General features: G+C 37.1%; 1 protein-coding gene and 1 pseudogene across 1 annotated transcript; one reads left to right on the top strand and one right to left on the bottom strand.

Moving 5' to 3' along the window:
• Positions 1–13,753: 13,753 nt before the first annotated feature.
• LOC115802141 (U2 spliceosomal RNA) lies at positions 13,754–13,966 on the top strand (annotated as a pseudogene).
• A 12,739-nt stretch (positions 13,967–26,705) lies between these two features.
• On the bottom strand, positions 26,706–54,406 carry CYTIP (cytohesin 1 interacting protein). The gene is made up of 8 exons (XM_022569764.2): positions 54,188–54,406; positions 47,240–47,289; positions 46,971–47,025; positions 41,806–41,908; positions 41,499–41,592; positions 38,659–38,728; positions 30,596–30,662; positions 26,706–28,158 (listed from the first exon to the last, which is right to left on the bottom strand). The coding sequence occupies exons 1-8, from the start codon at positions 54,359–54,361 to the stop codon at positions 27,698–27,700; spliced, it is 1,074 nt and encodes a 357-aa protein (XP_022425472.2). The 5' UTR covers positions 54,362–54,406; the 3' UTR covers positions 26,706–27,697.
• Between the last annotated feature and the right edge of the window lie 17,683 nt (positions 54,407–72,089).

The following is a 72,089-nucleotide window of genomic DNA, read 5'->3' as shown; positions in this document are numbered from 1 at the left end:
GAACTGCATGGCCCTTGGTATTTTGGTAAACCTAGTTTCATAACCTTATAAATGATGCAAGGAAATTTCAATAAGAATCTCATGAAAGTAGACTTGGGTTGTAGAAAACATTATAAAGCTTTACTTCTGTAAGTCTCGAGGTAATTGCGAGCATCCAGTTTTACCAGCTCATTACATAATGGTCAGCTCCTTTTAGCCATGGATAAAGAGTAGAAGAAATTTAAAGATTCAAAGCTCTAAACTGTTTTAACTAACTTCTTTTGTGTGTGTGTGATACGCGGGCCTCTCACTGTTGTGGCCTCTCCCGTTGCGGAGCACAGGCTCCGGACGCGCAGGCTCAGCGGCCATGGCTCACGGGCCCAGCCGCTCCGCGCGGCATGTGGGATCTTCCCGGACCGGGGCACGAACCTGTGTCCCCGGCATCGGCAGGCGGACTCTCAACCACTGCGCCACCAGGGAAGCCCTTAACTAACTTTTATAACAGTTACAGAAAACATTTTGTCAACATGAGTAAATAAAACAAAGTGGTACTTGAGTTAAAATTAGAGTATTTCTATAGAACTTTTCATGGTAAAACGGCCAAGGTGAATTGGATAATGGGGCTGGACACATTATTTTTATATAAAATATAAAAGTAGTGATACAAAAGTAGAGAACAAGTTTTCCTTTTTATTGGTAATCAGCAAGTACCAGTGTGCCCCTCTAGAAACAATATTTTCCATCAATGGAAAAAAAATAACTAGTATATATAGATGGTTAAGGTAAACCTGGGAAAAAATGTCAAAAGGAAGATTATGCATTACAGCTTAATTCACGTGTTTAAGCTACTTTATTGGAAAGCCATGTGGTATTGCAAAAAGAGCACAAAGCATCTAGTAAGAAAGACATGTTTGCATTCATGCTCCATCACTCACCAGCCAGGTCATCTCAGGCTAATTACTTTACCTTTCTGAGCCTCAATGTCCTTAACTGTAAAATTTAGATTCAAAAATTAATCTCATGGAGTTGCTCAAAGACATAAATGAGAGATTACCTTGGAAATATTTGACCCATGGTATGTAATACCTAAAACACCTTCACATCTAATTCATAGTGTTATCACTAGCATAGGTGGCAAAACTATATCAATTTGTATTTAAAGGAAAACAGCATCATTCAAGAAATAAGAACATTCAATGAGTTCTATAATTCCATTTTCCCTTAAAATACTGCATCCTCCTCTGTAATTACACTGAGACATTTTATTATTGGCAATGAGTTAAGCATCTCTTTACACAAATACACTTCTTGTTAACTTAGAAGCTCAGGACAAAGGATAATGAGAAACACCTTTTTTACAGGCTTAGGGATAAAGGGAATAAGTGAAAGTAAGAGGCTAACAAGATAGGCAATTTCTTCTCTCTCAAAGGCGTTTTAAGAGAAAGGATCAGAGTATCTGGAGAAGAACACCGAGTGTGGATTTATTTAAGGTGAACTGAGTTGGAACGGAATGGTCTAAGTTATAAGAACTCAAGCAGGATTATCTATAAGTAAAGAGGAATTCTAGAACCAATGGAAGAATTTCCCAACTTTCACCCTTCTAAAAGAGTTGCGGAGATAAATGCCAAAGTGTGGCAGTTTTTAAACATAATTAACATTTGTCGAATCTTTATGGACCAGGCACTGTACTGAGAGCTTACATTAACAATCTCATTTAATCACCCAACAACTTTATGAGATATAAAATATTTTGATCTCCATTTTAAAGATTAAAATAATAGGGCAAGATCATATAATTAGTAGACAGAAACACCAGCATCTGATTCCAAAGTCCAAGCTCTCAACCCTTTCACTGTACCCTTTAACAGCACCGGTAGATCTCGTAAGCTTCTGCTCAAACATTTCCACTTACCAATAACAGCCTCCTGGTGTTTAACCATAACTTATGGGATCAAATTCTTCAAAACAAGCAGCCTGATATCGGGCACAGTCTGACAATTTGTGGTCATTTTCTTATGGAGCCTATGAAAATCTCTATATTGGGTTTCTTTTTTTTTTTCCAAGTAAACTTATTAAAAGAACGATTCCATTTTCTTTTCCTCTTGCAAGTATCACTAGGTATGAATTTCAGAAAACTCTGTTTATCAGATTGATTTGCAGGAATTCCCTCCTCTTCTGTAACCTCTTGCTTTCAATGAAGATGTGAATTATTTATATTTTATAGCTAGCATTTATTGAGTCTTAGTATGTGCCAGGCTTGGTCTTAAGCTCTATGCATAACATATTCTATTTGATCCTCACAAATCTCTATAGGTAGATGCTGCTATTATCTCCATGTTATGTCTGAGGAAACCGAGGCTCAGAGAAGTTGTGTCTTGTCCAACATTAAAAAGCTTGCAAAAAGCAGGGACAGGATTTGATTCCAGAGCTATGCGACTACAAACTCAAACTCTTAGGCATTATAAAACTGGATTAATGTCACTTTTTATTAGCTATGGGTACCTTGGGCAAGACATAAAACCTTAATGACCCACAATCTCCTCATATGAAAAATGGGAATAATAATATAACTGGCTCTCAATTATGATCAGTAAATATGAGATAATGTATGTGTAGAGTTTAAAGAGTGCTATAGCATACATAGTAAGCATTAAATAAATACTAACTAAAATTTTAATTCTACCCAACAGTATTTTTGAATAGAAATGATAAACTCTATGCAAATATGCTTGGGTGTATCTCAGGTCCTATGAACACCAAGTTGCAATAATAGCAGGACAGAGAAGCTTCCTGGAAAGACTTCTACCTGATTATGTGCTGTTAAAATGCTACAGTTGGGGATGGTTAATTTTGCTTGGATTTGTCCTTTGGCTCAAACCCCAGTCTCCATGTGAGCTACTGTCCAAGTTCTAAGGAGAGGAGAGGCTATAAGTAAAAGTTCCCACAGTATTTTTGTGACCCAAAATATCTGTAAGACTCTGGTGGATAGAAACAGAAATGCAAGGTGTCACTCTTTATAATCGAAGTAACATGGAGGAAAGAGAGTCTCCTAAAAATGTTTTCTGGGAAGAAGTTCATAGTGTTTAAACCTTTCTCTTGCATTGCTGTTTGAGTTGGCCTCCTTAAATGGTATCTCATATCAAACCACATCAAAGGACAATCCTGCAGGCTTGTATTGAAAAAGAAGCAGGCCTTGCATTTAGCCCCATTCTTCTAAAATTGTTTGGTTTGGAATTTCAAGAAAATATGTCAAATTAAAGTTATATCTATTCTATACTTTTCCTTGAAATCTACCAAAAGTACCAAAAAAGTTTTATATGGGGAGTAACATTACATTCATAAGTTCAGAAAAGTTCTACCATACAACCAAACAAACAAACATAATAAAAAAAAAAATCAAGGGGAATGATCATGCAAAATCTACTGAGTTCAGTAAAATATGGGCCAAAATGAGGGAGGCAGCTATAAACTTAAGCATCTTAAAGTAAGCCAGAGACAGGATCACTCAAAGACTCTTCTGATGGCATTTTATATAACATAAGGAGGATTAAGGGCATGGCTTCTGCAGAAGACTCATGGTAGAGCCCTAAGAATGTCAAAGCCAACATCATGCAAATAGCACAGGAGAAACTACCACCGAGGCTGGGATATTTGACCTCAAACCACCATCTGGAGGTAACCTGAGGAGGAGGAGAATAAAAGGGAAACAAAAACCAGACTTGCAATTAAGTATGAATGTAACTGAGCAGAAGTAAATCCAGAATGATCACTTTCAAGACCATGGTAAGCCAAGATGCTCTACTGAAACCCAATATGACCTCTGACTAGGTCACCTGCTCACCCTGAAGGGAAAAGTGCTACAAGGTCAGAAAACTTTGTTGAATTGATGCAGACTTGTGAGGCAACATTCCTGAACTGAAGCTGTCCATGGCTCAGACCAGGGGTGCTTGGTCCATACTGCTCTTAATCAAAGTGCAGGTACACATTAACTTCCTCATTCAGAAGCAGGAATAATAAAAATAAAGATTCCAACATGGGAACCTCAACTGAAAGCTATAAAATTTTAAAAAATGAATAAAAGGATAAGAACAAGCAAAAAAATCGAATAGTACCCTAAGAAATAGAAGAAAATTAAGCACTACAACCCTACACTCTTGAAAGTTAAAAGGATTATGAACTCTGAAAAGGTATTCAATGAAGAGCTATAATGACCAAGAACACACCAAGGAAATAAGTCACCCTGGGTAAGAGTCACTGGAAACAATAGATCGTATCATCAAGGTCTTCAGATATTGGAACTATCAGATACAGAATATAAAATAGCTCTGTACTAGGTATTTTTAAAAATGAAAAATTGATTTGTTTAAATGAGCAAGGGACAAAAGCGTACTAAGTAATGATGAAAATTTGATAAAAAACCAAGTAGAACATTTAGGGAATATAAGCATTGAAATTAAACTTTCAGTGAATGAATTAAATAGGAGATTTGGTGCAGATAAAAGAACAATCTGAAGAAATTATCCAGAATTAGTTAAATGTAAAGAAATCAAGAGGGAAACACAGTTAAACAAGGAGAGGCAAAATGCAAAATAGAGGTTAAAACACAGAAGCATAGAATGGAGTTATCCAACATACATCTAATTAAATATGCAGAAGGAGAAAAAATAGAGAGAATGAAGGCAAGGTGATATTCAAGAGATATAGCTGAAAAATTCCCAGAACTGATAAACAACAAGAAGTCCTAGATATGGAAAGCAAAATATATGCCAATCAAGATAAACAAAAGAAATCAACACCTATACATATTGCAGTGAAAAAGGTAGATTATTATAGACAAAATGAAGATATAAAAATTATCCACTTAAAAAAACAACCTAGGAAGGACAATAAACTGATAGCAGACTTCTCAAGGGCAAAAAATTAATAAAGTCATAAAATAAAATCTTCAAGGTGTTGAGAGAAATTGCTACATGCCTATAATTATGAATCCATAAAATCTTTATTTCATAAAATATGAAATAAAGATTTGTTTTGTATTCAAAAAAGAGTATTCACCACTAGATTTTCACTAAAGGATTTTCTAATGGATCAATATTTAGAAGGAAGAAAATGATCTCAGGACTGTCTGAGAAACAAGAAGGAATAGTAAGAATTAATCATGATAATCATGATAATTGTCTTTATAAAATAATAGTTATTATATTTAATTTGTATAGTTAGAATTCAAATACTGGAAAATAATAGCATGCAAGTGAAAAGAAGGATGATCAGAGTTAATGGATAATATTCTTGCTTTCTTCAAAAGAGGAGGTTAACTGTTTTTATTAACTTCAGGCCTTGCTAGGTTATTAAGTGCACAAGGTACAAGTTCAAGGGTGCCCATTAAGAGTATAGAAATAGGAGGTATAATCTCAAACCCAACCCAATAGAGGGAAAAACAAAAACAAAATCCACTCATTTAAAAAAAGAGCATTTTAGGAAGCACAGAAAAAGCAAATCAATAGCACAATATAAAATACTAGGACAAAAAATTCATTTATCAAAATAAATAAAATGAAACTAAATATTCCAACTAAAAAATAGACTTTTAAGGATAAGCTTTTAAAAATTGAGCTATATTCTGTTCAAAAGAGACATTTAAAAAATAAAGCTCTAAGCCCTTTGGAACTCAGGGAAGGTCTAGGAAGCTGAATGAAGCTTATTTCCTACAAACAAGAAATGAGGGACACAGGAAGGATTTGTACTTGAGAGGGCCCCACAGGGTCCTGCTAAGTTTCATGCCTGCTTGAACTAATATGACTAAGCAAAAGCAAACAAATACAAAGGTTAAAGTAAAAGTAAAAGAAACTGACCCAGTGTGGAGTCAGATTTGTTCTTCCCGATTACACATTGAGTTTCTGTGATGGACCAGGCATTGTAATACGCACTAGAGAAACAAGGATATTCCCTGTCCAGAAGGATTTTCCCTTCCAGATTGTGAGGAAATGTATAAACTCCATGAAGCCAGCCATTTTTGACTGCTTTTTACTACTGAAATCCACAGACCTGGATTAGTTCCTGGTTCATACTGTGTGGCTGACAGGGTCTTGGTGCTCCAGCTGGGTGTCAGGCCTGTGCTTCTGAGGTGGGAGAGCCTAGTTCAGGACATTCGTCCACCAGAAGCCTCCCAGCTCCATATAATATCAAACGGCAAAAGCTCTCCATCTCAACACTAAGACCCAGCTCCACGCAACAACCAGCAGGCTACAGTACTGGACACCATATACCAAACAACTAGCGAGACAGGAACACAACCCCACCCAATAGCAGAGAGGCTGCCTAAAATCATAATAAGGTCACAGACACCTCAAAACACACCACAGGACGCAGTCCTGACCCCCAGAAAGACAAGATCCAGCCTCATCCACCAGAACACAGGCACCAGTCCCCTCCACCAGGAAGCCTACACAACCCACTGAACCAACATTAGCAACTGGGGCAAACACCAAAAACAACGGGAACTACAAACCTGCAGCCTGCAAAAAGGAGACCCCACACACAGTAAGTTAAGCAAAATGAGAAGACAGAAAAACACAAAGCAGATGAAGGAGCAAAGTAAAAACCCACCAGACCAAACAAATGAAGAGGAAATAGGCATTCTACCTGAAAAAGAATTCAGAGTAATTATAGTAAAGATGATCCAATATCTTGGAAATAGAATGGAGAAAATACCAGAAACGTTTTACAAGGGCCTGGAATAATTAAAGACCAAACAAACAATGATGAACAACACCAAAAAGGAAATTTAAAATTCTCTAGAAGCAATCAATAGCAGAATAACTAAGGCAGAAGAACGGATAAGTAACCTGAAAGATAAAATATTGGAAATAATTACCGTGGAGCAGAATAAAGACAAAGAATGAAAAGAATTAAGGACAGTCTCAGAGACCTCTGAGATAACATTAAACACACCATCATTCAAATTATAGGGGTCCCAGAAGAAGAAGAGAAAAAGAAAGGGGCTGAGAAAATATTTGAGATGATTATAGTTGAAAATTTCTGTAATATGGGAAAGGAAATAGTCAGTGAAGTCCAGGAAGCACAGAGAGTCCCATACAGGATAAATCCAAGGAGAAATATGACAAGACACATATTAATCAAACTATCAAAAATTAAATACAAAAAAATATTAAAAGCAGCAAGGGAAAAACAACAAATAACATAAAAGGGAATCCCCAAAAGGTTAACGGCTTATCTTTCAGCAGACACTCTGCAAGCCAGAAGGGAGTGGCAAGACATATTTAAAGTCATGAAAGGGAAAAACCTACAACCAATATTACTCTACCCAGCAAGGATCTCATTAAGATTTGATGGAGAAATTAAAACCCTTACACACAAGCAAAAGCTAAGAGAATTCAGCACCACCAAACCAGCTTTACGACAAATGCTAAAGGAACTTCTCTAGGCAGGAAACACAAGAGAAGGAAAAGACCTACAATAACAAACCCAAAACAATTGAGAAAATTGTAATAGGAACATACAGATTGATAATTACCTTAAATGTAAATGGATTAAATGCTCCAACCAAAAGACAGAGACTGGCTGAATGGATACAAAAACAAGACCCATATATGCTGTCTACAACAGACCCACTTCAGACCTAGGGACACATACAGACTGAAAGTGAGGGGATGGAAAAAGATATTCCATGCAGATGGAAATCAAAAGAAAGCTGGAGGAGCAATTCTCATATCAGACAAAATAGACTTCAAAATAAAGACTATTACAAGAGAGAAGGAAGGACACTACATAATGATCAAGGGATCGATCCAAGAAGAAGATATAACAATTGTAAATATTTATGCACCCAATATAGGAGCATCACAATACATAAGGCAAATACTAACAGCCATAAAAGGGGTAACACAATCATACTAGGGGACTTTAACACCCCACTTTCATCAATGCACAGATCATCCAAAATGAAAATAAATAAGGAAACACAACTTTAAATGATACATTAAAAAAGATGGACTTAATTAATATTTATAAGACATTCCATCCAAAAACAACAGAATACACTTTCTTCTCAAGTGCTCATGGAACATTCTCCAGGAAAGATCATATCTTGGGTCACAAATTAAGCCTTGGTAAATTTAAGAAAATTGAAATCATATCAGGTATCTTTTCCAACCACAATGTTATAAGACTAGATATCAATTACAGGAAAATATCTGTAAAAAATACAAACACATGGAGGCTAAACAATACACTACTAAATAAACAAGAGATCACTGAAGAAATCAAAGAGGAAATCAAAAAATACCTAGAAAAAAACGACAATGAAACCATGACAACCCAAAACCTATAGGATGCATCAAAAGCAGTTATAAAAGGGAAGATTATAGCAGTACAATCCTACCTCAAGAAACAAGAAAAAGCTCAAATAAACTACCTAACCTTACACCTAAAGCAATTAGAGAAAGAAGAACAAAAGAACCCCAAAGTTAGCAGCAGGAAAGAAATCATAAAGATCAGATCAGCTAAATGAAAAAGAAATGAAGGAAACAATAGCAAAGATCAATAAAACTAAAAGCTGGTTCTTTGAAAAGATAAATAAAATTGATAAACCATTAGCCAGACTCATCAAGAAAAGAAGGGAGAAGACTCAAATCAATAGAATTAGAAATGAAAAAGGAGAAGTAACAACTGACCCCGCAGAGATAAAAAGGATCATGAGAGATTACTACCAGCAACTCCATGCCAATAAAATGGACAAACTGGAAGAAATGGACAAATTCTTAGAAAAGCACAACCTTCCGAGACTGAATCAGGAAGGAATAGAAAATATAAACAGACCAATCACAAGCACTGAAATTGAAACTGTGATTAAAAACCTTCGAACAAACCAAAGTGCAGGACCCGATGGGTTCACAGGTGAATTCTGTCAAACATTTAGAGTAGAGCTAACACCTAACATTCTCAAACTCTTCCAAACTGTAGCAGAGGGTGGAACACAAACACATTCTACGGGGCCACCATCACCCTGATGCCAAAACCAGACAAAGATGTCACAAAAAAAGAAAACTATAGGCCAACATCACTGATGAACATAGATGCAAAAATCCTCAACAAAATACTAGCAAACAGAATCCAGCAACACATTAAAAGGATCATACATAATGACCAAGTTCAGTTTATCCCAGGAATGCGAAGATTCTTCAATGTATGCAAATCAGTCAATTGGATAAACCAGATTAACAAATTGAAGGATAAAAACCATATGATAATCTCAATAGATGCAGGAAAAGCTTTTGAAAAAATTCAACACGCATTTGTGACAAAAACTCTCCAGAAAGCAGGCATAGAGGGAACTTACTTCAACATAATAAAGGCCATATATGACAAACCCACAGCCGTTCTCAATGGTGAAAAACTGAAAACATTTCCACTAAGATCAGGAACAAAACAAGGTTGCCCACTCTCACCGCTATTATTCAACGTAGTTTTGGAAGTCCTAGCCACAGCATTCAGAGAAGAAAAAGAAATAAAAGGAACCCAAAACAGAAAAGAAGAAGTAAAGCTGTCACTTTGCAGATGACATGGTACTATACATAGAGAATCCTAAAGATGCTACCAGAAAACTACTAGAGTTAATCAATGAATGTGGTAAAGTAGCAGGATACAAAATTAATGCACAGAAATATCTTGCATTCCTATACACTAATGATGAAAAATGTGAAAGAGAAATTAAGGAAACATTCCCAGTTACCATTGCAACAAAAAGAATAAAATACCTAGGAATAAACCTACTTAAGGAGACAAAAGACCTGTATGCAGAAAATTATAAGACACTGATGAAAGAAATTAAACATGATACCAACAGATGGAGAAATATACCACGTTCTTGGATTGGAAGAGTCAACATTGTGAAAATGACTATACTACCCAAAGCAATCTACAGATTCAATGCAATCTCTATCCAACTACCACTGGCATTTTTCACAGAACTAGAACAAAAAATTTCACAATTTGTATGGAAACACAAAAGACCCCAAATAGCCAAAGCAATCTTGAGAAAGAAAAACGGAGCTGGAGGAATCAGGCTCCCTGACTTCAGACTCTACTATAAAGCTACAGTAATCAAGACAATTGTACTGGCACAAAAATAAATATATAGATCAATGGAACAGGATAGAAAGCCCAGAGATAAGCTCACACACATATGGTCACTTTATCTTTGATAAAGGAGGCAAAAATACACAGTGGAGAAAAGACAGCCTCTTCAATAAGTAGTGCTGGGAAAACTGGACAGCTACATGTAAAAGAATGAAATTAGAAGAATCCCTAACACCATATACAAAAATAAACTCAAAATGGATTAAAGACCTAAATGTAAGGCCAGACACTATAAAACTCTTAGAGGAAAACGTAGGCAGAACACTCTATGACATAAATCACAGCAAGATCCTTTTTGACCCACCTCCTAGAGAAATGGAAATAAAAACAAAAATAAACAAATGGGACCTAATGAAATTTAAAAGCTTCTGCACAGGAAAGGAAACCATAAACAAGATGAAAGACATCCCTCAGAATGGGAGAAAATATTTGCAAATGAAGCAACTGACAAAGGATTAATCTCCAAAATTTATAAGCAGCTCATGCAGCTCAATATCAAAAAAACAAACAACCCAATCCAAAAATGGGCAGAAGACCTAAATAGACATTTCTTCAAAGAAGAAATACAGATTGCCAACAAACACCTGAAAGGATACTCAACATCACTTATCATTAGAGAAATGCAAATCAAAACTACAATGAGGAATCACCTCACAGCAGTCAGAATGGCCATCATCAAAACATCTACCAACAATAAATGCTGCAGAGGGTGTGGAGAAAAGGGAACCCTCTTGCACTGTTGGTGGGAATGTAAATTGATACAGCCACTGTGGAGAACAGTATGGAGGTTCCTTAAAAATCTAAAAATAGAACTACCATACGACCCAGCAATCCCACTACGGGGCATATACCCTGAGAAAACCATAATTCAAAAAGAGTCATGTACCACAATGTTCATTGCAGCTCTATTTACAGTAGCCAGGACATGGAAGCAACCTAAGTGTCCATTGACAGATGAATGGATAAAGAAGATGTGGCACACATATACAATGGAATATTACTCAACCATAAAAAGAAACGGAGTTGAGTTATTTGTAGTGAGGTGGATGGACCTAGAGTCTGTTATACAGAGTGAAGTAAGTCAGAAACAGAAAAACAAATACCATATGCTAACAAATATACATATGGAATCTAAAAAAAAAAAAAAAAAAGGTTCTGAAGAACCTAGAAGGCAGGACAGGAATAAAGACACAGACGTAGAGAATGGACTTGAGGACACGGGGAGGGGGAAGGGTAAGCTGGAACGAAGTGAGAGAGTGGCGTGAAGATATATACACTACCAAATGTAAAACAGATAGCTAGTGGGAAGCAGCCACAAAGCACAGGTACATCAGCTAGGTGTTTTGTGACCACCTAGAGGGGTGGGATAGGGAGGGTGGCAGGGAGACACAAGAGGGAGGATATATGGGGATATATGTGTATGTATAGCTGATTCACTTTTTTATAAAGCAGAAACTAACACACCATTGTAAAGCAATTACACTCCAATAAAGATGTTTAAATAAATAAATAGATAAAGATCCAAAAACATGGAAAGCATGGAAAATGATACACCTGGCAAATCAGAACAACAATTAAAAATCCTGAAATATATATATTAATATTAGAAATATGGACTTTAATACAAAGTGTTATAGGGACAAAGACATCTCTACGAAGTGCTGAAAGTAGCCAGTCATCAGAAAGATATAATAATTCTAAACTTTTATACATGTAATAAAATAGCTTCAGAATACATAAAGCAAAATATTATTTAAACATGAGAAACTGACTAATCTAACCCGAAGTGGAAGACTTTCAAACACCTTTCTCATTGTCCATGCACAGAAAGGTGAATTATATATAATTCTACAGCCAGAAATTAGAGAATACATATCTGCTCCAATAAACGTGGAGCAAGAAAAACTTGACCATGTAAAAAGCTGAAGAAAATCTCAGCTCATGTTAAACACAATGCATGATGCAAACCATATTATTTGCATTATAATTAATTAAGAAATAAATAACGAAAAGTTAAATAAAGCATCCCATACATTTGGAAATATAAAACACAATTCTATATATCTCATTTATAAAATAAGTAATAATGCATACTTAAAATATTTAGCACCAAACAACAATAAAAAATACATATATCAAATATTTGTCAAAACGTGTGGGATGCATGCAAACTAGTCATCAGAAAGAAATCTATAACCTTCAATTATTACTTTAGAAAATACAAATCCATCATGAGAAATTAGAAATACAACAGTAGACTAAATTTGAAGAAAGTAGTAGGAAGGAGAAAATTTTAAAAGAGCAAAAGTTAATAAAATCAAAACCAAAAATACAATAAATTCAACAAAGGTAAAAGTTTATTTCTAAAGACTAATAAAATAGACAAGACTCTGCCAAGATTGAAGAAGGAAAATGAAAAGAGACAAAAAAATTAGGATTTTTAAAAGGTAACATAACCAGAAAGTTAGTGGAGATTAAAAAGAAAATAAAATGGTACTATGAAAAATATTATGCTAAAGTCTCTGAAAAGTTACACAAAATGAACAGAGTTCTAGAAGTACATAAACTATTAAAATTGTCTCAAGAAGAAACAGAATTATCCTAAAATTAGTACAGAAAATCAAATCAAAATTTTAAAGTTTTTCTGCAAAGTAAATAGTAGACCTAGGTGATTTTACAGTTGTGTTCTACCAAGCCTTCAAGGACCAGACCATGCCAACCTTTCAGAAACTCTCTGGGAGAATAGAAAAAGAGCAGACATTCCTCACTTCAACCCTAAGGCTAGTATTACCTTGATAGACCAAAAGGCTACAATGAGGAAAATGGTTCAGTTAAGAGTCAGGACCATAACCAGTACTAGAAAGTTTTGGGTAATCTTAAACCTCAAATAGGATAAGGAGGATGGGGTGGAAGTGGAGTGACTGGATATCTGTAACTAACATAGACAAGGAAGAAGAAAATCAGGAAATCATTAGCATAAGCAAGGGACTCATTAAGATAGTTAAAATGCTAATTAGAAGAAAACATTTCAAGGTAACATAATTAAATTTTAAAGGACTTTAGATATTAAAAAACTTGATTGTAAATTTTACAAAAATAAGAGGACTCTAATGAAATTTAAAACATCAAGTTGCTGAGCATTATATATGGTATATTTCAGTTTATATAAGTATATTAAACGTTTTTGGCTTTTTAGATATTAAAAAGTACAATTTAATATATAAATTTTATATATATATATATATATATATATATATACATTTTTTTTAACCACAATTTAATATATCAATGCCCAGACAAAGGCCTATAAGAAAACTCACCAAAGTTTTGACAAAAATACCTCTGAGGAAGTGAAGAGGAGTTAACTGAACATTTTCAATTTGATTTAATAACAGCACAAAAATTGTTTTGTCACTGCCAGGCAACTATGCTCATGAAGATTCTCATCTGAGTACTGTCAATGATCCATGCTTGATTCCTGCTAAGCACGTTCCCTGTTCTGGCACCACGCGAGGGGATTCTGCTCTTGTAAACCTGACATTTTCAAATTCTTTTTTGTTTCCAAAATAAACCCAAAGGGCACACATATTTCTGTTGCCTTTCTAAAATGACTGCCATGGCTTCTTGGCCTTTAGGCTAAGATCAAGTGTATTATCTGTTCTTATCAGTTTAAAATGACTGCCAAATTTTTGTCTGTTCCATGCTTTTTTAAGCATGGAACACAACATTTTTAAGTTTTTTGTTTTTAAGGCAAAAACATCAATAAATGTCTTCTGGACCATTTTGAATGTGAAATTCTTCCCCTTAAAATAGCAACAATCAAAAACCTCCAATTGCACAAAAGTAAAGCATGTGGATTTACAATCTCGAATTGTAAAATTAGCATAGATACTGCAAACATGATCATGTATTAAAATCCAAAGATTTTGCTAAAAGCAGTGAACGTCAACTCAGCATTGGCCTGGCTATATACCACTTGTAAGTTCAATGTATCTTTCTACCCGGAGTTGGTTCATGTGCCAACTCCGATGACAGAAAAAGGGAAGGAACTCATTATTACTGGCCTGCAAATTCTGTGACAGATTTTAAGTCTCTTAAGTATTTAAATACAATCTTTCAAAAGAAAGAAAGAAAGAGAAGGAAGCGGAAGCGAGGGAGAGAGGAAGGAAGGAAGGAAGGAGGGAAGGAAGGAAAGAAGGAGGGATGGAAGGAAACAAAACCTGAAAAACAATTCACTGGAGCTGAGTAGCAGCTGGCTTCCTGGCCATAACCTCCTGAGTGCCCACCTTTCCCTGTTGTCCTGACACTGAGGCTGTCTGTTACAAAATGATCCGTCTTTCCCTGGCCCACACCACTCATTTATGCATTCTCTCTAATCTCTGTAGTCATAGAGACAGAAAAGTTTGTTCATTCAATACAATTAAAATACGGGATATGTAGGAGAGACAGGGAAAGATAAGGTCAGAGGGTTAGATTAAAAGCAAGGAATTCTGGTCTGGGAAAATGGCTGAGGTTTACAGCAGTGATATTTGAAGTTGTAACAGAAGATGAGGACCCCAAGGAAAAGAGTATAGAGAGGAGAGAACCTAAGGAATGGCTCCGTTTAAGTGGCTGAAAGAGGAATCAGAAAAGGAATAATCAAGAAGGCAGGAGCAGAGTATTTCATAAAGGAAAGAGTGTGATCACAGATATCAAATGTTACAAAGAGGTTGAGGAAAATAAATTCTAATTTTAAAAAAAACATAACACTGTTCTTTAGAAGGCTGTCAATGACACTTTTCCAAGATTAGCTGTTAACAGAAGGAAAAAGATACAGCAACAGATGCAAGAAGAAATCAGTCAAGATGCATATATACAGATGTATACATATGCATGTGTGTGTATATATATATATATATATATATACACACACATATCACATATATATACACATATATTTAAGGCATATAAAATTACGACAAATTTCTCTAAGCCTGGAAGTGGAGACAGCAAGTTATCCTGAAGTATGATTTTGTTAATAAGGGAAGAATCACTAGAATGGCTCTTTAATTAGCTAGTTGTAACACAAGTAGCAACCTACCATCCCAGGTGTAAAAATAAAACAGGACCTTTCATCAGCAAACAATGGCTGTCCTTGGTATATGAAGTTGGACACCATTGGAGGAGAATCGAGAAGCCAGAAAAGAAATACTGGTTCCTCTCTCTAGACTCTAAAATTAGCTACTTAAGACCTCTGATAAACTGAGATTGTCTTTAATGAGGTCCACTAACAGGAAAAGCTCACAAAGAGATTTCACCACAAGGGAAGGATCAGTCTCAACTGGTGGGTTTTGCTCCATATCTGAACCTTGCTAGGCATGAAAAGAGGGGTTGCTCCATTTTGAAAATTAGACCACAGCTCCTTCCAATTCAGCCATCCCATTACGAAAGGGGTCTTGAAGACAAAAAATGGAGCACGTGAATGAAAGCTAAAAGAACTGCCATCTTGGGAGCTCACATTCTTTTGGCGGCATTAAATACCAGATGACCTAGACTGGCTTCTTTCCAAGAAATACCAAGATCTTGAAGGCTCCGGAGAAGGAATGGTGTCAGTGCCTTGAACTCTACAGGGCAGGATTTCGGTAACAACACTTTGTGACAGCAGCAGAACAGTAACTGAACCTGGGGCCCACTAGTGTCATTTAAAATTCTCCATTTCTCTTTTCAGGAAGTTTGGAAGCACCACCAATTAAGGACCCTCGATTCTCAGGGAATTTAGGAAAGAAGGCAGAACAGGATCCATGAATGAAAATCTCCTCCTGCAAAGCTGAGCAGATTGTGGACTCATGAAATTAAATATTGAAGAGATGTGATCTTCTTTTTACTTCATGCTGGAATAGCAGGTCTAACTGGTTAAATTCAGAATAAGGAAAAATAGAAAACATTTATAGGCCTAATGGAAGAAATCCGTGGGTAAGTAAAAAAGATGTGAGGGAAGGGAAAAACATGAATTCACTTCAGTCAGTACCTTATCTCTGAAACAGGGGCAAAGGGAAAGAGAGACAGAAGTCAACGGGGGAAGGGAATTAAGGAAACTCCTTTCAGAAGACTTCCACTGCAGTGGAGTAAGGGTTAGTGTCACTCACTGAAAATGAGGGGTAATAGAGGCTGGAAAGGGTAAAGATTTCACACAGCCCTGATGGGAAATCAAACAGGAAATTCCTAGGAGGTAGTTTTTTTCTAAAGACACTTTTAATATTTTTTAGATTTCTCATAAATTTTTCTTATACTTCTCTCTTTATCACTCAATCTAGCCCTTTAACACGACCAGAGCTGGCAGAGAAATTGTAAGCTTCTTGTGTTTCTCAAAGTGTGGTTCCTTGGCTATCTGTATGAGAATCTCTTGGGGAGCTCGTTTAAAAGGAAGATTCCTGGACCCCGCCCAGACCTATTTGACAGACTCTTTGGGATCTGGTGCCTGGGAATCTGCATCCTAACAAGTTTCTCAGGTGATTCTTACACAGCAAGCCAGCACTGGTCTGAAGATGCTGTTTCAGAACCACTATCTTAGCTCATGTCTAGTCCAGCAAGTCCTACGCATAACTGTTTACCCACATCCTGTTTTTAATCAGTGGCTCCGTCTACAGTTTTAAAACTAAATAAAAGTGTCACACACTGTGGTGAGGAAATGACAACCGTGCCTTCAAGTGCAGCTAGCTAGGATCAGACTCATACCCATGATCATCTTCTATGGTTTCATTATTTTTTTATATTTAAAAATAGTTTAAAAATCCACTTAGTTATTGATGGTCAAGAATGGTAGAATAACTATATTGAAGCAATGTTATAATAGTAAACTGCATTGTTTAGTCAATTAGATTTGAAGATATATCAACCTAGTTACTTAATTCTGAGCATTTGAGGACAAGACAATTACAGAATTTCACTACCAAACAGTGCAAACACATTTCCTCTCTGGTTTAACTGGTTCATTGGTATTTGGAGATTCAGGTAGGAAACGAGTGTGGCAAGAATGGAAGACGCTCTCTTCATTGGCCGTTGGGAAGGAAAGTGGGTACCATTCCACCTGCTCTGCTCTTCAGTCTGAGCACACACTTTCATCAATAATGAATTTGTGACCTGACCAGAAGGCTCTCAAGTCATAATCACCAAATTGGCACAGCTGTGAAGAAAAGGAAAGCTTACTTCAAATCCCAGTGATTTGCTTAGATTAAAAACTTTGTAGTTTCCTTTGTCATATGTCTGCTTTAATGTTATAACCAGGTGAAGTTCTTTGCACTCCTCCCCCCGAAGGGTTTGTGAAAAATAATGATCACATTTCTAACTACAGTCTGAGTTAAGTGGCCCTTGTATAAGTTCTTAAATTATGTTACATTTCTTTACCTTAGAATTTATCATGGGGAATTCCCTGGCGGTCCAGTGGTTAGGACTTCGTAGTTCCACTGCAGGGGCCAAGGGTTCGATCCCTGGTTGGGGAACTAAGATCCCGCGTGCCGCACAGTGCAGTCAAAAAAAAACAAACAAAAAAAAGGGGTTTCCCTGGCGGCACAGTGGTTGAGAGTCTGCCTGCCGATGCAGGGGACATGGGTTCGTGCCCCAGTCCGGGAAGATCCCACATGCCGCGGAGCGTCCGGAGCCTGTGCTCCACAACAGGAGAGGCCACAACAGTGAGAGGCCCGCGTACTGCAAAAAAAAAAAAAAAAGAATTTAGCATGCTATAATATCAATATGTGTCTTCTGACAGAACTCTACCTTTTGAGATAAGGAATTTTTAGTTGTTTTGACTTTCTAAGAGTTCCCATTAATTAGAATTAGCTCAAAAATGATTTGTTGACTTGGATGATTGTAGAAACAAGTAAAGATTGAATATATGTATTCTTTTACATACATATCTTCAAATCCTTGTCCCTTTAATAAATATTTTCCTTACCTAGAAACTGCAGAAATATGAGAAGGAAAAGCGTGCGCGCCACCAATGGTAAGTTAAATTCTCCCCTAGGAAAGTACAAATGTTCATGTATCATTTTTTTGCCTTTAATTTTACAGACTTAAGTCGTTTCCAAAGTTACTTAGGTCAGCTTCTTTTCCTTCCACTTTCTTAAGGAGGTTGTTGCATACATTATTAATACAGTTAGATTGTCTTGTCACATTCTGCATTCTATTCTGGGATCCCCCAAACTCCTAAGTTGGTTTTTATTAATTTGCATACGTTGAGTCATTCTTTGTGCTGAAAGTTCTGTGGATATTGACAAACACATAGTGTCATGTATCCACAGTTACTGGTACAATATCATACAGAGTAGATTGCCACTCTTGTCTTAGTCAGCTCAGGCTGCCATAACAAAATTCCACAGACCGGATAGCTTATATGATAAAAATTTGTTTTCTCATTATTCTGGATGCTGGTTCCAGATCCAGTCCAAGATCAAGTTCTGGGAGGGTTCAGTTTTTGGTTAGAGCTGTCTCCTTGGACTGCCCCCAGAACTATGAGAAAATAAATATCTGTTGTTTCAGCCACACAATCTGTGGTATTTTATTTCAGTAGCCCACGTAGACTAAGAGAACATTATAAAACTCATGAGTACCAGCAAGCCCTCGCTGCCCTCAAGAGCAACAGCAGGGTCTCAGCCTGAAAGCCCGAGGGTGGGAGCCCCAGCAGGTGCCCCCAGAATGGGGCCCTGGGCCAAGAGGAGCTCACCTGATGGTGCAGCCCTGAGGTCACATGGCAGCCATTGGCCAGGGCCGCTCTGTCGCCTCCCCCTCCCCATCTTACTTGAATTTAACCAGGAAAAAATGTGATAGCACATGGGTAGCCTAGGCAGTGGGTAAATACCTCAGAAGTCCTCTTGCAGCAAGTGTCTGTACATGTTGTGGTCATTTTCTATCTTACATGTTCTCGAATGTTTGTATTTCAATAAACCTCTACCTCTTCACACACACACACACACACACACACACACACACACACAAACTCATGAGTGCTCCATCGATTCAACCTTCTCCACGTACACGCACACCCCCCACCACCCGCAAACCCCTGCGAACCACTGATCTCTTTACTATTGCTATAGTATTGTCTCTTCCAGAATGTCATATAAGTAGAACCATACAGTATGTAGCCCTTTCATACTAGCTTCTTTCACTTATCAACATGCATTTAAGGTTCATCAAGTCTTTTCTTGGCTTAAGAGCTCATTTTTATGATGGTTGAATAACATTCCGTTGTTTGTTTATCCATTAACCTATTAAAGGACATTTTAGTTTCTTCCAATTTTTTTGTGATTGAGAACAAAGTTGCTATAAATATTTGTGTGTGGTTTTTTGTGTAGACATAAGTTTTCAAATCAATCAGGTAAATACAGGCATACCTGGGAGATATTGAAGGTTCAGTTCCAGACTACCGCAGTGAAGTGAATATCTCAATAAATAGAGTTACATGATTTTTTGGTTTCCCAGTGCATATAAAAGTTATACTTACAATATACTGTAGTCTATTGTGTGCAATAACATCATCTGAAAAAAAACCCCACCAATTTACACACCTGAATTTAAAAATACTTTATTGCTAAATAATGCTAACCATCATCTGTGTCTTCAGTGAGTTGTAATGTTTTTGCTGGTGGAGCATCTCCCCTTGATGTTGATGGCTGATGACTGATCAGGGTGGTGACTGCTGAAGGTAGAGGTGGCTGTGGAAATTTTTAAAAATAAGACCAAAAATAGTTTGCCACATCGATTGACTCTTCCTTTCACGAATGATTTCTCTATAGCATGCAATGCTGTTTGATAACATTTTACCCACAGTAGAACTTCTTTTAAAATTCGGGTCAATCCTCTCAAACCCTGTTGCTGCTTTAGCAAATAAGTTTATGAAATATTCTAAATCCTTTGTGATCATTTCAACAGTCTTCACAGCATCATGACCAGGAGTAGATTCCATCTCAAGAAACTATTTTCTTTGCTCACCCATAAGAAGCAACTCCTCATCAATTAAAATTTTGTCACGAGATTGCAGCAGTTCAGTCACATCTTCAGGCTCCACTTCTACTTCTGGTTTTCTTGCTATTTCCACCACATCAGCAGTTATCCCCTCCACAGAAGCTTTGAGCCCCTCAAAGTCACCCACAGGGGTTGGAATTAACTTCTTCCAAACTCCTGTTAATGTTCATATTTTGGCCTCTTCCCATGAATCACAAATGTTCTTAATGGCATCTAGAATGATGGCTCTTTTCCTGAGTTTACTTTGCCCAGGTCCATTAGAGGAATCACTGTTTATGGCAGCTACAGCCTTACAAAATGAATTTCTTAAATGATAAGGCTTAGAAGTCAAAATTACTCCTTGATCCATGACGTTGTGTTAGCAGGCATGAAAATAGCATGAATCTCATTGTACATCTCCACCAGGGCTCTTAGGTGAAGAGGCACATTGTCAATAAGTAGTAATATTTTGAAAGGAATCTCTTTTTCTGGGCAGTAGGTCTTAACAGTGAGTTTAAAATATTAAGTAAACCATGTTGTAAACAGATGTGCTGTCGTGCAAGCTTTGTTGTTCCATTGATAGAGAACAGGCAGAGTAGTTTAACATAATTCTGATGGGCTCTAGGATTTTCAGAATGGTGAATGAGCTTTGACTTCAACTTAAAGTCAGTAGCTGCATTAACCCCTAACAAGAGAGTCAGCCTGTCCTTTGAAGATTTGAAGCCAGGCATTGATGTCTCATCTCTAGCTATGAAAGTCCTAGATGGCATCTTCTTCCAATAAAAGACTGTTCGTCTACATGGAAAATCTGTTGGTTAGTGTAATCACCTTCATTAGTCATCTTAGCTAGATGATTCTAGCTGCAGCTTCCACATCAGCACTTGCTACTTCACCTTGCACTTTGATGTTGCAGTGACGGCTTCTTTCCTTAAACCTCATGAACCAACCTCTGTTAGCTTCAAACTTTTCTTCTATAACTTTCTCACCTCAGTCAGTCTCTATAGAATTGAAGAGAGTTAGGGCTTTTCTCCGGATTAGGCTTTGCCTTAAGGGAATGCTGTGGCTGTTTGATCTTCTATCCAGACCCCTCAAACTTTCTCCACATCAGCAATAAGGCCGTTTCACTTTCTCATCTGTGTGTTCCCTGCACTAGCACTTTTAACTTCCTTCAAGATTTTTTCGTTTGCATTCACAACTTGGCTAACTATTTGGCACAAGAGACCTAACTTTTGACCTATCTCAACGTTTAGCATGCCCTACTCACTAAGCTGTACCATTTCTAGCTTTTGATTTAAAGTGAAAGATGTGTGACTTCTTTTTGCTTGAACACTTAGAGGCCATTGTAGAGTTATTAACTGGCCTAATTTCAATATTGGGTCTCAGAGAGGGGGAGAGATGGGGGAACATTTGGTTGGCGGAGCAGTCGGAACACACATAACATTTATCAATTAAGTTTGCCGTCTTATATGGGCACAGCTTGTGGTGCCTCAAAACAACTACAATAGGAACATCAAAGATCACTGATCACAGATCACCATAACAAATATAATGATAAGGAAAAAGTTTGAAATATTGCAAGAATTATCAAAATGTGACACAGAGACCCGAAATGAGCAAATGCAGTTGGAAAAATGGTGCTGATATTGCTTAATGTGGGGTTGCCTTCAATTTGTAAAAAAAAAAAGATGCTTCAATTTGTTAAAAAAAAATGCAATTATCTGTGAAGCATAATAAAATAAAGCACAATTAAGCAAGGTATGCCTGCACCTAGAGGTGCAATTGCTAGATCATATGGTAAGGCTATGTTTAGCTTTGTAAAAAACTGTCAAACTGTCTTCCAAAGGGCTGTACTAGTTTGCATTCCCATCACCAATGAAGGAGCATTCCTGTTACTCCACGTCCTTGCCAGCAATTTGTATTGTTAGTTATCTGGATCTTAGTCATCCTAATAGCCATCTAGTAGTATCTTGTTACTACTTGGGATTTAATTTGTAAACCCCAAGTGACAAATGATATTGAACTCTTTTAATGCACTTATTTGCCACCTACATATTATCTTCGGAGATGTGTTCACATCTTTTGAACATGCTTTAATTGGGTTGTTTGTATTCTTATTTTTGAATTTTAAAAGTTCTTTTTATATTTTGGATGCAAGTTCTTTTTCAAATATGTGTTTTGCAAATATTTTCTCCCAGTCTATGGTTTTTCTTTTGATTCTCTTAACAGTAAATTTCCCAAAGCAGAAGTTTTTAATTTTAATAAAGTTCAATGTATCAACTTTCTCTTTCACAAATCATCCTTTTGGTGTATCTAAAAAATTTATCATGAAACCCAAGGACATCTAGATGTTTTCCTTTGTTATTGTCCAGAACTTTTATACTTTTATGTTCTACATCTAGGTCTATGATTCATTTTGAGTTAATTTCATGAAATGTGTAAAGTCTTGCATATGGATGTCCAATTGTTCAAGAACCATTTTTGAAAATACTGTCCTTTCTCCATTTAACTGCATTTACTTCTTTGTCAAAGATCAGTGACTATATTTGCACAGGTCTATTTCTGGGAGCTCAAATCTGTTTCATTGATCTATATGTCTATTCTTTTGCCAAAACCATGCTGTCTTAATTATTGTAGATTTATAGGAAATCTAGAAATTGGGTATTGTGATTCCTCCAACTTTCTTCTTCTCCTCCTCTTCCTTCTTATACTTCTTATTCTTCAGTATTACATTGGCTATTCTAGGTCTTCTACTTTTCCATGTAAATTTTAGAATTAGTTTCTCAATGATTGCAAAATATTGATTGGAATTTCAATGAATCTATAGATATTAAGTTAGGAAGAATTAATATCTTAACACTACTGAGTCTTCCAATCCATGAATACAGAATATCTATTTAGATTGTCTTGGATTTCTTTCATCAGAGTTTTAGAGTTTTCCACATATAAATTATGTACATATTTTGTCAGGTTTATACCTAAGTGGTTCTTTTTTTTTTTTTTTTTTGGTACTATTGTAAACGGTATTGATTGTTGAATTTCAAATCGCAGTTGTTCATTTCTGGTATATAGGAAATCAGTTGACTTTTGTATAGTTATTTGTGTCCTGTGACTTTGCTATACTCACTTATTAGTTCCAGAATGTTTGTTGTTGTTGATTTGATGGGATTTTCCACATTGACAACCATACCATCTGAAAACAAAGTCAGTTTCATGTCTTCCTTCCTAATTTGTATACTTTTTATTTCCTTTCCTTGTCTTAGTGAACTAAGTAGGACTTTCAGTACAGTGGTAAATAGAAGCGGTGAGAGGACATCTTTAGTTTGTAACTGATCTTAGAGAAAAGGCATCTAGTTTCTCACATTATGATATTAGCTGTAGCTTTTTTGTAGATATTCTTTATCAAGTTGTGAGACTTATCCTTTATTCCTAAGATATACATTTTTTATATTCTTTCAAACTGTTTTATTTTCTCAAGTTCTAATAATTCTGCTATTTGTGGAATCACCTGACATTTGCTCATGGTTGATCATTTCCTTTTGTGCTTTGTAGTTTTGATTATGAAAGCTTTGTTTTGTTTTTCTGTGGAATTCCTGTCGTCTGCTCACAAAGATGCACCCACATAGAAGTGATAAAGTCCAGCATGTCAATCACTGAATTCACTCAAATACATTCAGATTCCCTGAGCAGAATTTGGAAGCAAGTTACTGGTTCACTCTTTAATATTCTTTTAAAATCTTCTATCATTTCATGCACTTGGGGGACAAAGTTGGGTGGTCAATAATAGACCTGGATACAGTTTCCTACTCAGCTTATCGGCTAGTTATACAATCTTGGCCAGTTTCTTTAATTTCAAAAGTCGTTAATCTTAACCTTTCTCTCTATAAAAATTAAAAATGGTGACATTCACAATTTCTTTTTGCTCAATGAAGTTTAGAGAAGACTCAATATCTGAAGTTATCCATCTGTGAACTCCTTGAATAGTGTTGTGAATAGATTCTAAGGTAGCCCCTGATCCCCACCTCCTGATGTTCATGCCTTTGTGTAAGCCCTGCTTTGTGAGTGTGGGTGGTTCCTGTGAATTGTGTCTGACAAACAATATGCCACAATTGATAGGATGTCACTCCTGTGATTATGTTCTATTATATGGCAAAGGTGCCGAGATGTCAGTCTGGTTACGTTGCATTATTTAGGACTCTTGTCTTGCTTGCACTATCTCTTTCTCTCTGTTGCTGGGTTTTAATAAGCAAGCTGCAATGAAACCTACAGCCACAAGGAATGCTTCTGACAACAACCCGAGGGACTGTGGTAGGAAATCCTTCCCCAATAAAGCCTGCGGATGAGAGCTCAGTCCTGGGTGACACCGTGATTGCTGCTTTGTGAGACACTGAGGAGACCCAGGTAAGCTTTGCCCATACTCCTGACCCACACTTTGAGATAATAAATATGTTTTAAGCCTCTATGTTTGCAGTAATTTGTCAAACAACAACAGAAAGCTAATACAAGTGCAAAGCTTCAATTAAGTAGGTAATGCCTCTTAAGAACCGCAAAGAGGTAGGTGTTAAGAGGTCACCCAGATTTTTTTTAATCTTCTTTTAAAACACCCATTTCATTTAAAGTAAGTAAAGTGAGAGCAGAAAGTTCTGACACTGAAGAATAGCATTCTTTATTTCAAAAAGGTATCATTTTTATTTTATTGCCCATAGTTCTGTAAGGAAATGGATATAAAGCACCAATAATTTTGTGATCTGAAGGATAGTATAGTTGTTAAGTATTATTTACTGTGCTTAGGTTGCATACATCCATAGATATTTATACTTTATGATTAGTCACACAAACTGTGTCCAAGTTTGATATTCAGTTCAAACTGGGATTTTTAATACTGTTTGTATCATGCAACTAAGATATAAAAGAATTGAAAAGTACAAAGTAATAAATAAAAGTTCATTTCAAAAAATATGGTTCCAACCTGTTTGACACGGTGGTGTTCCTTTTAGTCACATGACAGAGTAATTTCCAATAGGCTTGATTCAAATTTGGCTTATCAATCAATGCCATACTAGAAAAATACATTTTCATAACAAATTATCAATTAATAAGTTCACCAACATTACATATTTGACAACTTTGGGGTTAAAAAAAACGCTTCATTTTTCTTTTCCCAGTAAATTACAGCAAAGTGAGTCCTGTGGTCATTGTGCACCAGAAAATTAGAGAAATGAAATCTTCTAAAGCCCCACTGAGGTCAGATTCAGTCTGAAAAGCTGTGCTTTGAGAAATTTACCCACATTTCCACTAAACAAGAGTCTTCATACAACTTGTGAACACACAAAACATGACATACGCTTACTTCCTGTACTTTGGTTAAAAAGTGCTTAACTTTTTTTCCTGAACATATCTAATTCTTGACTCTAATTCTGCTCATCACAGACTACAGCAAAACATGCCATGTGCTTCTTCCCTGTACCATTTTGGGTTTGATGTTTACTGTAAGAAAGTATTAAACTATATTTAACACTTAAAACCACAGAAAAGCAAATGACGTATTGTCTGCTTTTCCAGATGAACTGTGGTAGCTCTTGAAACATTGTTCACATTGTAGAAGCCTTTAAAGTCATCTTTCCTCAAATAAATGTGATATTTCTTTCCCCTTGACTTGGCGAAATAGGACTAACAGATAATGCTGCATTCATGTAAACAGATCTTTAACATAATTCTAGCCTACAACGAGAAATAAGCAGTATCAATTAAATCACAATTGATTTGCAAGCCCTTGTTGAAAATAAATGTATTGCTAACCATGCAGTTATTAAGGTGCTTATATCTGAAAACTTGCTTGTGGAAGCGAGAAGGAAGAGTCACCCTAAATATATGTTTGTTTTCCTATTTACCAAATAGGAATTTTTTTTTCCTATCTACAATATCCTTATTCATGCAATATCTACAATTGTGCATGTTAAATTTTCCTGGGATTGGGGCAGGAGGTAGTCCTGTGGTGATAACTACACAGACCCAGCAAAAGGGTAAGCAATATCTAGAGAGACTAAGCGGGTAGGCTAGAGCTGGGAAGAACTGGCTTCCAATATCAGCACTGCCACTGACCATGGGAACTTCTCCCAATACCTGCTTCCTTATCTGTATGCCTAACATCTCCCTACAGGGTTATTTCGAGGATGACATGGAGAGCATCTACAACCTATTATGCATTCAGTAAATGACAGACAAGATTGCTATTGTTCCTGTGAAAGCTCTGCTTTTCACATGAATGATTCTCAAGCAGAGCCCACTGGATACTTCTGAATTCAGAGACTTAATAGGAAGCAGATCTCAATTAGAAATCTTTTTCTATTTTATTATTTATTTCTTACCCTACAAGCTTCCTTACCTTCACCTCTTTTTTTTTTTTCTCAAAATGACTCACTCTTTACTCAGTTTATTTAAGTGTTTAAGTGTATCAGTTGCGCTCAAAGTCAACTATCTCACACACACACACACACACACACACACACAGTTTAAAATCAGTAAGGACTATTTATTGCATTGTCCAGATTATCTACCCTAGAATATAGGTAATGAGCAGCTTTATCACCAGAACAGAGAAATCATGGACTTTAATGGGTATTGAATAAAAATATGATTGAAAGGCTAGAAGTGATGTGATACTAACATAACTAATAGACAAAAGAGCGCTGAGGCAATAACTATTTGGAATATATAACATAAAGTGAGGAGTAATGTGGAAAAAAACCTACAGGAGGAAAATGCTTTTCCTGACTAATTTTTCAAATTTTAGACATTTGTTCAAAAAAATCACAAGGCTGTAGGATCTTGAGAGAGCTAGACTTGTCATCAATGTTTAGGCAGAACAAAAGTTGAATTAGGTAAGAATGACATCCTCATCCATTTTGTTTAGGCTACCAATAAAAAAGGACTTACTATAGTCTTCCTTAGCACCCATCTTAGGTAACATCTTTCCATGGATCTCATAAAGTTTAAACCCCCATATTAAATCTTATACTTCCTGATTTATTGTCATTGTGGATGTAAAAAAGGGCTGATGATCATCTTTGTTTATAATCTTTCATAGATTTGAACAGAAACATTCAAAATTGCCTACTAATAAGCCTCCCCAAAGGCTACCGAGCTTAAGCAAATATAAAGTTTTGTAACCTACCAATTAACCTACAGAAGGTATTCCAAATAATTATATTCTGTCACTTTCTTATTCATACTTGACTCCAAAAAGTTCTCAACGTTTTACATGAATAATCTAGAAAATAAATTTTACTCTTGCCTTCACAGGCAGCATTAAAATGAGCAGGCACTTGTGTTAATATGTTATATTTTCTAATTTATTACTTAATTTTCCTACTGCCTGCTTGGAACTTGAGTTGTTCTGGTTAAAAAAATGATTGAAGGAGCAAACATAATGATACAAAAATTTAAATAAAGTTCACTCTTGCCATGAAATGGGATGTCAGTTTTGCAATCCATCTGCACTCTCCCACTAAGCTGGGTGGAGTTGGTCTAAATGAATCTGAAGACATTTATGAAATAAGCTAATACGAAAGGGCACTACAGCCCATTAAAAGCGACTCTCTTCCTCTTCCACAGCGCGATGAAGGCCAGGGATGAATTTTAAGAGCTGTTTCCGGACACTTCCCCTTCTGCTTTTCCTGGGCAGAGTCCCAAACATGCTTGAGAAGTTGCCTTCCCACAAGGGAGACATGGACCCACTACTAGCAGAACTAATGCTCTGGTTCCTCCTTGAAGAACACCTCTTCAGAAAATCATCCCCATCCTTGAGGACAAAACACTCATCGTCTGTGCTTGTCTGCCGGCTGAAGGCTTCCCTGCTCGAGTCTTCAGACACACATGTCTGGTACCCATCCTCACTGTCTATCGTCATGGAGCTCAGGCAGCTCTTACAGCTGCTCTCACTGGATAAGCGACTCCGGTCCAGGAGAGCTGAACCCGGCAGGGGTCCAAACAAAGCTGATTCATCTATGTCCATATTTTCCAAACTTGGGCAGTTAGCTGCATCACCTAGAAAGCAGAAAACAAAGCCTACTGGGAAATGGATCTGAGCATCACTCCTTATAAGTAAATACACCAAATTTCTCTTTGAAGGGCACAAGAAAGAATAAGGGTAAATAATACTTTTCACTAAATTTTCACTTGCATGAATAAGTAACTGTTCATGAGGCCATTCAATAAACCTTATAGTATGATTTTTCAAACTATTTGTTCATGAACTAGTTTCCAGGTAAAAGGGTTCTAGGGTGACAAAAATGGTAATGCTAGATTAAAGAAATTGAAACAAGAGTCTCCATATGAGAACAATTCAACTCATCTAACAGTATGCCAGTGTGACTTATGAATTTCCAAAAGAATCATTTCTTATATTGTAGTGACCATGCCACCTTTTATTAAAATTATCATAGAAATGGGCTCCAAAGAATATACTTGGGGAAATGCCTCTTATGGATTTTCTCTATGAGTTCCTCTGATTTTTAGTTACTATCTTTTTTTAATAATTGTAAAATTATTATAACATCACTTGAAGTGTATGGGAAACACAGATATAAAACCTGCCCCTGTAGGCTGATTATTAGAGAATTCAAAGATGTTTAAAACAAAAAGGATATCTTCCAGCCTCGATATGCCCAGTTGATTCTTAGAACACTTTAATACTTAAATGCTTTGAAACGGTAGTGTACCCAGAAAACATCCCTGTCCTAAAATAAGTAATAATTCATTTGAAGAAATTGAATGTTATCTGCTTAGCTGAATTTCTTCATCAACCTTTTATAACCTACATCTGGGCTCTCCAAACTCAAATTTTAATCTCACACCAACAGCCTGTTCATATCCCACTTGTTTCTGTACTATTTGAGTTGGTTAGTATGCTGCTAGAAGAAAGGAGATTATTTGTAATACTAGCATGAGAAAAACATCATTAGAAGATGACTTTGCTTCAGGAAAAGTAACAGAACCTTACACACTCAGAAATTGTTTTATTTTGTGCTGATAATCTCTAATTCTGCTCTCCTTTGTCCTTGGTTGACACTATAAAAAGAGACTGCTTATTTTTCCATTTGATCTGCAAGGTTGAGTAGGGCCAGCCCTGTGGTGACTAGTTATAATGCTTTCCTTTTTGTTAACAAAACCAATTTTATTTCATCTCCCAACAAGTTGATGAATTTCTTTTGATTGGCGAGCAGTTGGCTTGTAGAAACTCATGCCCTGGATATTTACTGTAAGTCCAGAAAAAGTAAGCTAAAGAACTCCTTCAATCTCTCAAAAAATATGTACAACAATGACCTATGAAAAGTCAAACTCCTTGATTCTGAACTAAGGATCGTGTCTATACAAGGCCACTTCCATAAAGCCATAGAACTGCCTACACTTACCAGACCAAACCCCATCTCCACTCCAGGATGCTCCGGAAGTAGAGGCAAAGATATCCCAAACACCCTCAAGTCTACAGAAATCCAGGAAGTGGCCAGAAATGTGTGCCTCTGTCTGGTTAGCAAACTTCAGATCGCCCCCCAACAAAGCCTGCTATAGGTTTTTAAGAATATTAATTTAGAAACACAGAAAAGAGAAGTAACTCATACATGTTTCATTTTTTGAAAAAAGGAGAACTTTGACACAAGCCCCTAAGCCATAAATTAGTGCCTAATTAAGAATTAAATGTATCCATCTTCTGTAAACAGATTATCACTTTTAACAAACAGATATTCTAAGGTTATAGAGACGTTAGCTCTGTGTTATCTGAAGAAGATACAACCTATATTTCACACCCACACAGTTAGTGGTTTCAGTGAATTATTTGTATCTACAAGTTCATTCCTCAGGTTATACCAGTCACATGGCAAATGCCATGTCAACAAATTTTAAACTCAACCCTTCTTTTCAGAATGTACACAACAGCAAGAGCCATGCATTTACTGTTATAATGATCCTTCATATTTCTGTTTTGGATTTGAGGGCCATGAGGAAGGATTTCTCTGCATTACTGTAACTTACACAATTTGAGCAAATAATAGGAGCTCCACCCAAGAAGCATGTTACCATTCCCAGCTTCAAGAGTTTCTGAGAACTACCCTGCCCCTGAACCGCAGATGTTCTCAGGAATTTAATTCATCTGCTGAAGTAGTAGGAAAATCAGGCAATCATTCATATTACTCTTCTAAAATCCCCAGGTGCCTCTTGAGAGCGAGTGCACACATGCACCTGTGTCCATGTTTTCATGTGCATGTGTTCTGTGTATGGAGGAGGGGGTGTGATGATGACTTACCCCTCCTCCAAATACAGTGGTCACTCCAAAAGCCATGCCAAAGAAACACAGGCTACTATTCTCAATCCATGCTAGGCAATTTTTTTTCTTGTAATGATGATAATCTTAAAACAATTTAGAGGCAGAAATACTGAAAGAATGAAATGTAAGTGTGGTTTCTGAACAGGAAATCACATTTACCATGAAGCAGGCGCTGTTCCTGTAACTGCAGAGATCTGAACTCCACCCATTTTCTCTTCAAGGTTTGCTGAGAAAGAAGAAAAGTGCTAATTATTTGGAAACCCCAGTGAAGATAGCAATTTACTTCCAGGTGTTGAGATTTGTCATTAATTTTTTTTTCATTTCTTTCTATCACTAACAATCCCTCCCACTCATTTGAAAGATTCTTTTTCTGTATAAAAGCAGAATATTGGGAACACTAATTTCTCAAGAAATAATCTAGTATCACCAACAAGTTGAAACAATGATGTCATTTCAATAGGAACAACAGATAATAGAAACAATGATATTTATATTTTTTTATTTAAAAATATTAGAGAAACAGATTGCTTAGGTTTGTGTCCATTTACTAGCTGTTTCGGCAAGGCTTTTACACTCTAGGCTTCTTCCATTAGCAATATGAGAACAACGACAGCACCTAAACCTGGGAATTGTCATGAGGATTAAATGCATTAGTAAATGTAAAACGGTTGGAACAGTGGGTACAGCTTAGTAAATGTTCAAAAAATACCATGATCATTTTGAATGGATACAGAAGACGTGGTACACGTACACAACGAAATATTACTCAGCCATAAAAAAAGAACGAAATAATGTCATTTGCGGCAACATGGATGGACCTAGAGATTATCATACTAAGTGAAGTACGTCAGACAGGAAAGATAAATACCATATGATGTCACTTATATGCGGAATCTGAAATATGATACAAATAAACTTATTTACAAAACAGAAACAGACTCACAGACATAGAAAACAAACTTATGGTTATCAAAGTGGGAACGGGAGGAGGGATAAATTATGAGTATGGGATTAAGAGATACACACGCTATACATAAGATAGTAAACAACAAGGATTTATTGTACAGCATAGGGAACTACATTCAGTGTCTTGTAATAACAAGTAATGGAAAAAAATCTGAAAAAATATAGATGTATAACTGAATCACTTTGCTGTACACCTGAAACAAATACAATATTATAAATCAACTATACTTCAATTTAAAAAAAAAAACCCATCATTCTATAAGCCTGGGGCACTAAAATAGTCTTTTCTGCTGGATATCTACTTATTTTCTATACCCAAAAGGGGAAGCTGACCAGTTCTAAAAGGCTTCCTTGGAGGGCTAAACTTAGAACACTGTAAGCACCCTGACTTCTTAACTGCTTCCTTCTTGGCTACACCGCACATGAGAGCAGTGGCCCAGGGAAGGACGAAACGGCTGCTGTAATGGTCACGACTGCACGTGAGGCCTGGCCTAGCCCACAGGCTGGAATCAAAAGTCAACCAAGCAGAAGGCATCTGACAAGGCAAAAAGGCTCCTTCTCCCTCCCCCTCTTTTCTCTTTACTCCACCCCTTCCTTTGCCATTTCAGGTCCCCACAGCAAGTCCAGCAGGTAAGCACAGCTCAGATTTGCCTGGGGACACTTATCCTGAAGGACAGCCAGCCTAGTTGGAAACAAGTGGTCCTTTGTACAAATCAATCTGGAAGGGGCAGATGAAGGCTAAAAAGGAAGAGGGGAAAAAAAGCACATTTGGAAGGGGAAGACTGAAGGAAAAGAAAATATTACAAGAATGTCATTAAGTGTTTAAGGGGGAACGTGGCTGGTTCCTCAGTTCAGGGATTGAACAATCACTGGGCAGGATTTTCCAAGCCTTGATAAGAGTAACATTTAGCAGCAATCATTATGATTGTCAATATAATATGCAATCAATGAGTCAAAGCCATAAAATACCCGGCTCAGTTAATTTCTTGTTCTTTCTGTACTATAATATAGTCTACCTGGCTATGAGACTGCTGGGCTACCTGAATTACAGCTCTTGTAAACCTGTGGTCATGTGAAGGTCAGAGTTAGGAAACCAGGAAGTACAGAACTAGCAGGGATCTGGCATATTATATACCAAGCCCTTTTTTCTTTCTTAAAGAGGTTTATCTCTTGCAAGAGAATAGAGTCTAGTTGGGGAGCATAAGGATAGACTGATGCTCAAAACTAATTATAGGGAGAAGAGGAAGTTGTATTTCTGCACTTACTATGCAGAAATACAAAGTTAGAGCTTGCCAAACAGTTTCTGTGAAAGTCAAGGTTTTTAAATGTCAAATCTGTTGATTTGTCCCAGTCATCTAAGTATGTCGTCACTTAAACCAAGAAAATACCAATGCAAAGAGCAGATGTGTCAAAGTGACTAAGAGTTTTTAGTCTATATTGAAGCTTCCTTATTTTCCTCAGAGTCAGCCTATTATTAATATCACAGTAGTGTATTTGGACAAATCTAACCTCTCACTGTTAGAAGAAAATTAAAGTACATGTGAGACGTAACCCTACTGGATCACGTCACCTCGCTGTGCCTAGCTCAGCGCCTGGTACATAGCAGATGCTCAGTAAATATTGGCTAAATGAATAAATGAAAGGATGGCTTCCTGGAACAACACTCAGCTATCACAGACTGGATATTTTGGTTGAACATATCTCCAACGTTTTCATTCTACATGAGACATATAGCTAAACATTTTCATGGCACTTTACTACTTTTATAGTGCTTTCATGGATAATATGCTGTTTAATTTTTCTAACTGTCCTAAAAAGTTCCAGATTAGAAAATAAAGGTTTAATGTAGCAAAATATTTCCCAAGGGCTACAAACGCAGTAAATATCAGAGCTGGATTAAAAAGTAGGTCCCTCAACCCACTAGATGTACTGTTTTCATGTTAAACATTTGAGTCACAGGCCATGAGAAAGGGAATCCCTGAAAACACAGCTCAGAAGGCACCATTGTTTCTAAAGAAGAGGTTATGGCCCCACAAAGAGTCTTTGAGGGACACAATGCACACGTAGGATGCACAAACTAAATGTCATTGTGTGAAGGGGAAGCCAACCTGACTCTGGTTAATAGGTCAGACCCAGACATTTCTGACTCAAGAGATGAGCTGGAAATCTCATAATTTCAAGATTAGAAAAGGAACAGAAATGAAAGAAAGTGAGCAGAAATGAACCCGAAAGTCTTCTGGACCTGGAGAAAAAGAAAGAGGTCACAAGGAAATTGGACCCTATGGCGATAGTTTAAATGCAATTATGTGAGGCAGAGACAAAGACAAGTTTCCTGCTTGAGAGAAGAACCTTGGCTGAAGCTCCACCATTGTGAAAAGGAGCTGAGCAAAGCTGTTGAGGGCGACTAAAGCTCATGGAGAGCATGGACCCAGAGAAGCAGGAGCACATAAACGTAGCCTCATGACCTGAACTGAGCAGCACACTGGCCCTCCAGGGAAGGCATCCAAGCTGCCAGACCTGGCTTTAGGCCGGAAGCCTTGAAGTGCAGAGCAGAGGCCACTGCCCAACTCTCACACTGAGTGGAAGGGAGAGGCCCAGGGAAATGGGCAATCCAGACTCTGGAGCTCCACAGAAGTTTAATGATAAGAAAGACAACAAAACTGATAATCAGTACATGGACTCTCTACAACAAAATAAAAATAGAAAAGTGTTCAAAGACTTTAAAATAAGAATATTTACAATCCTCTGAGAGAGAAATGTGATGTTCCTAAGAATAAGAAATTTGAAACAAAGGAAGAACAGATAGACACGAAAAAGAACTATTTGAAAATAAAAAATTAACTTTCAAAACTCAAGAGAAAAAACACATTCTACACAGAACACAGACAACATTACTGAAGATATTACTAAAGAATTCAAAAGAATTCAAAAATAACATAACAGTGAAAAGAACTGCAAAAAAGAATATAGATGTAGTAGATGTAGACACATGTATGTATAACTCAGTCACTTCGCTGTACACCTGAAATGAACACAATATTGTAAATTGACTATACTTCAATAAAAGATAACATAACAAAAGAGATAAAGTGATACAAAATCTGAAGTGGTTAGGAAGCATGGAAAGTAAATCAAAAGAGTCTGAAATATGTCTAACAGAAATTTCAGAAGATAATCCAGGGAATGATGAGGAAGGTGTATTCAAAAAGGCCAAGCTGATAATTATCCAAAACTGAAGAAAGTCAGAAGTCTTTAGACTGGAAGGACACTGCAAGTTCCAAGCAGTATAAATTTAGAAATGAATCCAGACCTAATCACCTTGTGGTGAAACTGTAAATCAGGAAAGACAAAAGAACATCTTAAAAGCAACCAGCAAAAGATGAAAAATTGCCCAAAATTGAAATACTGGGTTTTGAAAGGAGCTTAAAAATGGGAAATCCTCTAGAGAGAATTACCAAGAAAAAAAAAAATAGAAAGAAGGCATAAAAAGTAGTACAAATGAAAATGGGGACACAACCACAGCTGTGATAGAAAAGAAAAAGATGAGAACAGAATGTTTATTATCAACTTCATGCAATAAATTTGAAAATTTTAAAACTTTATTAACAAAAACATCATTCAATAAACCTGGCTCAAACAAACAAACAAAAATAGAAAGCCTGAGCAGTCTTATGGCTAATAAAGAAACTGAAACAGAGTTTAGAAGTATTCACATCAAAAAGAAACACAAGCCCAGATGATTCAGATAGCGTTACAAGAATTCTACCAGAGGACAAAAAGGGGAAGAGACTCCTCACCTCATGCTAAGAGTCCAGTAAATTTGATACCAAAACTAAAAAAGATAGTCTGAGAAAAGAAAATTACAAGCCATTCTACCTGTAAGATGAAGTTACCCTCAACAGTGCTAAAGAAAATGTTATCAAATCAAATCTACAAGTATATTAAAAAGATGATAAATTATGACCAGGTTGGATTTATTATAGAAATGCAAGGGTGGTTTTACATTAGAAAATGTTTAAATGTTATTCACCAAATTGACAGATTTTTAAAAATAAATAAATGAGACCACCTCAACACTTACAGAAAAAAAGTATTTGATACAATTTAATACACGAGCACTGTAAAAACTATCAGAAAACTTGGTGTAGAAGGGAACGTCCTTAACCTGAAAAGTATAACCCTAGAGACAGGAAAGAATCAAAAGAATTCCCTTTAAGGTCAAAAGCAAAGCAAGGATGCCTACTATTTTAGCTTCTATCCATCATTGTATTATAGGCCTTAACCAGTGTAGCAAAATCAGAAAAAGAGCTAAATATCATTCTCAGCAGGTAGTTATTATCTTCATGAGAAACTCAAAATAATCTTTAATTTATTAGAAATTATATAGTTTAGCAGGGTGTTTGAATATAACAGCACAGAAAAATTGATTTCACACATCTACACATTAATCTCAATCAAAACATTATTTTTAATAAAGAAACTATAATAAGAACAAAAATCATTTTACAAAGGAATAAATCTAATAAAAGCTGCATAGGATCTATCTGCATAAAATTACAGGAATTTATGGAAAGAAAATAATTAAAAATTATTTACTGAGATAGTCTGTCAGTAAGATAACTCAATACCATATGGATGTCAAGTCTCCTCAAATTGATCTATCTATATAAAGCTGTATTATCTATCAAAGCTCCAACATACATTCATAGAACTTAACAATCTGATTCTAAAATGTATACAGACAATCAAAGGGCCAAGAATAACCTGGAAAGCTTGCCCAGTCAGACATCAATATTAATTACAAAGGTACAATAGCTGAGTTTGAAATAAACAAATTGATCAATGGATCAGAATTGGAAGCCTGTAAGGTCCATTCATATCTGGAACTAGCTTAAAAATAGAGGTTTTACTGCAGGTCCGTTGGGGAAAAAGAAGGACTGTATAAGATAAATGGTACTGGGAGAACTGAGTACTCAAATAGAAAAAAATAAAACAAAATTGGAATCCTATCTCATACTACATACAAAAATTAATTCTGAATAAATTAAAGACCTGGATATTAAAAAGCTTTAAAACTTTTAGAAGAAAATATAGAAAATGCAGAATACCTTACAAAGGATAAACAATTAGGAGCTCCCTCATAAACAAAATATCAAAGGAACAAAGCGTTCAAAGTGCTAAGGAGACAAAACACCAACTTAGAATAATTCAATTACCTGTAAAACTCTCTATAGTAGCAATGAAATAGATATTTTTCAATAAAGACCCACCTACCCTCACTAAAGGAGTATAATACTACAGCAAGAAGGAAAGTAAACCCGGAGGTAAAGAACAGAATACAAGAAACAAGGGCAAGGCTGACAGTTCACAGGTTGGTATACTTGCTTACCAGTTGTTAAGAAAAAAAGCCTGTCTTTTTCATTTTAAAAATGGATAGAATTTTCTCAAGTAAGCAATAATAAGGAAGATGGAGCCTTAAATGGACATTTAAACATGTTAAGGTCCTCATGATGTTCTGGGAGAGGATGGAGATGTTGAAAATTTTCTAGGTTAGAAAAAATAATAAAGCATGTATATTAAAAGTTCAAGAGAAAATGTTCGAAGAACAGAAAATGCTTAGAAGCATGCAAATATGTGTTGTGCAAGAGAGTTCTTTATTCCATGAAACATAAACCTATTTTTCACTTATGTTTTAAATAACATTACTAGTTTACATTCTACATTTCTTTCCTTTTTTTTTTACAAAAGCCTGAAAAAGCCAGTTTTACTTTTTTGAATATGAGGTTCACTAAGACTCTCTCTTTTGCAGAAACAAATTAACTTTCGACAGTTTAAAAAACCTAAATATAATATGAAGAACTATTTACTCCTTACAAAAATTTAATGATAAAATGTTAGAGGCACCCCTTTTAACATGAAGAAGATGACTCACTATTTATAACACCCTGAGGGTCCTAGCCAATACTGTAAGAGAAGAAAAAATAAACTAGTTGAATAATTGGGAGTAAAGGGGCAAAACTTTCATTATTTGCAGATGATACTATGTTTATATAAAAAAATCCAAGGGAATCTACAAACATATTACTAGAATAAAGGGAGTTCAGCAAGACTCCTGGATTTAAAACTTTACACAAAAATCAATAGCAATAAGCAGTTGAAAATGTAAAAGACCACATTAATTATAGCAAAAAAATTAGAAGGTATATAGGAATAAATATAATCAAAGATATATAAAAATGTATGAAGAAATTACAAAATGTTTTTGAAGTACATAAAAGACCTGAATGGAAAGAGAGATCCTGTGTTTGAAGTAAGGAAAGCAAAAACCATAATAACGTCGATTGATATCATTTATTCTATAAATACGATTCAATTACTATCACAGTCTGAAGAGGACTTTTTTCCGATGAATTTTATAAATTGATTCAAAAGATCACAGGGGTAAGCAAAATGACAAGAATATAAAACCAATGTTGACAAAGAAGAAAACAGGTCTTGTTGATGAATTAAATGTGGTAGAAGGGAGGAATAAAAGATAAAGTAGGAATATACTAACTCTGCCCTCCTGGGCTCAATAACTGAGCGCATCCTGAGATGCACATGAGCGAGGGCCTAGACTTCATGGTCTGCCAGAACCTCACCAGTCTAGGAAACTGAGATTTTTAAGACCCTCAAATAGCCTAGAGAATTTTCACTGAACATCCTGCATTGTACACTATCTCCTGTAAACTTTAATTTCCTCTTCAAAGTTGACATTGTATTTGCCAGTGAAAGTAGATACAAGGACAGCCACAGGAGTAGAGGGAGATGATTTTTGTAGTAAGAATGAGGCAAAACGAAAGGACGCAGAGGAGGACAACAGAAAAACAAAAATCCCAGGCCCTCCTGCACACATATATAGCACTTGGGAAAATGACAAAAAGACAGCTTCTACTTCTTTGGTTTTTTTCCAAACAAAATGTAAATCGAAAGAGATCACAGGTGCATTAATGAAAAGTTCTTCAGGTGATGTGCCTTCCTGTTGCCTTTCTGAGCCTCATAGACATGCAGAAGAAGGAAGGAAGAAAGTGATTTGCCCTGGTTTGTGGAATTTAATATTCCTGCAAAGGTAATTGTATGGCTCTTGATAATTCAGCAGTTTAGTCTCATCACGACATTTCATCTTCAAGGGCTATCTCAATTCTTCAAATAGATCTTTATTCTACCACTCACATTCAAGGATGAAAAATGTGTCTCACTGTATTAAATTAAATTACCTTTAAAACTTGCAGCTTTGCCTCAAGCTCTGTTCTTTTGAGAATCATTGTTCCATTAAGAGTCTCTATCCTGTTTTAAGAAAACAAGGAGGGGCAGGGGAATAGCATGAGTGATTCTTTCAAACAAGTAACATCCTTATGGAGTACTACACTTTGAGCACAGGCTATCCTTAAAAAGTAACGTAAATGTTACCATTCTCACGGCACTTCAAGCATCTGGATGTAAGCCAAACCTTCTGACAACATTCTAAGAAAGAATATGGAAAATAAATACTCTCTTTGAGAGGGTGACTGAAAGAGAAGACTCTGGTTTATTTGTAAACTGTAGCTCATTTTACAGAAGCCCCTATATGGCAATGACGGTTGTTCTCTGCTAGAACCTATTCTTGTGTGGTCTGGGTGAATCACCTCCTTCATTTGGTGAATATTTATTGGGCATCTACTATGTGCCAGACTCTAGACATCGTGCTAAAAGTGAGGGATACAGCAATGAAAACAGGCACTAGGGACTTTCAAACAATGGAGTCAAGAAGCTATTTCTTGAAACAAGCGGAAATCCTTTCTTCCCTAAGATTCTAGGAAATTTTACCTCTGTAAATTGCCTTAATTTTGGAACTAGAACAAATAGAACCAGAACTACTATGAGATAATAACTTTCATATGACTCTCATCTCAAAACCTTTTAAGTGTACAAACTTTAATCTTAGAATTATCCATCTAATGGTGTTCTTTCTCCCTATACCAAATGCCCTTCTAAAAATAAAAAGACTTGCTCTATCCTGAGTGATTTGATTTGTTTTGTGGGCTCAAGTTAGATGCCATCAATCTGCATAAGATAAATATGATATGTGAGTTATACAACTAAGCATTTTAAAATATTGGTTCAAATTCATTTTGATAAATAAGCTATAACTCTATAAAGATGCAAGAAAATTTTCAAGACATGGTAAAATAATAGTATTAAATGCAGAGACCAGTTTCCCTCTATTTCCAACAGCATTATACCCAAGATAATGAGATGATAGCAAGAGAACACGTTGTCCGCTTTCTCATTAGCGGGTCTTGACTCTGGGCGATAGTGACAATCCCTATGAATCTATTTGGCACTTTAATGTTGACCTGACCTGCCCAAGCAATAGATGTCTGTGGGCAGAACTGCAGCCATAGATTGGCCGCTCTCTTCAGTATTTGTACAAAGAGTCTCTCATCTTCCTTATCTCTGGATTTCCAATTGTCTCCACCCAATACTCTTTAATTATCCACCTGAGGTCTGCCCACTTTACCCATCTGGAATATAGGTTTCTGTTTCTAATCACCAGCATGTTCTCCTGGACTCTATATGATTCCTACCTTATAGACTCAAGTTTCTCTGGAGCTCAAGTGGCCCCAACCTTTACCCTGAACTCATAGGATTCACAGAGTTGGACTCAGTCCTCTACCACCACCAGTCATCTTTCAAAACTACTCTCACACAAACCCCAAAGAAATATTCTTTGAAGTTTTAGACTAGAATCACTAAAGAGTGTCCAGCAGATTTTTTATTGGCAGCTTACAAGGAGCAGCTGTGGTGTAGCTGGAGAATAAAGCCTGGCATCCAGAGCAGATGGTCAAATCCCAGCCCTGGCATTTACTAGATGGTTGGTCTTAACTAAACCTCATTTCAGCCTGAGTCACTTCGTTTATAAATAGAAATATAACTAACTTCCGTGAAGAATAAATGAGATGATCAGAATAAATTCTAAAACTATTAAGCCTGGCTGGTGAGGCCCATACTCTGCTCCCTGGAGAACTCTTCTGTCTTCATTTCTTACTATATTCTTCCTAATTCACCAACCACCAATTACACTGGCTTCCTCTCTATCCCTTGAATATGCCAAGCCCACTTTGAGAACTCAGAGACCTCTCCCTTTATCTGAAATGTTCTCACCAGGAGTTCATCTAACCATCCCTTCTCTTCATTTCGCTCTCAGCTCAAAGCTCACCTTCTCAGAAAGGACCACTTTAAACACTTAAGCTAAAATAGCAGCCCTCTCACTCAATGTGCTATCCCATTTCTTGTTTTACCTTCTTTATAGCAGTTATCAATAACTGAAATATCAAAATTACTTACTGTTGCAGGCTCTTCTTACCTATCTCCTTCCACAATAAAGCAATAGAAGAGTCTTTATCTCTCCTGAGCCTATCACAGAGCTGGAAACATAGTATTTGCTCAATAAATATCGTTTTAGTGAATGGGTGAATTCCATCTTTTAACTAATTACTAAGGTCTTATTAGTTACTAAGGGTGGAAATGTCAGTTGAATCTCTAACTGGGGAAACAAATGTCCCAATAGTAAGTTGGGAATAGTAGCAGATGTGAGTGTGTGTGTTGCACGGCATGAGGGCCGAGCAGACTGTTCTTTCAAACAGAACACTAGGAGAGAAAAACAATTGGCTGGTGGTAGAAGAGGAAAAAACTCAGTCCTTCTGACCTTTCATTTGTTCTAACCACAGGATTATATCAGCCATGGAAATTGGACCCATTCCTCTCTGTCCAAAGAGAATGTGTGCCAGTTTAATTGAATTTGAATTAAAAATAAAATTTTAAAAATGCTATCCCGCCCACTCAGATGTTTGGACTATTGATGTCCTCTGACTTCAGATGTTGACAACATGTTCAAGTTTGAGGAAACCTTGAGAAACAAAAGGAACTGATAAAAACGTCTGTACCCAATCCCCAAGCTATGGTGCACTGCCTCCCTTCTTGTGATCCTGAACAAAAAGCCTATTCATTCACTCAACAGGCATTATGAGACACCGTAACATTTTTGAAGTCCCACGGGAAGCAGCCAGATAGTTACATTAGCAGGTTTCCTGATGATCTGATCAGGTCAACAACTTGTTTGTGGGTAAAACCTTCTGTGCTCACACCATTGATATTTGCAAGGACATCACCTGGGAGATGCCAAGAAAAATAAGTGTTAAAACGGTTGGTTAAATAATCTTTCCTGACCCACGAATGAAATAAAACAAGCAAGACCCAAACCTTGGCAACATAAAGGAGTTAAGGAAATTCAAAGCAACAATCATGTCCTGACCTTCACTATCAAAAAAGTTATTTTTCTTGCTATTTAAATAATTCCTAACATGAGCATAGTTCTAACTTACCAGCTTGCAGGCCAGCGCAGTGTGCTGGGCTGTCCTCCTGGATTTTGCAGATCAGGGTGCACATCTCTGAGGAGCAGGTGTTCTGGTTTTGGAGCCTGTAAGTCTGTAAAATTAAAGGGATACATAATTACCAATACCAAATATAAAATAGATTACCATTACCAAAAAGCTCAAAATCTATTTGTTAAAAAAATATTAAGTGGTATCAGTTACCTTAAGCAGCATAATAGATAAGTGCAAAGAACAATTTGGGAAGCTTTTCTGAATATAAACTAAATCTAAGTACCAATCTTACACTTCTCCCACACAATCTGTAGCTGACTCCATTCATAAAAAATACATCTGGCTTAGGGAAGAAAGTAGGATAAGACTGGCTTAAGACTTTAAGACTTTCAAGCCTAAGAGACCACCTGATGCTATCATTATTGCATATTTAACAAGAAAAATTTGGTTTCTCTTTTCCCAATGGGCTAAAACAATAATGGCCAAGAGCAGAGAGAAAAATCTCTATGTGGTTCTCCCGAGCTAAAGTACTTATTACAGGAGCGTATGAAACAGTACATATCCAGCAAGGGGGATATGCCAACAATAATTATTTTAAATCAGAGTTCTGCAAATAATGACAACCTGCCCTGCATTCATTCAAAAGCACTATGATTGACTCAATTACCTTCATTCCTGAGCGCTCAGTGGTACATCTCCCCTAAATACTCATTCATTAGCCACTCGATTAAATTAGAAAAAGTTATGCTTCGCCTCTGGCCTCAATTTGGCAAAAGCAGCTTGGTTTTGTTTTTGTTTTTGTTTTCGATTTGTACCAAGAACACAGCACAAATGTTTGGTGAACAGAGTGGCCCAAGGACCTATATTTTTCTTTTTCACATATTTAAGTTATGAGGTCTCGCTGCATTTAGAATCAAAATCAGCATTCTGAGTTGAGTAAGTCTTCTAAACATCGGTTTCCTAAAATTAAAACACATTCCAGCACTGCTTCCCTGTGGAAAAATGAATGTCCGCTGTTCATTCCTTTTGATTTTACAGACCGACAGGCTCCAGAACCAGCAGAACCAGAAGTCAGTCAAACTTCTAGAAACTTGACTTTGTTAACCTAAGAGATTTCTATGTACTCTGCAAGGCATTTAGAATCCCCGTATCTTAAAGATAGAGGGGACTTTCAGAGATCGTGTAATCTACTTTCCATCTATGCCAGAGATCCCTTTAACAGCTTTTCTGCCAGGGAGTCTTCTTGCCACAGCCCGGGCCCTTCCAGAGATGGAAGGGTGGTCTGGCTCATGGAGGACATGAACCAAAGCTATAACAGGCCCTCCTTTGGGAAACCACTGTTGTAATGATTCTCATTAGCAGTGAGAATCTACCCTCCATGTCCAGGGAGCAAGGTGAGTACAGTGAAGGGGAAACATGTTAATTGGTGTAGCCTGCACCTGTGTATATGTTTGCAACAGGTATAAAATTTGTGGCTTAGAGAAGGAAAGGCAGAGGTCCCCAAGTTTTGGAAAGAAATTATTAGTTGGATATTTCTCTCTTTTATCCAGTCTTCTGGCTCAATCATTTTCTAGAGACACAAAAGTACATTGCCTTTCTCATGCCTGATAGCCTTCATTCTAACAGTTGTCGTTTGCTGATCTTCTACTGGAACCAGGCACATTACTAAGTACTTTATGTGTTAGTTCATTTGAAGTGCCTAAGAACCCACTAAGGTAGCCCTGAAAGAATATGAACTCAGGTGTACATGAATCTAAGGTCTATCTTCCTGCCAAATTACTACATTACTCTCTGTAGCAGCAAAAAACTAGCACCCATGGAAACCAGAGGAGGTGGACTTGTTCTCTCCCAGCATGCCCTGCACCTGGTAGACCAGGGCCCAAATATGTGTTAATGATGGGGGCACAATAAGGGTACGTGAGGTTCTATCTGGTCTTCAAAATGTTCCCAGAGCATGTCCCCTATTTGATGACTACTACAAATCTTATGAGTACTAGAGAATAGGTTATGGTGTAGAGCTGGTAATGGAAAGCATACACCGTAAGGGAATTTGCAGAGGAGTGGATCCTTGCATCACTAAGATAGCACAGACATGCTGCAGTCCGGAGGTGAAGCCATTAGCTCACATGAATCCACAAAGTTTCAAGGCACTATAGCCTGCTGTCTACTAATGATAGTTTTGATTTGATTCTTGCTTCATGTAGAGTGTTTATGGTATAAGGGAGAAACATGGGGGAAGCAGTGACATGTCTGTAGAAAAATGAGAAGAGATCCTCGCTGGTTACATTAAGTAAGAGTAAGTGAGTAGACTTTGCTCCTGTTTTCAGTAGCAATCACTGCACATCCTTGGGGATAATCTCATTTGAAAAGAAGTGGTCACAAAAAGCCTAGTGTCTCTACAACAGAATAAGGAGCGTTTCATGTGAATGAGGAACAAGAGAGAGTATTATGCTTCTAAAACCTGATGGAAGAATTAGAGATTTCACCAAATTCAAAAGTAGAGGAGTTAAAAAAGGAGAAGGTCTCTTCTTTTCTCCTAGAGCCTTCTCCCTATTCATTGCAGCTAGAGTTCCATTTTGTTTCTTTATTCATAAAACACATCTTACATAGCAGCTTCCTGTTCCTAATCTAAAAACACACTGACTTTACAACTGTGGGGCTTATATTTAGTCACCAAAGTTTTCTGAAGGCAGCACCAAAGTTAAGATATAAAAACTGATGTGCAGTATAAGGATATGGTTATGCAAAATGCCTCTAAAAGAAATGCAAAAGTGTAATGGAAAAAGAACACAGTAATACTTAAACTACTTCTCTTGCACTTAATTAGACTAGACTTCATTTGACCTAACTCACCACCTTAGCAAATATGGCCATGAAAAGCAGACAGCAAATAAGAAATGAAATTCTTAGGCTATTAAATAGAAATCCATAAAGAAGTCAAAATTTTCCTAAAGCATGAGACAATATGCACATAGAGCCAAATGTTCTTAAGTGTTTCAAATAATAGTTTAAAAATGTTGCCATAGTGAAAGCAATCTTGAGAAAGAAAAATGGAGCTGGAGGAATCAGGCTACCTGACTTCAGACTATACTACAAAGCTACAGTAATCAAGACAATATGGTACTGGCACAAAAACAGAAATATAGATCAATGGAACAGGATAGAAAGCTCAGAACAGGATAAACCCACACACATATGGTCACCTTATCTTTGATAAAGGAGGCAAGAATATACAATGGAGAAAAGACAGCCCCTTCAATAAGTGGTGCTAGGAAAACTGGACAGCTACATGTCAAAGAATGAAATTAGAACACTTCCTAACACCATAAGCAAAAATAAACTCAAAATGGATTAAAGATCTAAATGTAAGGCCAGACACTATAAAACTCTTAGAGGAAAACATACGCAGAACACTCTATGACATAAATCACAGCATGATCCTTTTTGACCCACCTCCTAGAGAAATGGAAATAAAAACAAAAATAAACAAATGGGACCTAATGAAACTTAGCTTTTACACAGCAAAGGAAACCATAAACAAGATGAAAAGACAACCCTCAGAATGGGAGAAAATATTTGCAAATGAAGCAACTGACAAAGGATTTATCTCCAAAATATACAGTCAGCTCATGTAGCTCAATATCAAAAAAACAAACAACCCAATCTGAAAATGGGCAGAAGCCCTAAGTAGACATTTCTCCAAAGAAGGTATACAGATTCCCAACAAACACATGAAAGGATGCTCAACATCACTAATCATTAGAGAAATGCAAATCAAAACTATAATGAGGGGCTTCCCTGGTGGCGCAGTGGTTGAGAGTCCGCCTGCCGATGCAGGGGACACGGGTTCGTGCCCTGGTCCGGGAAGATCCCACATGCCGCGGAGTGGCTGGGCCCGAGAGCCATGGCCGCCGAGCCTGCGCGTCCGGAGCCTGTGCTCCGCAACGGGAGAGGCCACAACAGTGAGAGGCCCGTGTACCGGAAAAAAAAACAAAAAAACCCCTGCAAAATACTGTTTAAATGCTGGAGAGGGTGTGGAGAAAAGGGAACCCTCTTTCACCGTTGGTGGGAATGTAAATTGATACAGCCACTTTGGAGAACAGTATGGAGGTTCCTTAGAAAACTAAAAATAGAACTACCATATGACCCAGTAATCCCACTACTGGGCATATACCCTGAGAAAACCATAATTCAAAAAGAGTCATGTACCACAATGTTCACTGCAGCACTATTTACAATAGCCAGGACATGGAAGCAACATAGGTGTCCATCCACAGATGAATGGATAAAGAAGACGTGGCACATATATACAATGGAATATTACTCAGCCATAAAAAGAAACGAAATTGAGTTATTTGTAGTGAGGTGGATGGACCTAGAGTCTGTCCTACAGAGTGAAGTAAGTCAGAAAGAGAAAAACAAATACCATATGCTAACACATATATATGGAATCTAAAAAAAATGGTTCTGAAGAACCTAGGGGCAGAACAGGAATAAAGACGCAGACATAGAGAATAGACTTGAGGACACGGGGAGGGGGAAGGGTACGCTGGGACGAAGTGAGAGAGTGACATTGACATATACACACTACCAAATGTAAAACAGATAGCTAGTGGGAAGCAGCCGCATAGCACAGGGAGATCAGCTTGGTGCTTTGTGACCACCTAGAGGGGTGGGATAGGGAGGGTGGGAGGGAGACGCAACAGGGAGGGGATATGGGGTTATATGTATACATACAGCTGATTCACTTTGTTATACAGCAGAAACTAACACAACATTGTAAAGCAATTATACTCCAATAAAGATGTTAAAAAAAAACACATCACTAATGCAAATATATAAAATGCACATTATAAAGAGTACATCACTCTCTTATTTATGAGCTGGCTGATATCAAGAATTTCTGATCAGTCCCAAACCTACCAGAAGACTAAAGCGCTACAAACAAGAAGCAGACTATGTCTCAGGGTGGGTTTTTTATCCGCTGAATGTTTTCTTTCCTAGATGGTACCCAACACACTGAAAAACTACCAAAAACATTGAAAACAAGTCACAGCCTCCATCATTCCCTAAGCCCAACTTCATTCTTTCTCTGCAAATATCATGACATAACCAGTGCCACTTTCTTCACTAAAAGTCTGGAAAATCTGAAAACTGCCCACCTGAATTTCAAACCCAAATTTTCCTTTATCTTGTTTTTCCACAGTAACAAGCTTTCTGTAAAACAAAAAACAAAAAAATTAGGCATGAAGATCAAAGTATAACATTTGGCACATACCTATCATTAAAAATAACTGTCAATAAAAAATAGCTGATGTTTATGTAAACTGTAGTATATAAGACTCTATGTGTGTGTGTGATATCATCAGCCTGGAAAGCTGTGTTCCTAAATATCTTGCTGAGAAACCAAAAAATAAATTAATTTCTTTACCTTTGAGACCAGAAAAAGTCACCTAAAGAACTTGATCTCGTCAGAGCAAGCTGAAAAACACAAGCACACAGTTATTGAAAGGTCCTTAAGACACATCTGCAAAATGTTCTATATCACAAAGGACTTTGTTCTTTATCACCTTCTTTGGCCCAGCTCCTGGGAAATTGTTACGGAAAGGCTGTAATTTCCATTCTCTAGCGATAGCAAAGGAGAGCTGGGAAAGGGATCGTTCAGGCAGTCCGCTTGAAAGATTAAATGAGGCTTCCATAATAATACCCCATGGCAAAAGAGTTAATGTAATGTGGCAAAGCTCCAAAGCTTCCAAAAAGAACTTCACATCTAATCTGTATTTAAAATAGCCTCTGAAAGGTTAACCGCAGCAATTTATAATCACACTGAAATCCAAAGAAAAATAACACCCATGGAATGGCATATAAAACCCAAATAGTTGATAGTTTGGGGAGATGCTGATGAAATGACTGTGTTTATTGTAATAGTTCAATATGTTACTGTTTTTAGCAGGATAAAATCATCTCCAAAGAACTAACTAATACCCAGAAGCACAATTCAGGTGAAATCAGAGGCTCAAAAACTCAATTCTTTTTATGATTTATTTTTGCAATAGTTTTAAAAGAGTACAGTGAGATTTCCAGCCAAGAAAGGAAAGGAACCTCAGAATGATGTAAATGGTATAAATAACATCACCTTTACTCCTCTGCATGTTTTGGGAAAAGATCATATAAACATAAGCTTCCAGGATACAGTCTACCGTTATAAACAAAGTAAAAGTTAACAAAAAGTGGCATCTTGTTTTTAAGGTAATTATACTGAGTTTTTGTGTTTCTTGTTTTGTTTATTTGCTTAGGAATTAACAAATGTTAATTAGCTCTTTCTCAAGTGTTGGTCCAGGGCTCCAAAACATAAGCTCATTCTACTAGTTAACCCATGGTGTTTATTTAACTGGCAACCTATTATGCTTCTCATATGTCAAGGACTACAGAAAATATCAGGAGATCAATGCAGGAGTCCAAACAAATAAAAGTAAAATAGAGGATGAAAGCCAGGAGAAAAACACATAGAAGAAATGAATGCACAAATTAAATCTTCATCAAGGCATTTGTTAGTGGAGAAGTTTACATCACTATAAGGAATTTGAATTACCAAGTACAAAATGTCAGCATTCTCACAAATTTTCTGGAATGGCTCAGTGTTCAGAATTTGGCCACTGGTCAGTAATGTTAACGTAATGAAGACCTACGAAGACCTCTTCCTAACAATTTGATGTAAATTAATTAGATTTTCCTCTCTTGTCAGTTTTGGACTTCAAATCATTTATATCATCGTGAAGACTGCAATAGGAAGGCTCAGAACCAAAAAAAGAAAAAAGTTCTCTATATTTGCTAAAAAAATATCTATTTTCAATTTATAAGGACTAACTGTGGAAGACCTATAACAGTTTGTATGGTTTGTTTCAGCCTGATTTCGTCCTGATAAGTACCATTAACAAGGGTGGGGACCATTCAGTTATGCAGTAGGCTGCCTTCTTGAGGAAGATAGCAGTAAATTCGATATGCCCAAGCATTCTCAACCTCTCTGTTATACTGTACACACATTTTCTTAATCTACTTTCATTATTTCCATTTGCTTGGCTTTGATCCTTATTTCAGATTGTAAAGTACTTAGGTAGGTCATACCTAATCGTGCTATCTGTAAATCATAACTAGGGTTTATATTTAAAATCATTACTCTTGCTGTCAATATTCATCAGATAATGCACATATTCATTCATGTGGAGGCATAGATGTGTATTTATGTGAAGGGCAGATTGGATTAAATACCTCACTTCTGTTCATAATTCCCCGTATCCTTTGGGCCTCTTGGGGAATGTATTTGTTTTACTTTCTACCCCAGTGCCCATCACAGGGCCTGGAGTCGAGTGGAACCGTAAAAACAGCTAAACAGACAAACAGAAGTAAACTACTAGACTACAATACGAGCAGGTAAGAGGTGGTGGGAGATCCAAAGTAAGAGAGCCTTCAACTCTGTCCTTCATTAAATTAAATATCCATAGGAAAAGCTCAAGGGTAGACATTTAAAAATATAAAGTAAAATTTAAAATGAAAGAAAACAAACAATGATAAAAAAACAAACACCGGAATCACAAAACAGCAAGAACCATAAAAAAAGGACTAATAGAAAACAAAGTAAGTCAGTAATGCCTTAATACACAACTGCTAAATGAATGAATGGTGGCAAAAATTAATGAGTCCTTACAATTTTGAGCCTTCCTTCACCAATTTTAAATACCCTTTTGCTAAGCAAATAATCATAGCATTGATGGGAACTTCAAGATTTCATCTCTTCCACCATTTAACCTGCCTTCTAAATCAAAAATTATTCTAGATAGATTCAAATATAAAATTGTTTAAGTCCACATGACAAATCCCAGACTTCTATAGAGAAGGAAATTTCCCCACCTCTCTCGGTCTAACCTTTCTATCTAGCTAATCGACTAGATTAAGATGGAAATATCTGCCTAGCACAAGGTGAGAGGCAGAGCAGATACTCAATTCTTGTGGACTGACTGATCCAGGTCATCAGTGACACAAAGGAAAAACTCAGACTAAATCAAATTATGAATTAGTTTCCACTCTGGATCAGCAATGAGCCTGTCATAGGCACCTAACGTTTAAATAAAAAAACAATTTAAATAAATTAAGCACCATCAAATTCTCTGACACGTTCCACATCTTGCCACAATGCTTACTTGGTTTTGATCTGGGCTGTCAGACTCAGGCGATGTGGAAAGGAACGTTCTCAGGGTTCAACCAACTACCTGCCTAAGTGACAAGAAGTACGTCTGAGGTCTTAGCAAAGGTCTTACACTTTAGAAAAAGTTTTCCCTGCAGCCCTGGAGTGAGCAGCCCTCTTCTAGAATCTGACCAGTGGAGTCTCTGCTCCCTTGACTGCCCTCCCAGCCTGAGCTTTTTCTTAGGGCTGTGGGGATGACAGCAAAACTCATGAATGAGGAACTGGTGTGCAATGAACAGCATATGCTGGCAACAGCTGTCTTTTATTACACATTATCTAATATGAGAAATCTAGGTTTAGCAGTTTGGCAGGGCTGCAAACTACACATTCAATTACATCTGCTGAGTAGACAGCTCTTTAACCCCTTGCGAGCTTCTAAAATAAAGATGCCTGGGGTAGGGCTGAGGATCCGTCTCTTTTGTTTTTAGTCAGATGACTTAAAAGATTAGACATCAATGTTAAAAATGTAATTTTTGCTGCTATGCAATGATTCACAATGCCCCTCTTTAGTGCGAAACCAAGACCAAATACTTCAGCTGTCAGTTTGCAAAAACTAGGAATAATCTGCCCCAGAGCCAGCCAGACAGCCCTGCAGAGGAGCTTGTAGTTCCAAACTGTAGCCACTTCTGCTGCTAAGTAACAGCCTGTTACTTCCTGTCCCCTCTGTGTACTCGTTTCCTGAAACTGTTGTGGGTCGGGGAGGGGAGGATACCTATTCACAGATGAGGTATTTTTGGTTTTGTTGTTTGTTTCAAAAGTCCCAAAATTACGTGCTCTGCTCCCTTTCCAGTCCCCTGCCTCATTCTTCCCAATTCTTCCATGAACACAGGTTTGTTTGGTTTTTTTTTTCCTTTTTAAGTCAGGAGCTTTAGGATAGCAGGGCTCCACAGAAATATTCTAAGATTAGCAAAATAATAGAGCTGAACTCAAGTTTTTAACTTTAAGGGCCCTTTAGGAACCCAAATAGAATGTTGTGGCTTCTCAGGAAACTCTCATTGTGGGCCCATGAACCTCTTTTTCAAGAAAAAATTTTTGGATCTTGTCTCTAAGCATACCACAGTATGGATTAGAGAATACTTTTCAAATTCTTTTGTAGTGAAATTAACAGTTTTCTACTAAACGTATACATTAAATGATCAAAATATCTTGCAGTCAGGAACACTTGGGAGTTTTGGTAATGGATGGGTGTGTAGCCAGAAATAACGTAAAAGCTCCTGAAGGGCCGAACCCATCCCAGAAATACATGCATTACCGGGTTTAGCACAATATTCTGTACCTGAACTTACAAGTGAAATAACCCTTCCAGAAGTTGTCTATTTAGTAATAATTTGATAACCAAAAGAAAACCAGGCAAAGAGAGTCTGTCTATGGTCCCACTAATGCACATTCAGCCTTCTCCTCTGTTTGTCAGGTTTTCACTATAGCATTCAGTGAAAACTACTTTCCAACGACAACCTACTACCCTTGGGAGAGTGGGTATAAGGTCCAGTGGTACTCCTTTAGCATTGCCACATTCATCAAGATGACGTTACTTCACCCTGTCTCCTTCCTACAGCGTTTTCTATTGTAGAGATTGTTTTTTCTCTAAAACCATGTTCAGAAGTAGGAGCCATACTGGGAGTGTGTCACCTCCTACAAATAAAGGTATTGAGATCATATAAACACACAGAAATCTGTTTTTAAATAATGTTGAGTATAAACACCCTGGCTAACCCGATAGAGCTTTGCAGAAAGCAAAGCCAATGATAACAAGAAGTATGAATTGTTGACATCAGCCCTGAAAGGGTTGAAAATAACAGTGGGCAGAGAAACACCTGCTTGTGGGATTGCCTCAAAGGGATCTTGCTGCCTGCAGTTCGGTCAGTGCCAAATAGGTGATTATTCTCTAAAAAACCAGTTAAGGGAAATGAATATCCATTCGGAAAATTCTGAACTGTTGGGATAAACTTGCATCAAGCCTCACTGATGATAATTGTATAGAATCAGAAGTATCGTATACAAGATGTTTTGTTTTGCCTTTTTTTTTTCTTAAGTAAATCTCACAACAGTAAGAAAAAGCTGTTTGAATAGGAAAAGTCTTACCATGGGAAAGAATATGAGAAAAGGGAAAAGAGAACTAAAAAAGATGAGAACATATGAATAAAATAACTGGTGTGGAAATGTGTGTGTATGTGTAGATATTATACAGATTATACACACACACACACACACACACACTCAGGTACATATGCCTACATCCCTCTCATTATCTTCTGCCAATAGCCTTCTACTGATTCCTCTTTTTAGTTCATGCTACCTTCACTCAGGCTTAAAACCAGATGTGTCTCCTCCTTCTTCACTGCCTTCACAGCCAAGCCTCTGAGCCTCTTCTCCATTCCTTCGAATCTTATTTCTCCAACTACAAAAGTTGCTCCCTCACTGCTAGTCTCTACCCACTTACTGACAAGCATGTTGTCCGACTAAGGTTCCTAAAACCTTCTACTCAATCATGCTCAGTTGTTTCGCTGTGCTGGTCAAATTACTACTTCCTCAGGGAAAGCGTCCAAGTGTTGTGTAAAGCAGCCCAGCTCTGAGGTCTCCCCTCCCCTCCCACACAGACTCTCATCAGGTCCACCTAACACAATAATGTGTTGTTACTTAAACTGCCCTAAGAGCCCCAAGATCTGTGCTGCGGCATTTAAATTATTCCTTTTCTCTGGAATACCCTTCAATATCTGGAATATCTATCCTTCAAGGTTGTATTCAAAGACATGTACTTGGATTGGAGCAGGTATATTATTTTACGTTGTATAATGCCTATTGGTTCTGCCTACTCAATTGTAAACCCTGTAAGACCAGGAAAAAGTGTCCTTCTCATCTTTGTACACCCTACACTGCTGTACACATGAAAAGTGAATAGAGATTTTGGTACTTCCCACAGTTGCTTTCGTTTCAGACAGTAAATTGATAAGAATATTCATTATTATGTTAAACAATGTCATAAAGGCACTTTTGGATTGAAAAGGATCAATCATCCAAACCATGACAAATTATTCCCTTATCTTCATTGTGAAAAATACCAAGGAATCAGCTATGTACATCACTGGAAAAAGATCATGACTCTCCCCCTATGCTGTAACTCTCTAATCCTGAAATTAGAAGACTTAAGAGTAACATATGATGTGCATACAAGATTTAAGGGCAAAAATTCATGCTTTAAAGCAATTCTTAATATTTTCTGTATTCAGATATGTACGTGGGGCATTATAGCAAGTTATTTAACCAAAATCTGAAGAGGTGTTTTGGTTTAAGTTTTTTTTTACTAGCTGGAAATTGAAAAATGAAAAAAAACCGCACAATAAATCCAGTTGTACATGGATTTTTTTCCAAATGAGTTTTCCTCTCTAGGGAAATACTCTTCAATAAAAATTAAAATAATAGCATAATTATTGAGCACATACTACATGTCAGTCACTCTGTTAAGCACTGTACATTTCCTCACTTAAGCCACAGAAGAGCCTCACTGGATGGTTCTATTATTATCTTCATTTTAGAAAAAACAAAACAATCTTAGAGAAGAAAGTGACTCTACTCAAGATTCCACAGCTAGTAAGTGGTGGATCTTGCACTCATTTATCCCATTAAGTCTTAATTCCCAATAGTGTGAGGTATGTGCCAGTGCCCCAGAACTGAAGATAATTTAGTCAATAAAATTTGCCCTAAAAAAAGTATTCTCATTGGATTATGAACTGAAATGACTATCAACGACTGGGAGAGAGGCTGGGAGGGAAGGAATCAATGGGAGACACTGGAAAAAGGAAAAAGGAACAATAACTCTCAAGCTGGTTGTGTCTACATACACCTTCTTCAAGTTGATGCGCTCAATGATTTTTATTTTACCTGAACACCTCTTCCAGTGAGAAAAACAATCTTCTTTTAACTTTTGCCTTAAAAATGTTGTCTTATAGTCTTAAATCTTCAAGATTTAAGGATTAGTGCAGGAGCTCTCTGGGTTCCTCACCTCCTTCCTCACCCATACTCTGAGCCACTAATTCCAAAGCAGCTAAAATAACATTTTTAATATGCAGTCAGACAAACATATCACTCTGCTCTCAAGAGAACATGAACACTCTAAAAGGCACAAAATAGCAATCATACCTGCTTTCTTCCCCGAGGCAAAGTAGCCACAGTATCTGCCAGCATTTGAAGCCTTCTATTATCATCCATGGGAAAGCTGCCTGTGAGTGTGGGGTAAGAGCTATACGCTGGACCAGCGCAGTACTCCACGAAATTGCCATTGCTGCTCTGTTGCATGAGCCTTTGTAAAGACATGGTGAATAAAGATTACTCCAGCTAGCACATGGTTGAGTGGCCTTGCAGGCTGGGGGAAGCTAAAAGCGTAACCCTCTGACAAGTAATCAAAAGTAGCAAAGCAGAGAGAGCCCATGTGACTTCTGTGGTTTGAGGTACTTGTTACACAAACCTTATCTTGCAGTTCACTCCCATTTCTCAGTGCTCTTTTCTTTAAGCCCCTGAGAAAACCTAAAGCTAGTTTATACCATTAAAATAAGTCGACTTATTTTTTTTTCTCCTTCAAACAGCCAGAACTCTTATGCTTTCATGTTCTATGGCAAGTTGTGTTCAAAACACCATCTGCCTTTTTTTTTTTCAAAGGAAAAAGAAAAACTTCCCCAAATTCTGCCATTTGTTTGCCATCCACTAGGCTACTTAATATGGTCAGTGCAATGTAAAAGTCAGGAGGTGCGGACATTGAGTTCTTGTGAATATAAGCAAGACTTACAGGATCCAGTCATAAGGTCCTCTCACGAAGTCCTTGGAATGCACTTTCCCCAAAGTACATCTTAGCTCATTAACGGTCATCAAAAAGACATTATATCTGCCACGTGGTCTGTGACCATTCAGCATTCTTCTGATTGCCCTTCCACTACTTTGTCCTCACTAAAATTATCCATTATCTTTACAAAGAACAATGGGAGGGGAAGACCAGCCCATTTAGAGCACAAAGTTGCCCATATCTTAGACTGGAATTTGTCACAGCATCAGCAAGTGGTCCCAGGGGAGGAATGAGGAGGCCATGAAAGTAATAGGCAGACCAAGGTGGCACAAGAATGTTGCCAGTTGGTCCCTGCCTATGCATATGGGCCAAGGGTACCATCATGAATTACTCAAGATCACAGATGCTTTTATTGGCTGGGGGGTGGGGGGATTGGGGACATGCAGTTTTAAGAGACTTGATTTTAGAGAAGGAGCAGTGTATATAAGTAGAAGGAAGATTCAAAACAAAAATAAAAATGAGAAGTTTTGCATAGTATAAAAAGTCAATTGTCATTTTCAAAATCATTTGGAAGGTCAATAGTAGAATTTTAGAGACAGAAAGTCTTTGAACTAAAATGGAAGTCAATGTGAATTCAGCTCAAGCAGAACCTGCCAAATGTAAATTGTAAAATCTTCTGAGTTAACAGTGCTTCAAGAGACCCTATCACAGCATGACTCAATTACCATTGGAATTGGATAATGACATGAACAAAATGATGTCTCCAAAGACATAAAAAGATCTAAATCAGGGATTACAAACACATATGCCATCTGGATTCAGGTAGGTAAAATAATATAACATATATGTGTAAAACAAAAGGGAGTGGTAGAGACTTTGGCAACTAAAAATATGGTCAATTATAAAGACATTTATGTAATGTGTGTGCGTGTGTGTGTGTGTGTGTGTGTGTGAGAGAGAGAGAGACAGAGAGACAGAGAGAGAGAGATTGATTTTAAAAACATCTCCAGGCTGCTATAAGGTACATGACTTAAATCAACACTGTTACTTGAGGACAGCAGTCTTCCTGTCCTCTGGGAATTTTATAAAATTAGGGAAATATTTTAATATTTCAAAATACCAAATGGAAATTACATATTTGCTTGATATAAGGCCACTAGGCCAACCAACAACCAAGTTTTACAGATGGATGCTAAAATTGTATCAATTTAGTTGTGTGATACTAATCTTAAGCTAATATAAATTATAGAAATCTATTATTAAATTAAGAAATTGGAAAATAAATTATCTTTTTACTTAATTTATGAAATGTGTTTAACAAGTAGAATATTTCAAATCATGAGATCCATGGCTGTAAAATTGGAGTCAAAGGCAAGTTTGACATTCAGCCAGTACATACTGGTATGGTCACACTTGTTAATTACATATTTATGACTTGGTCTATTTTGATTGGTCAGTTCCCTGTTCTGATTGTCAGGACCTGTGTCATACTAGTTATTAAATATTTTTAATAACATCCCTGATCAAAGGTATCCTTTGTGACAAAATGTGGGGAAAAACTAATCTTTCCATACAAATGTGACTTCAACCCTCAAACCTTGATTTACAAAGGTGTTCTACTATTTACAACTTCTCTTTTCTATAGAATTTACCTTAAGACAAATATAATAGCCTGAAGCTGTCTTCCCCTTCATCATCCCCTTTATTTTATAATAAAATGAAACCAGATCAAGCTATCTACCTGCTCAAAAGATTGCACGAGTCCCTCATTGTCCATAAAATAAAATTAAAAGTAAAATTAAATTAAAGAATTTCAAGTTCTTACCTAACTTCATCTCTGAAATGTCATATCACTTTTTTTAGAGACATCAATGGTTTAATGGATGGGGGATCTTACACATCTGAAGCAAGGTCCTGGAGCAATACCCCACTGTGTGCTGCAGACGGAGGGCAGGACATGGTATCTGCCTTCGCTCTCATATCACTTTTTTCAGATCATTCTTTTAAGACTTAATATTTTATTGTTAGACTACAGTTAATTGTACACAAGTCTGTTTCTACACTGTCTAATTTCCTCTAATTACCTTGAGCACAAGGCCCATCTCTTATCTTTAAATTTACACTCATGTCCTACATCTATAGGTGTTCAGTAAATGTTTGTTAAGAAAAAGAAAAGGGTAGAGCAGTAGATATTTAACAAAATGAATTCAACAATATTGTTCTAAAACATCAAAGAAGAAAAACTAAACTGGCAGAAAATTTTTGTGCTATTAACCCATATTCCAAAGTGCTATAGTCTTCTATAAGAGTGATCTGAAAGATGTGGACAGAACCTTTTACAGTAGTCAAAGTAGTCAAAAAATCATGAGACTAGACCCAGGTTACTTTATCAGTGCTATACCAAATTTTCAAGATAAATACAAATCTTATATTAATAGTCCCAGAGCATAAAACAAGATGCATTCTCTAAAGCTAATTAATCTGATCCTAAACTATATATAGAGGGAAAAAAGGAAGGAAGGAAGGAGTGAAGGAAGGAAGGAAGGAAGGAAGGAAAGGAGGGAGGAAATTAAGCTAATTAAGCTAATCTCACTTATTAATTCTGATACAATTAAAATATCAAATTGAGTCCAATAGTGTATTAAAAATAATACCTCTCAACGAAGTAGGATGTACCCCAGGAATACAAGGATACTTCAACTTTAGGATATAAAATACTAACAGACGTCACTAAATCTCTGGATGAAAGAAGAAATTCAATGCAATAGACACCGACAGTATAGTGATTCATCTTTGCTTTGAAAAATCCTAAATAAATGAGGAATAGAAGGAAAACTTTCTTAGCATAATGAAAGGTATCTACCAGAAACACCCACAAAATATCATCTTCAATGTTGAAATGTGTTTCCATTACAGTGAGAAGGAAAGCAGAGATGACAGTAGCCCTCACCACTGATCACTGTTGTCGTTCATATCACAGACAGGAGGTATAGAATTTGTAAAGAAAGAGACTAAACTATAAGGTTTGTTGGTGCTGTGGTTGCATAACTAGAATATCCAAGACAATCCACTGAAGAACAGACTTAATAAGATAGTTTTCCTAGATGTAAGATTCTAAGGGTAACACATAAAAAGAAAGAAATTTCTCATACAGCAGCAGTGGATGATATGAACTGGTAATATCAGAGGAAAGAAATACTATCAAAACAGCCAAAAATTCATAAAACAGGAATGAACTTAGCAAGCATTTGTAAGATTTTATGAAGAACATTATAAAGTCCAGAGTAAGGGAAAAAATACCATGTTCCCATATGAGAAGAGTCCTTCTTGTAAAGATGTCTATTATCCCCAAATTTTCTAAAATATTCAATGTACTGAATTCAAAATCACACAGGTTTTGTTTGTTTGCTTGTTTATAAAAGTTGACATACATTCTTACACTCATCTGAAAGAGAAAGTGCACAAGACGAGCTAAGAAAAATTTGAAAATAATAATGGTAGGGGATAGAGGTAAGGATGAGCATTGAGAAAATCACCCTACTTGGGTATCAGAAAATATTACAAGAGTTAGGACTGTATGGTCAAATAGAATAGGTCAATGAAAAGAATAATGACAAATCAAATATTGTCAATGAATAGAGAATCCCAAAACATATCCATGAATATTCAGAAATTTACTATATCATTAACTTATTTTAATTCATTAGGAAAAGAATAACCCCTTCAATAAATGGGTTGGTACCCGTGTGGAAACAATTAAGTTATAGTCTTTTATTACATTATAATAATAAATTCCAGGTGGCTTAAGGAGTTAAGTATAAAAATAATTTTAAATATTTAAAATAATAGCAAAAACATAAAGTATTTTAGTAAGATTAGATTGGGAATGGTTTTCCTAACAATACAGAGAAGTCCAGAGAGCATTAGTAACATAAATAACTTCCATTCAAAGAAAAACAACTTCTGTTCAATGGAAGCTATAATATACATAGGTTAAAGCTAAATGACAACAAGAAATTATTTGTGATACATAATTGATTAAAGGCCATAATACATAAGGAATACTTTATTCTTTGAAGAAAAGTAGTTTTAGATGATTAAAGGCTCTGAACAGATAATTTACAGAGAAAGCTCAAATCATCAATATACTTATTAAAGGATGTTCAAACTTACTAGTAATCAGGAAAGTAAAACTTGAAACAACAGTTAGATACTAACTGTTGCCTACCAAAAAATGAACAAAAAATAAAAATTGGCAATATCCAGTATTGGTGAAGTTACAAGTAAATGGGCTTTTAGCACTTTGTAGGAATATAAATCAATAAAACTTTATTAGTGGGGTAATTTGACAGTATTGAAATTTTAAAATGCACTCCAGGAATTCTACTTTTAAGAATTTATCCGACAGAAGTACTCTTACATGTGCAGAAAACAAGTATGTTTCTTGTGACATTGTTTGAAATTGTGAAAAACTGAAGTTTTAAATGTATATCAGTTGAGAAGTAGCTACATAACTTACGATAATTTAATTCAATGGAATGCTCGGCACCCACTGGAAAGTATAAAATAAACAATTACGTGCATAAATATTTTTAAGACAGATAAAGTAGGGGAAAAGATAGAACAATGTGCCCGATATGTTTCCATTTATTCTTTTTTCTTAAAGAAAGAGCATGTATCTATATGTACAGTGACACATACAGACATAAAAAAGACTACATAATATGGATGGTTCCCCACATAAGATGGTCTGACTTAGGATTTTTCAAATTTACCTTGGTGTGAAAGTGGCATTCAGTAGAAACCATACTTTGAATTATGAATTTTGATCTTTTATCAGGCTAGCAACATGGGGGATGATACGCATGATGCTGGGCAGGGCAGCAAGCCGTCGCTCCCAGTCAACCACCTGATCACGAGGGTAAACAAACAATAGACTTTACAACCATTCTGTTTTTCAGTACAGTATTCAATATATTACATGAGATATTCAGCATTTTATTATAAAATAGACTTAGTGTTAAGTGATTTTGTCCAACTATGTAGCCTAATGTAACTGTTCTGAGCTCATTTAAGGTAGGCTGGGCTCAGCTATGATGTCCGGTAGGCTAGATGTATCAAATGCATTTTCAACTTACAATATTTTCAGTCTATCTGGATGTAAACCCATTGTAAGTCGAGGAAGATCTGTATATACTAATCTGTTAACAGTGGTTACCTCTGGAGAACGAGTTGAGGGAGAAAGTGGGAAGGTTTGTGAAGGAAGACTTCCAAATTTTGTTCTATTATATATATGGTTTGAACCTTTTTTAATAAGTATGCATTCTTACATTAGTTGGTCAACTTTTAAAGTATTAATAACTCACAGAGAATTTTTAAAAGCCAATCACATTTTGCTGAGAATACCTTATGATCTTCTAGGTCCTCATACCGTTTATGCTTACTGATAAGAATTACTGGTCTATCTACTGAATGTTTGCCATTTGTTTATAGGCTAAAATTTTATTTTGCTTAATGGGATTTTTTAGGTAATTCTTTCATATTTCTTTATCATGTTCTTCCAACCAAGCAAAATTCCTCCTCAAAAAGGACTGCTGAAGTCTCCACGAAATAGTACAGTAAAGGAGAGTAGTGCAATCACGCCGCTAATTCTTATGGAAGCAAAGGGCATTAGTTTGTCCTGTTGAAATCTGCGGTTCTCAAATGGCAGTTATCAACTGCCTAAGAGTTCTCATTAGTCATTATTACCTCCACCTTCCCCCACCGCATACACACTGTTCCATTTCAAAATCGAAATCTTTTATCAAAATTCAAGGTAAACAGGTGACAGTGTTCCTTCCTCTTCCTTTAACTAACACCCTGTGTCACACTCAGGGTTCAGCTTTTACATAACTTGCTCGGTGGGGGTGGGCAGAGCCACCCCACAGAACTGAGAAGGGCTTTAGTGCTTTAGAAAGTAGCTTCTTAGAAAGCAAGAAACCTGTTTGGGACTGGAATTTTGTGTAATACTTGGAACAACAAAATACTTACTTGAGATGTAGGTAAATTCCCCCTGGCCTTTGAATAAAATCCAAACTTTTTAGCCTGTCATTTAAGGTCATGTTTGTTCTAGTAGATCCTATGGCGTCATATCAGACCACATCCTGGTCACACTGGCCTTCCTTCTAACCCTCCAACAGAAGCAGTTTCTCCTCAGGGCTTTTGTACTGACTCTTCCTTCTGCCCGGATCACTGCTCTCCCCACCAGTCTTCATTTGTCTTGTTTTCTCTCTCTCTTTCTGTCTCTCTCTTCAAATCTCAGCTCAAATGCTATCTACTAGAGAGGCCCCAAATATTCCTAACTGAATGGATAAAGGTGTTAAACAGGCTGCATCCAAACGGAACAGCTCCAAAGAGAGCTTTCACCTTGGAATTCTCTAAGTAGACAACCCTCCAATCTGCTCACCCCCCAGAGCTGCCTGGATTGGCCACCTGGTGGAGACTTGCCTTTGACAATAGCAAGAGAATCAGCAGAGAAGGGCCAGCAAGAAGCAGCTTAATGGACTGATCCTCACCTTCCCCGTCTTTGTTTTCAGAGTCTAGAAAGGTGGCAGGGGCAGGTAGTGGGAAATGTGTGTGCACCAGAAGGAAGTACAGAAGAGCAATAAGGTAACGTCTTAGAACATCAGAATCCCCTATTTTCTTTCTATCCCTGTCTAATTACAATTTCAGAAAACGATATGCAATCTCAACTTCTTTGATATTCAAATGTAACACAGGGAAGAATAGTATAGTAGTCATTTCTATGTATAATCTAACACAGAGACTAACAGTGGGCATCAGTAAATATTTTTTAACTTTACTGAGTTAAAATAATAAAGCCAAACAAATAAGCACAAGGTAGTAAGGACAGGAGATAAACCACTAACAATACATCTTCCTTTGGTAATCACAGTGCTTGTTAGAATAGAATCAACTATACATCGAACTGAAACTATATATATATTCTTGAAGTCATCAGAAGATACCAGCTGAACTTACAGAATGTTAGACTGGAAGGAACCTCAGAGCCATGTCATCTAACTCCCTTAATTTTCAGATTAAAAAAAATAACGCCTAGAAAATGTAAGTCTTGCCAAAGAGACACAGTAATTTAATGGCAGAACTATGGCTGGACTACTTGGTCTCCTTCAACTCAATTCTACAAAAATTTATTGAGACTATAGTCATAGTAACAGCTAGGCAATGTGCTAAAGAGTTTAATCCCACAAAACAATGAGAATAGTATTATATTTCTCATGCTTTTCCAGATGAGGATACTGAGGCTAAAACCCCTGCCCAACATTACACAGCTGATACCTAGGATAGCTGGGATTAGAATCCACATCATCCATTTCCAACGACAAGGTTAACCACTATGCAAAACTGCCTTCCCCAAATTGTGCTAACACTGTGCGTATGAGCCAGGTATGACTCCTGCCCTCATGGAGATCAGAATCTGGTAGGAAAGACAGAGAAAAAAATGTCTCAGTGTGACAGCAATTAAAACAGTGATTCGAACAACCACTATGAACTTACCAAAGAACAAAACAGTACTCCCTCTACTATAGTTCAACTCATACCCCTAAGAATTTTACAATCTAGATAAAATGTTATTATCTGTATAGAATTAACCATAATAAAAAGGAAAAGTGCCAATTATTGCTCACTATCTTTCTTTTTTTTTTTTTTTTTTTTTCCTGCGGTACACGGGCCTCACACTGTTGTGGTCTCTCCCGTTGCTGAGAACAGGCTCCGGACGCGCAGGCTCAGCGGCCATGGCTCACGGGCCCAGCCGCTCCGCGGCATGTGGGATCTTCCCGGACCGGGGCACGAACCCGTGTCCCCTGCATTGGCAGGCGGACTCTCAACCACTGCGCCACCAGGGAAGCCCTATTGCTTACTATCTTATAGGTTAAATTCTATCTCCCCAAATGATGTTGAAGTCCTAACCCTTGGTATCTGTGAGTGTGACTCATTTTAGAAACAGGGTCTTTGCAGGTGTCATCAGGTTAAGATGAGGTCTTAGGGTGGCCCTAATCTGATATGACTGGTGTCCTTATAAGAAGAGAAAAATGCCATGTTAAAAACAGACACACAGGAAGAACACAACGTGATGTCAGAGGCAGAGTTCGGATCGTAGGCTTTACAGTTGTAAACTAAGGAACACCCACTATCAACGTCCAGCACCAGAAACCGGAAGAGGCAAGGAAGTATTCTACCCAGAGTCTTAGATGGAACATGGCCCTATGACAGCTTGATTTCAGACTTCTAGCCTCTGCTACTGTGAGGGAAAAAATTCTGTTGTTTTAAGGCACTAAATTTGTGATAATTTGTCATGGTAACTAGGAAATTCATACGCTAGGAAACACATACACTCTCTATTCTTGCTTACATTTAGAGATATTATGACAATATTAGAAGTGCAATGTGCTGTCAATCTCAAGAACAGATAGGTGATTGTTCAGCACCTCATTGGCCAGGATATTAACCCAAAACACAGTGGAAGTTCTTTGAAATAACCAGTATCGAAATTTAATATACAAATATATGACAAAGAATTGTGCTGAATTCAGAAATAGTGACACCTTCTCTTTAGCCAAGCACTGTGGACGTTCTATTTCACTAATAAGCTGCAGAGTGGGGGTCAGAAAGGTTGTGAAATGAATGATTTAACCTAAGATAGTTGGACAGCTGGCCTAGTTCCCAAAAGAGAAGTCTGCGAAATTTTCCATGAAATCCTGACACTGTTTTAAGAGGCAGCAGCTAGGACAACTCCCTCCTCATCAGTGGAAAAGTACAGAAGTCTCCTGACCAAGCACCTGACTGTGTGGTCCTGCCTGTGTCAGCCAGAAACTGGTCCATTTTTCTTGTTGGGCAAGGATACTATCTTCTACTTAGGAGTACTTATTTCCAGTGCTGAGCAAACCCACCAATTACAGCATGTAGACCCATTTACACCTCTGAACGTAAAGAGGGGACTGTTGATGTAAAACCAGTAAAAGGAAAAGAGGTCTGAGGAAAAAGCAGTAGCAATGATTTAAGCTCCAGAAGATCTTGCTTCCTTCTCTAGCTCCACCATCTATCAGCCCTGGGGCTTGCTTAGGCAAAGTTAGTACCAATGTAGGGTACGTTTTCCCATATACCCAACGCAGGGAGAAATGCCACATCAATCTGTGGATCAAAATAAATGACACAGGAAATGAAAAAGATCTTTGAGAATGTAAAGTCCTATAACAATTTAAGGGTTTTAAATGTTCCCTGGAGGCTGCTAGAATTTGACACACAACCTACCCTCCTCTGGTACCGTATTTCTAAAGACCATTACACACACTGATTCTATTACACATACCAAAAGGGGGGTGGCAGAGTGTTCCAAATCCAGAGAATGCCATAACATTAGCTACAGAGTCAACTTCAGACTCCATCACATAGTTTGCAGCACCTTCCCTAACCCATGTCCAGCATTCTTTCACAGCTGTATATTCCTGTGCGTGCCCTTACAAGCACACTGCTTATGAAAGGAATAAGGCCAACTGGTTCAGCTTGAGCTCTCAGACCCCTGGGCAAGTTAATTAACTGACCTGGTCTCACTGTCCTCACCTATAAAATGGGATCAATCATTCTACATATCGCCAAATAAAGTGTAACAGGACCTAGCACATAGTAACTGCTCAATAAATGTTTCCTGTAATCATTGTTATTACTATTATTCACACTTTTCCCTGCAACTACCCTGGACTGCTGTGCTCCCTGAATATGCATGGTTCTTTCCAACTTAACCTTTGTTCATAACACATGGTTCACCTGGATTCACTTACTTCACCTCTATCTGTAGAAATCCTACCCATTCTCCCAGGCCAAATTTAAATGCTACATCCTTCATGAAGCCTTGCCTGATATCCCCAAGCAGATATGAGCATCACCTCCCCAGAGCATCCAAAGTACATCTAAAGGACCTCTCTTATGATAAATCACACGTTGCCCTGTGAAAATTATGTGCACCTGTCTTTCTTCTGTAATAACTTGTAAGCCCCCAGTCCTACCCCAAGACAGAGATTCTTTCTCATTCATCTTTGTATCCCTCCTGCCCTTACAAGAGTGACTTTCTCATAAGAGCTGCTCGGTACGTATTTGATGAATACATCCATAATCTCCCCAAAGCTCTGGCAGCTGATTTATTCTCCTAGTGATTCTTTTCTTTGGGCAATGTAGGTATTTGATGAATAATATTTACTGTGTGCTTAATACCTAATGTAAATTATATTTACTGGGTAGTTTGGCTTAATTATAATGAGAATGAAATAATTTGGCAGTTTAAAATGAAAATGCAATACAGTAATAATATATATTTTAAACTTTATTTCTATTATGATAAGTTGCCATCAATTGCAGTATTCACCATTGATTTACTAACAACCTTTCAAGGAAAACTTTCACATTAAATGTGCCCATAGATGGTAAGAAGCATCTTAATTTCAGAAATGTAAAGGGTAAAGTAGAGGTGCAACAACATGAAGAAGTGCAGTCAGGGCTCTTTTCTCCCAATACATATTCACCTCCATACCCCAAGATGTACACACATTAAACTAGACTCACCCAGTCAGTCCTGTAGAGCAGAACACAGCCTAGCATCTCATTTATCTCAGACTTCTCTTTTTCTATTGATTGGACCTCACGTTTTGTCACTTCTGCCTCTAGAATGTCTAACATCTGTCTCCTCCTTTCCATGACCACCTGCTGCTTCCAAGCTGAGGCCCTGGGTTCAGTCCTCAACACATACAATAGCAGGCAACGGGTCTCTCAATATAGAGTCTCCCAAACCTAACTATTACTATCTAATCATGTCCTACCCCATGCCTACTGAATTAAGTTTAGACTTCTTAGCCTTGCATTAAATGTTACCCACCGTCTAATCCTTACCTAATGTTCCAGTCTTAAGTTTTAATCTAAATAAATTGACTTAGAGGTGCCAAGATATAATAGCCTTCCTCCTGAGAACATACCTAGCACTGTCATACCTCTGCATCTTTTTTAAAACTATTCTCTCTTCCTAAAACTCCCTTCTATTCATTGAAATCCCCTCTGCTATTAAGAGCTGAGTTCAAATTCCACCTCCCCTGTGAAGTATTCCCTTTTGACAGCAGCCAAAATATCTCATTACCACTACTGAACTCCCATAAAATTTAGTATCTGCCCCATTCACATAACCCTTGGTACATCACCATATAACCCAGTTATTTATTTGCATGGCCATTCTCCTATTAGGACAGGAACCCCAATTTATATCTATTTGTGACCCTCGTAGATTTGAACATCTTGGTTTAGTAAAAATTGGATTAACATATGTCAAATAAGTAAGATTTTTGAAACAGGTAATTTCGTTGATTAGATGTCACATGGCGGTTTCTGAGATGACGCGGAGGGAGTCAGACCGAATAAAAATTACTGAAATTAAGAATTTTATTTCAAGCTATTTCGCACGCTCACACGGGACACTCAGAAGCGTGGTAGAGGAACACACCAGACATGTTTAGAATGCACTAAAAGGTGAAATAGCCATTGTCCCAACCAAATTTTGTTTTTTAGACCAAGCAGAACAAGTGCAAAGTGGAAATTATAAAACGTTAGTTTCAGAGTCAGAGAGGGGGCAAACCAGGGTGTAAGTAATCTACAAAATATCTGTATTTTGCATTAGCGGTGTCAGGAAAAATGTATCATCACCATTTTACAGGAAAGAGAGAAGCAAGGAAAAATAATGCCATTTTGCAGGAAGAGAAAAGGAAGCACTTTATGTCTTTCTCGCTAGTGGTATGAATTCAGCAGATAAGCTCTGTAACACAGAGAATTTCAGCACCACCCTTCTCCATAAGACTGGAGAGGAATAAAAATGAAGTCTGTGTAAGAGATGCATCTGGAGAGAGACAGTAATTACTGGCCAGGACTGTTTAAAATTCTCAGTAGGACCTCAAAGAAACACACTGAACATGGCTGAGCAACGGAAGGAAAGCATAGCAACTGCTTGGAGGGAGGAACAAAGAGAGGAAAATATAACCCTGGCTTCCAGCTACAAGCTAAAAACTGAATGAAGGAAAAGCCAGATTGTATCGATCTGTCACTCCTATCCATGATGTGATATTCAACTCCACCATAGGTGTATAAGATGTACTTCCCCTCCCTGGTAAGAATATTGTTAACATTTCCTAGTCTTTCTCATGCTGCTGCATTTCCCCTCCCTAAATAATACCTATCATAAGGGCCAAGTGTGTTTGTCTCACATATTTTGTCTTACACACCTGGCAAAAATTCTCTACATATTACATACCGATACAGAACCAAATAGGGAATGTTTCCTTCCCTCTTGACTCCAGAAAACAGACCCAAGATTTCACTCCCAGAACCAAGGGTTGTAAGGTGTTTTTTTGCCAGGCTACTGACTCCCATCTTTCCCTGGCTTTGAGAGTCAATTTACTAACTAGATTTTAAAGTAGATTTTTCAAAACAGGTGTTTTTGAAATATTCTTTCTAAAATGCAGGGATAGGGACTTCCTTCATGCTTCAGTGGTTAAGAATCCGCCTGCCAATGAAGGGGACACGGGTTCGAGTCCTGGTCCAGGAAGATCCCACGTGCCGTGGAGCAACTAAGCCCGTGTGCCACAACTCCTGAGCCTGCGGTCTAGAGCTCACAAGACCCAACTACTGAGCCCACGCGCCACAACTACTGAAGCCCACGTGCCTAGAGCCCGTGCTCCACAACAAGAGAAGCCACCACAATGAGAAGCCCGTGCACTGCAACGAAGAGTAGCCCCCGCTCGTCGCAACTAGAGAAAGCCTGCGAGCAGCAATGAAGACCCAATGCAGCCCAAAATAAAAATAAAATAAATAAATTTTTTTAATTAAAAAAGAATTAGCCAGGAACCTTTAAAAAGATAAAATAAAATGCAGGGATAACATGAGCAATGGTGTTCACTACGATTAACTGATTTGTTTTCCAATTACTACTAACCGATGACTTCATTTTTCAAAGGGTAGAAATTCCCTAAAATAGTAAAGAGTTCACAAGTGCATAGCAATATTGATTTGTCACTCTCCACTGGACCCGTTGCTTGCTGTTTGCTATCCTTTGCTTAATGGTTTGGCTTTTGAAACATGGCTCACTCTTTCAAGCAACTGGAAAACAAAAACCCCCTAAATTAGTGAACTCCCCAGGAAAAAGAGTATACTTCTCCGCAATGCTGGGTAGGCGGGTTGGGTAGGGACACACTAGGAAGTAAAACAGCCTTTGTCATTTTCAAGTGAACCGCCTTGCCCTAGTGTGACTTCCCCTTTCCTCCACTTTTGGAATGCTATTTCCCTAGAGGCAGGAATCATGTCATGGAAACTTTAGACTGCATGGGACTTTGAAGATTGCCTAGTCCTTGCTCAAAAAACTCTGAACCCCTCTTTGTCATTCTCCAAGGGAGGAGTAGTTAGTTATTTACTCGATTCCATGGGCTTGTGAAGGTTTTAGGTGTGGAGAGGAATGCAGTTCCGCTATTTTGCTTTTAAGTACTGAAAGTCTGTTAGTTTTATTTAATTTTGTGATTGCCTTTCTTTTTATTTCCTTTTTTAGCCCCGCTTTTTTTTTTTTTTTTTTTGCCAAAACTCTAACACAGTTTGCAAAGACACACACAAAACTGGCATGCAAACCCCGTTTGAAAAAAAGTAGGGCAGGCTGGAAGGAAACAAGTAGACTCCCCAGAAGAAATTGTACTTGGCATTAATTTTTCTATTTACATTTTTTTTCTTTTTTACAGCTGGTATTTGAACTGCTAAGAATAAGCAAGACACAATGGGCTTTACAAAGGGAAGGAAAGAAGATAAACATTGAACCCAAATGCCAACATCATAGATTAAATAAAATTTCCCCCAATTCTATGAATGTTTCATCCCTAGCTTTAAAAATGCAGTATTTTTTTTCTTACCAAGGTTAACACCATACACTCTGTACATTTCTTCTTGTTCCACATTTCTGGTAGATGAGAAGCCATTATAAAGTTTGAGCTGGAGAGACCTTAAAAATTAACCAATGCTCTCACTGACTAATATGGACAATTCGATACAAAGAGGTAAACCGACTTGGGTCATTGGCGGCAGCTGTAGAACAAGGCAAAGGTCTCCTACCTCACAGAGCAATGCTCTTCCTGCCAAACCATACTACCTTTTACTGGAAGATCATCATGAGAACCCACTTTGCCGTTTTCTCACCTTTCTTCATAAATCCAAATTTTCAATCATTTTTTATGGTCTTTCAACTAATCTGTAAAATTTCAACATGGCACAAGTAATTTTTCAATAAAATACAAAATAATCAGTTCATTTTGTTGTAATGGTATCAAAAGTTCCAGCTCTCTAAACTTACTGTTTCTATTCCTCCTAGTAAAAATAATTCTTTGTTGCTATTTTCTGACTTTAGACCAAATTCTCATGCATATTTCTGTTTTTGCTCTTTTCCTACTCTTTTTCATGTGCTACAGATCAGATTGCTAAGATTTCTGAAGCCTGACACAAGAATCGTTTAGTACTCAATCCTGCTGCCTACTGCCTGTCATCCATCCATCAATTCAAAAATGAATATGTAGGAATGTATTTCACAGTCTTGGCAGGACAAATTTTTTAAAGACTCTTACTGATTTACAACATTATACTAAATTGCTAGAAATATACTCTGACAAAAAATAACTCTCAATACTAAAACATAATTATAGGAAAGCAAAAAAAAAAAAAAACCTGGAAAAAAGTCTGAGATAAAACAACTCTAAATGAAACTGCTTTTCTTATTACTTATTCTTCTAAATTAAATAAATCTAAGACTTTTTTTTGTCCTTGATTATTTAAGGTAGAAAGGAAAGGAGGTAGAATACAGATTCAATCATGGTAACTGGAATTTCATTAGAAAATAAAATTAATATGTTAAAGCAAAAAACTCCGTTGTACTAAAATATGCACCCTGAATTAGCATGACCTTTTTTCATGGGAAGGAAAAATATCATGGATATAAGGAATCTCACTCTCTAATAAATATTCTATCCACTGAGCCCTTTCTGTCTCAGGTGGAAAGCTAAGGAGATGCAAAGTTAATTTAATATACACATAATAAAGTTTTTAAAACACACGTGGACATTGTCACAGACTTTTTGTTCAATATCAGTCTACGTAAGAATAAGAATTTGGGGTAGTCATTGCAAAAGCATCCTAAGTGTGCTGCCTAGAAAAAGTATGCCTGTTTTCCTCTGGAAGAATAAAATGGGAAGAAAGAAGAAGAAAGAAGAGCATAGGGGAAGGAGGAGGAAATAAAAAGGAGAAGAAGAAAGAAAATCAGCAGGGGAAGTAGAAGGTTGAAGACTCTTCCTGAGTTATGGTGAAGACTCTCTCAGCAGGAGAAAGATGATCCTATTTGACTCCCAAACTCTTTTTTAACTTCAAAATTCATGTCTTTTTGTCCAACTGTCCCTTCACATCACCTTTCTATCCACAATGAAGTTCACCTACAATCTCAAAATCAACAAGTATGATTGGAGTATGAAACATCCTTGGCATAATCCCGTTCCTCTGCTTCATTTATAGACAAAGAAACTTAGGTAGAAACAGGGTATTCAGTTTGCCCAAGAACACATAGAAACTTATTCTAAATAAGTTAGAAGAAATAAATTAATTCCAAAACAGAACTACTCTGGGCAGGAGGTGGTGGGATGGTCCTTTAGATCAGTTTACCAAAAACTTATAACTGAATATTTAGAAAAGATATATTGTCTGTCCTCAAGTGTTCAATCCCATGTATATAAAGACACTAAGTTGAAGGACTCAGAATGACCTTTTACTAAAAGTTTTCACAGGAGTATATCTTCCTGGTCCTTGAGGTTCTTAACCAGAAGAGTTGGAGCTGAACTAGTTGGTGAAAAAGCAAACTTCTTTCACTGAGTTTATTTCATGTAGAAGAAACTTCAATATGGAAAATAACTTTAGAATAAAGAAAGCCCCAATTTTAGTCTTTCATAGGTTGTGGATATCTGGGAGGTGATTCAGAGAAGAAATCAGGAAGAAGCCAAGACCCTAATGACAGGGTTTGGATAAAGCAACGATAGATAAATAACTTGGTATCAGTCTTCCGATTATCTAAAAGAGGACATGACTGATGTCCTCAGATATCCCGATAAGAACAACCTGGTTATTACTCTTCAGATGATTACTTGAGGTGGTACTTTCCAGAAAAGAAAACCATTTGACATTAGCATGTATTGTCAAGGGAATTTGTGAAGTATCTTTTTCTAAGTTCTACAAAGTTAAGCAAGACATCTGGGGAAGAAGGTTGGATGAAACCCAGTGACTACATATAAGAACTGAGCATGTGGGACTTCCCTCGTGGTCCAGCGGTTATGATTCGGTGCTTTCACTGCCGTGGCCCGGGTTCAGTCCCTGGTCGGGAAACTAAGATCCTGCATGCTGTGTGGCACGGCTGTAAAAAAAACAGAACTGAGCATGTAAGGAGTGAGTATCATCAAGCACCCATCTAGCCCTAAGAAATCAAGCAAATGACCAAGAATGTGGAGAAAAGAAAATATATCCTATTCTCTAAAACAAAAACAAAAAACCATAAAACGACAACAACAAAAAGCAAACAAAAACACGAGGTAAAAAGGAAATTGCCTGAGTCTGTCTCCCAGCATTTGCAGAAGAGAACACGCTGTTTGCAGCTACAAGGACTGAAAGATACTATCAAAAATTATCAGTTTATGGGGTCACATTTCCTGCCAGACTAACCTAATTGTCTTTAACTCACTTTTCATCTGAGTGGGTGTGGTGAGAACGGCTGATGTTGCTTAACAGCACTTGGTGTTAAATATAGAAAATTCACAAAAAGATTCTTATCTACAGAAGAATGGAAAACTTTGTTACACATGATCAAAGAGTCAGAGAGAAAGGAAGTTGGGAAACGTCCCCCATCCTGCCACACATTTCATCTATGAACAAAGCTCTGACTGGCCTCAAAGGAAGCTCTGTGCCCAAAAGAGATAGTTGAATGTGTAGGGGACTGAAAATCAGATCCATTATGAATAACATTACCAAAATACATATGTATGTATTACCTGAAGGTATGATGGAAAAATGACACACTTCAAAACTGAAAACAGGATAACTAAATATTGTTGAGGTGCAAAGAGAATCAATTCTGAACATTATAACATTTAATATAACAGAAAAAAGATT

This window comes from Delphinapterus leucas, chromosome 8, assembly GCF_059928025.1.
Source record: "Delphinapterus leucas isolate spDelLeu-1000000601 "Yukka" chromosome 8, BTC_Dleu_Yukka2, whole genome shotgun sequence".
Classification (NCBI taxonomy): domain Eukaryota; kingdom Metazoa; phylum Chordata; class Mammalia; order Artiodactyla; family Monodontidae; genus Delphinapterus; species Delphinapterus leucas.
The sequence above is the reverse complement of the archived record's forward strand: the minus strand, read 5'-3'. Positions and strand labels throughout refer to the sequence as shown.

Coding starts and splice junctions, on each gene's coding strand:
- CYTIP (XM_022569764.2), bottom strand. CDS start 54,361: ATGTCTTTACAAAGGCTCATGCAACAGAGCAGCAATGGCAATTTCGTG. Junction 30,663..38,658: donor CAAAGCTGCAAGTTTTAAAG/GTAATTTAATTT, acceptor CTTCTTTCTCAG/CAAACCTTGAAGAGAAAATG. Junction 28,159..30,595: donor GGAACAGCGCCTGCTTCATG/GTAAATGTGATT, acceptor TCTGCTTTCTAG/GTGATGCAGCTAACTGCCCA.